Source organism: Galendromus occidentalis, unplaced genomic scaffold (assembly GCF_000255335.2).
Source record: "Galendromus occidentalis unplaced genomic scaffold, Mocc_1.1 scf7180000077488, whole genome shotgun sequence".
In the NCBI taxonomy this organism is placed as follows: domain Eukaryota; kingdom Metazoa; phylum Arthropoda; class Arachnida; order Mesostigmata; family Phytoseiidae; genus Galendromus; species Galendromus occidentalis.
This window is the reverse complement of record NW_003805476.1, coordinates 343548-414386: the sequence shown is the minus strand read 5'-3', so window position 1 is coordinate 414386 and position 70839 is coordinate 343548. Positions and strand designations below refer to the sequence as shown.

The 70839-nt window shown below is 53.3% G+C and overlaps 1 protein-coding gene across 1 annotated transcript; it reads left to right on the top strand.

The window, feature by feature from the left end:
- The first annotated feature begins 11876 nt into the window (after positions 1 to 11876).
- On the top strand, positions 11877 to 46754 carry LOC100899086 (Down syndrome cell adhesion molecule-like protein Dscam2). Its single transcript, XM_029112273.1, has 31 exons — positions 11877 to 11913; positions 13880 to 14233; positions 18625 to 18789; positions 20024 to 20288; positions 20880 to 21052; positions 22161 to 22436; positions 22589 to 23005; positions 26044 to 26199; positions 31160 to 31444; positions 31537 to 31659; positions 31866 to 32039; positions 32336 to 32629; positions 32965 to 33096; positions 33312 to 33562; positions 33814 to 34063; positions 34236 to 34382; positions 35737 to 35886; positions 37345 to 37478; positions 37871 to 38033; positions 38375 to 38489; positions 39156 to 39331; positions 39461 to 39556; positions 39708 to 39908; positions 40085 to 40390; positions 40618 to 40791; positions 41296 to 41436; positions 41606 to 41815; positions 42589 to 42714; positions 44295 to 44418; positions 46062 to 46180; positions 46684 to 46754. Exons 1-31 carry the CDS (start codon positions 11877 to 11879, stop codon positions 46752 to 46754), a joined length of 5805 nt encoding a protein of 1934 aa, XP_028968106.1.
- Positions 46755 to 70839: the final 24085 nt, after the last annotated feature.

Here is a 70839-nt window from a genome sequence, read left to right as displayed (position 1 = left end):
TACGGTGCGATTCCATTCCGTGTTACCCTGGCGGGGGAGCGTTCGGGGATCGGAGAGCATTCTGGAAGAGATGATGTATTGAGGATAAATTCCATCAATCTGGCTCAGAATAATCAGAGCGAGACCACACTATCTAGAATATCCGGGCGAAGCTGTATATTATCGGAGGCGTCTCGCCGGCAGACAAAAAAGTCGTCATGGATTGCGCGGGAGCCGTCGGGCAAGATCCTGCCTGAGTTTTTCGCTGCCTCCTCAAGGTGCCGTCGGCATGGCTTGTAGGTCGAACGGAGCGAAGCTCCAAATAGAAGTCGAGTTTGAAACAGGAGGGGAAAAAACGATGCCACCGTCGTCGGTCGCAGTATCAACGGTCGCGGTGGTGGTGGTGGCGGCAGCACCGAGAGACGTTTAACTGTTTTCCGTGGGACGAACGAAAAAGAGACGAATTGAAGGAATGAGCGAGCAGGCGGCTGAGCGTACGAGCGAGCACGTCTGTTTCGGTTGTAAGCATTTTAGGGTCGGCCAAACTTCTTGAACACTCTCACCGAAATTCGCGAACCCACCCCGTACGAGGGAGGGCGCAAAGGACGAGAGCTCAACGGAGGGGAGGCGAGGAAAATAAGAAGAAGTGGGAGGGAGGAATGACACTCGTAGTCATTCTGCACGAGACAGTCGGGACCGACCGACTGACTGACTGCTTGTGCTTGCTTGCTTGCTTGCTGCCGGGGACGCGTCCTGTTAAGCACGCACACGCCGTTTCTGAACGCGGTGTGCGGTCTGGGATCTTGGCTCTGGAGGAGTCTCCCCTCTCGGGTGAGTTGCTCACGGTGATCCCCGGCGTATTCCTCGGACTTTTTCGCTGGATGCCAGTTCTGGGCTTCCATCCGTGCGAGTCGCTCGTTGTTCATCGTCATGCAAGTGATACTTCCGCTCCCAGTGGTCGTGTTAGTAAAAACGCGAAGCCGTCGAGGAGCTTACCGTGTTGGGTCTTCAGCTCAGCCGCTTTGCTGACTGAGCGGCTGGCCGGGTGGTTAGTTTCCTGCTCGTCCGCCCACTCGCGTCGGACGGTTGGCTCGTGAGGAGACGTTGCACATCTCTCCGGATTTAGCAAAAGCATTCGCCGAGGACCCTAGCCGGCAGGCTCGTTGGGGATAAAAATATGCGTCCTCCTCGACAGCTTTGCGAGTGCATCTCTACAAGCGTGCTCCTTTCTTTTGCCTCATTCGTCCGTCGGCTGGCTTCGCGACAGGGCACACTGGTTCAATGGCGTACCCGTCGAAGGCCCGACAGTATGTCTGCTCGCCAACCGGCTCGCAAGCTTACCAGAGGGTTTTTTCGTCTTTCCTCGTTGAGGGCTGGGCCACCGTTTGTTCGGGCGCCTCTTCGTGGCGTTACCGAATCTGCAGCCGTCAAGCTGCGTCGCAAGCCAGCAAGCGAATCCATTGCCATGAGAGAAGATAAACATAAGGATGGAACGCCAGATGGGACGTCGATCCAATACGCAGTAACTACAGATGTCGTCTGACCGAACCTTCTACCGACCGGAAAAGGAACGAGCGAGCGAGCGATGAAGGGACCGAGTAGACGCTCTAGCGACTGACTCGGTCTTTTCTTTATTTATATCCGCTCCGTCCTCCGTTTGAAATATCCCGGATCCTTGTCCTCTCCCCGGATCTACTCGGCTGCGATGTATCGTATCCACCGAACGTATCGAACCGGCTCTCCAAGCTACTTGGATTTTTGATAAATTCGGAGAATTCCAACTTGTTCGGGTCAGATTGTTGATAAATTCCATCTCTAATCTGCGCTCGCGTGAAACGATCGATTTTTCCCCGCACGGAACTGTTCCACCAGGCGGGTAGCCTCTGAGACGTGAAAGTCGGCGTCATTTCCCGCATTTGGCGAGTGCACGCTTCCGCGGTGGCAACGACAGCGGTGGTCGGAGCGTCTGCACTTGACAGCTCTCACAACCGCTATTCTCCGTCCGACCGACCGACCGAGCGCTTGGCTAGCCGGCCGGACCACCACCAGCGCGTCCAACGAACAAGGGCACGGGCAAAGCAGAGGGGTTGGCGAGTTGCACCGCGAGAAGCTTCTTCCGGCCAGAAGAGCACGGATTTGAGGAGCGACAGCCATTCATTTCGTCCAGGCGAATCCTCTGCCTGGAACGCAATGCACTCGTTCGTAGCGTGCGTGTAATTCGCTCGTTTACTCGACCATCGAGATTCCACGGTCCTGCAGAGAAACGGAACCAGTGGAGGGGAAAAACGTCGGACCGCAACCAAAACAGCTGCAGGCTGCCCTTATCAGGCGCCGTCGGGGGAAAGCGCTGGAGTCGGATTTGAAATTCATATGCTCGCGGAGCGCAGCTGAAACGTCGCCGTCCGAAAGCGAGTCCCTATGCAGAAATGACAATTCCCCGCATAGGTCTTCAAATTAGGTCTAACCCTCGGCGCTGCTTTTATTGGTCAACTCTCCCGGGAGCTGCTCGGCTCCTTCGTCGAGGGCTTCGACGGCAGTCTCCCGGCCGAAATTTTGATTAATTCCTTGATGAGAAATCGTGAAAGGTTACGGTGCTTCAGAATTTAATGGTTCCGACTATGACCCCTCTCAGTAAGACTTTCCCCATCGAAGAATCAATTTTTTCCTCCTCGGTCAACCATCTGCGCGACTTCTAATTAATCAGTTTTCCGATGGAGCATGCGACCCGCTGCTCGTCATTCGGAGAGCGTTGCCCAGCGGATGCCGCTAATATGCAGTGATGAGATTGACGGCGTCACAGCGCGGTATTTTATTAAAGCGTGCTGACCTCGTAGGTCGTTCTCAAACTTGTGAACGACGTCTTGTTGAAAATTCGACAAATCGGGGCGGCTCGAGTCGAGGTCGAGAATCAAAACTACGATACAACCCCTCGATCGGCGCGGCTGTTCGTCCACATGTCTCGAGAAAATTTCGCGTATCGTCCCAAGTGGAGCACGGGGACCGCTCGCGGACGGAAAAGTGACAGAAGTCATTCTCTCCGAAGGCTCATTCGGTCTCAGTTAGTCAAAATTGGGACTCTGTTCCAGATTGGGAGTGAACGTCCCTCTATATACATTCCTATCACCTCGAGCAGTTTCCAAGCGGGAACAGATGATAATCACCACCATGATCCGATCCCGGGATGCAGGCACGCTGTTGATATCAAACCGGATGAGGGTTCCTCCTTCAGCTGTCTCAGCGCTCGAGATCTCTGCGTTTCGGATCCTCGGCTGTTGCGACTACTCATCTGCATTTTTCCAAGCCTGGCTGTCTCTCTCCTGGCATGAGACGAACACAGGCGAAATACAACAGGCGAAGAGGAGAAATGGGAGGCTGAGATCGCGCAAAAACTCGACAGCGACTTTGATGCATTTTTAGACAGGCCATTTCAGACGTCGGCTACACCCTGTTACATGTTATCCGAGATTAAACACAACAGGAAGAACAGACACAACTCCCGACCGTCGAACAAGCTCAATTGAAGTACGGGAAAGCCAAAGAGAGCGTCGCCGCCACGACGGTGACGGTGGCATTGAGTAGACAAGTGTACAAGCTAGGTAGGGAACGAGGTGTCGAACAGAACAACAAGACAAAGGAGTCCTAAAAACCCAATCCACAAAAATCTCCTCTTCGCAAGCACGCCCGTGTCTCTTCCTCTCTCGCTTGCCCGTCTGCTTACTTATGAGTTTTGTGAGCGCATTGCCCGACTAGGGCTCCCGAAGAGACACGGGGCCCCGGCCCGGAGCTCGCAGGGACCCGGCATTTCACGGAATGGCGAGACTTCACCCGCGTCAGGACGAACAGACGTACAAAGGAGCGGACAGACATCAGCGCCGTCCACGCTCCGATGCGGCGAGACAGACGTACGTGGAACTCACAGGCAAGCAAGCGAATTACACGCGAATCGCGGAGAAACATCGCCGGCCGTGCGACTACTCGTGAGGTATCCCGCTGCTGCTACTGCATTCGGAGCGGTTGGTCGACATCGGGCAGAAGGATGTCCGGGATGGGTGTTCTTCTGCTCGAGCGGGGAAACCTGCTGCTCATTCAGCTCTTACTTAGCGGGGGAGCTCATTAAAGCTAGCACAATAAAACGCCCACGCTTTCTTATGGTAGTAGGATTAGTCTGGGAAACGACGTCGTCGTGAAAGCAGATGACAACACCGCGTGCGACAGTGGCAATGTGTGAGGAGACAGTGAGCGAGCGGATACATGCACCATAAAAAGATTGAATCGAACTGAATGCTTTTACTGCCCGTCCCGGATATCGCCGCTCGCATAAGCAGCCGGCAAGAGGTAGTTGTAAGTCTTTGTGACGCTTCCGGATACGAGCCACGAGGGGAGCCGATCTCTGTTCGTCGATCGTCGCGCTCACGGGACTTGATGCAGGCTCGGAATTTTTTTTTCGGACATTTACTCGCTCAGACACTCGTGCGTCAGACATCAGCCGTTAACGATCCCCTTCCCATGCGGTTTCTTGCCGTTCGCTGTGTGGATTCCGGGACCCTCGGAATGGGTCGCCAAGCCCATCCCCCCTGGCCCGCGCACCTCAATCAACCGCCGATAATAATTCAGACCGGTCGTCCATCAGAAATCGGATGGAGCGATTAGCTCTCTCAGTCAGACGTGAGCTCCATTTCCATTCCGTTGCAGTCGAACGATATTCAGGGCCATTGTCCGGGAGCTCACTGCAGAGATTGCCTTTTCATGTAAGCACATGTCGTTATTGTTGTCGACGTCATAAATCAATCTGCGGATAGATGGAAAGCATCAATAATTATTGATGAAGTGCGACAGCGACGGCCGCGGCAATTATCTGCGGACTGAGATGAGCAGACGGGAGACAGCGAGGAGATAGAGGAGGCAAAAAAGATCGGGGGCCGAGAGGACTGCCGCTTCGGATGAAGACAAATTGGATTCGACCCCTGCTCGAGCGATTCCTTCGTTCTGTTGCCCGATTTTTCCCTCCCGCCCCCGAGTTTTTCGCTCACAATGCCCGATCTGGACACGGATTTGAGAGTCGCCTACGGCTACAGGCTTTGTGGCTAGACTCTAAGCGGGGAGATACATAGATATGTAGGGAAGCTACCGACAGACTGAGCGAGCATTGAGAACGAAGCAGGAAGCTCGATGGAACGAGGGGAACGCAACTAGATGAACGAACGAAGCTCCGGTCGGGCGGGCAGACGGACTGACAGACGTGCTCCGGGTGGTTTGTCGGATCAGTGCCTCTGAGGTAGGCGAGGAATGCCGAAGCGGGAAACTCCCTTGGAAAATAAACCAATCGTTTTTTTTCTACCGAAGGCTCCCCATTCCGCCCCATTCAATGGGTCGAGGCCAGGGATCTACTTCATGAGGGCGAATTCTTCGACATAAAAGCTCTTCTGGAGGTCATTCCGTCTGAAGGAGACCGATGAGAGGAGGAGAAAATCAAAAGAGCTCAGGAACGAAGTGAGGAGGCGATTGCTCCGTTCTAGGGACATGGGTTCTCGAACTTGTTGTCGGAGGCGAGCACCGCGCCTCGATCTATTCCGAAGTCGCGGATCGGGATTCTATCGACGACCTAGACGAAAACACGGAGAACGGAAGACTGAGGACCAGAGAGAGTTCCAGCGCCCCTTCCGACGCGATATCAATGGATGCAAATGACTAGGAGCAACAAGCGCTGCTGCTCGAGAATGCTTCGCGCCAACGTTGGGGGAAAGAAGGAAAAACGGAGGGCGTAGAGAGGAAGTGGCCCTGGAGAGACGGGGAGTAAGGAAGTGTGTAAGGCAGGAGTGAGTGGACCAAGCGGTAGTGGAAGGAAACCTGCACGGAAGGAGAACCACCGAGCGAGCGAGCGACTCGGGGAGGTGAAGGAGTCTTCTGAGGTCTCCTGAGGTCTCCTCGAAACTCCATTATGGAAACTTTCCAATTTCCGATGCACCGTGCTTCTCTACCTCTTTCTCTCGCGCTTGACTGCTCACCTCGCTGGTGGATGTTTTCGCTGCTAGTCGAACAGACTGGCGGCCGGCCCGAGGAACTTTGAGCGTGCGAGGTGCTGGTCTACGGAGGTTCTCTCGTATTTATTCCTTGCGAACCCTCATTGCGTCCACCAGCCGTCTACTGCCTACGTATAGGCCGGCGTCGTCGACCGAAGACGTGCAAACACTTGAGGAAAGTAGACTTCAACACACTAAACGTTGCCGCTACCTGCCGACCCGGCGACCCACCGAGCGCTGCCGTGATCGGTCTCCGAAGCGTTCGGTTTTGAGTTCCAGAGCGGAACGTTCAGCGCGGCGCAGCCCAAGGAGTATCGACGCAGCGCAAGGAGAAGAGCAAAGGAATTTCTGTCGGACAGGTGTCTGGCGGTCACCGAGACAGATGTTCTGAGTCATCTCGCACCCTCGGCGGATTTTTTTTATTTTTATAGATAATCGGCTCCTTGAGGGAGTGCTCGAACCGAGTCCGAATATTCTGTGGGATCGAACCTCCTTCTGGAAGCGAGGAATGATCTTTCCGGAGATCCGCAGAGACGAATTGACAAAAATGCGGGCCGAGCAGCTGACCTGGTTCCCGGGGAAAAACTTCCATGGGGTCCCCCATCGATTCGGGGTCGTTGACGTGCCTCACGTTGTCGATTGCGGCGCAACGGCAGAAAAGCGTGCGAAAATTTGTCGAACAAGCCTGGTTGAGCGGGAGCTGAGACAATAGAAGCGCTGACTCGTTGCCGTCGTCTTCCTCTCTCGAACGTGGTGTCACGTTTTGATTCAGACTGAGGAAAGTCGTCCACATCCCTCGAGAGACCGTCTGTGACCGACTCCTTGACAAACCGGTTGCCCAGTCGACGTAGTCGGGAAAAGTATAAAGGGAGCAGGTAGAGAGCGGAACGAGAGGGATTCGGAAGAACACAGTGAGGGTTACGGAAGCGCGGCGCTGTCATCCGAACGCCATTCGTTTCGATTTGCGCCTCGGTGGCGGGCTCGACGAGTTCCTCTCTACAGCCGGTAGTGGTTCTCCGCTGGCTTGCCCGGGACCGTTACCGCTCGTTTGCCTGCTGGGCGTGCGAAATGAATCTTTGATGTGTTCTCCTTTTCGTCTTGTTCCTCCATCTGAGCTCTCTTGCGTTCTTAACCCGAAACGGTGTTCGGATCGAGAGGAAGCTCCTACGCGACCGGTCGGTACTACGTAGACCTGCGATCGAGCGTGCGGGTCCCGCGTTCCAGGAAAATGATAATATCAGACATGGAACGAGCAGATGCGGGAGAGGAGGGAACAATAAGAGAATACGTTCCAGGAGAACACCGGCGGGACGTCTCGTCGACTCCAGCACTTGACGTTCCATCTGCGGTTCACTCACAAGAGGCAGTTTCCTGGTTTCTGCGCTCCCCGCTGGGAAGGAAACTCATCCGTGACATTTTAAGGTGGAATGGAGCGGAAAATATATCCATATATGAGCCGTATTCCCTCCACGTCAGTGCGTCCGACCTTGCGTATCAGGCCTGACAGAGTCAGTCAGTCAATCCGTCCATTCATCCGTCCGTCCATCCATCTATTCGTCTGCCGTCCGACCATCCGCGTGTCCCTCGATCCGTTCAACCAACCGTCCGTCCGATCCAGCGACCGATCGCCTCACTGACCGACCGACCGTCATCAAGTCATCCGCATCGGCATCAAGAAGAGTGCAGCAACCAAAGTAGGCCATCTAGACCCAGACGGCGACGACGACGACGACGTTGTTGCCATGCCGCTTATGGAGCAATCATCAGAGCGAGTGAGCGAGCGAGTGAGAGCAGCGAGTTACGAACAAGAAACCGACTGAGGCAAAGAGCACGAAAGCAGAGCTGCTGTTTCCGTCATCGACGTCCCAGTCATCGCAGACGACGTTTCTTGACCCGTGGGAGATCCCAATAATCAGCCGGGGAACGCTGATCATTAGAAAAGCCAAGGAAATAAGGCTTTGGACCTACCGACTGAGCGAGCAAACGGCCCAATGGACAAACGGACGGATAACCGAACGACGGATCCATTATTGGCCCTCTTCGAAACCCCTTTTCCGCGAGCAGGCCGTTGCTTGGTACGTCCGTCTCGCTCGCGAGCTCAGTGGGGCTTCTTTCTTTTTTCGGCCCAATCGACCTTAGTGGTAGTGTAATGTCACTTGAACGATCTCCCTCCGCCAGGCTCCGTCCTCGAAGAAGCTACAAAAGGAAAAACGAATTCTCGGGAGCTCTGTGGCACCCAACGTTCGAATCCGAAGAAACTCGAAGAGTCGAATCGCTCCGTCCGAGGACATCCGAGGAATTTGTGGGAACCACGAAGGGGAACGTGATTCTGCGAGTTTGGAATTTCCGGGATGCGTCCCTCTGACAAGTCTGTCCCGACAAACGGTCCCGCTCATGTCCAAAGGGACCCCTGCTCCGCAGAACCGAATTATCGAGGAAAGATAGCAAGTCAATTAGAAGGGTAGACTACCACCTCCGCCAAAATTGCCGGCGGCGGCAGCAGCAGCAGCAGCAGCAGCAGCGAGCTCCGTAATGAGGTTCAAGATAAAATTCCTCGCAATGAAGGTGATTGTGTGTTTGTATCGCGGACATCGCTAATATATCACCGCATCACATTAAAGCTATATATTCGCTTGGGCTGCGGCGACTCGGTCGTATTTTTTCTCTACCACTGTTCCCGCGAGTACTATTACCGAACATTGTGCAGAGGATAACTGCGCTCATCAAATTCGGTTGCGCAAGTCTTCGACCGTCCCGTCAGATGCGGAGCGGCTGCTGCTGCTGCGGCGGTCGGGTGGCAGAAGCCCGGAATTAGGCATTCGTTCTGTTTGCAGACCGCTCGCAGTTGGTGCTCCGAGCAAGCGATCGGTCGGTCGGTCAGTGAGCCGGTCACTCAGTCGGTGAGGGAGTGTCCGTCTGTCCGTTCGAAGGTCTACTGTCTATCCGCTCCGTGCAATATGACATCGGCTGGCGTCGTTATCATCATGGGTCTTATCGCGACGACGTGGTCTTCCTGATTGAAGATACGATAGCTCATATAAACGCCCTCTGTATGCCTTCCCCCCAACGGCCGTCGCACGATCCGCTCCGGATGGACGTCGCGGCCGCCTACGCATTATGTCCGCGAAACTTCATCGCAAGGTGTGATCGATAGAGCAGAGACGTTCGCATGCTATGGCGCTCGGGGATCGATCCCAATCAATCCACTCGCAAGGAATCCCTGATTCCAGTCAGAAACACTTTCTCTGCACCGAATTGTGGCATCGAGCCGTGTTCTCAGCTGCGGGTTCTACCCTGATCGGAGGGAACATGTTCTCGGCTCGAGATGAGGATTTGGGAATCGGGAACAGAGAGGAGCAAACATGGCGCCTTGTGAGCCGGTCTGGGGAGCTGGCGGGAGAAAAAAATGATGGGCTTAGACACACGAAAAGAACGGAGTCACTTCCCTGGGAGAAAGAATCTGCTAACCAAAAAGAACAGGAACGCAGTCGGGACGGGATGAAGGAGTCCTCGAGTGGTGATGCTCTCGCACCGCCCCACTCTAGGAATAGAAGATTTTCTCTTGCTGCGTAACTCAGACATGAGCAGACATATTTTCTCCACATGAACAAAGTCACAGAGGGGAAAAAAATCCGTCTCGGTGTGTCCGCTTCTTCGCCAGCCAGCCAGCTAGTTGGTGAGGCTCTTCTCGTCGCCGGACAGAGCGGCTGAGTGAGCGTCGAATACGTCACTTGAACAGGCCAAGGCAGAGCCTGGAGAGGAAAAAGGAGAGGCGAGAAAAATAAGCGGAAACTGTGACCATCGCCGCTCAAGGAGTAGGAGAACGAACCGAGAAAGAGGAACGAAGGCGAACACTGATGATGATAGTGAAGAGGAGGAAGAGAGTATGACGACGACGACGGCGACGATGATGGTAGTGCTGATGGTGGCGGCAGCGGTGGTCGTGGTGATCTTCAATCGGACGACGCGCCTCACTGAATTTTCTATTGAAAAAAGAAGAGCCGCCGCTCTGATCCGAAGCGCACAACTGAATGTTGAGCGAACAATTGACTCTTGACGCAAACTCGTTGGCTCGTACTCGCGCTCCCCTCTATCCTCGAAGCTTCCCCTTGGTCTCCTTTCTAGAGAATCGAGCATACGCCGAACGAGGCTTTCGATGCAACGAAAACGAAAGGAGGCGAGCTCGACAACCTTGAACGGCTCACCTAGCGTGGCAAGACCCATAGACGCCTCCTTAGCAACACCACGGAAGCAAGGGACGCTTTCTCCCGGAAGGAGAATCGTATCAGAAAGTCTTCGGGCGGACAAATGCGGTCGATATCATGGTAGCTACCCATTCCGATGAGTAGATAAATTAAGGTTTCTGATCATGGTGTCGTAGCGTCGGGAAATTCGAGGAAGAGGAATTATTCTCAAAGCAATCCTCCGATCTGAACTGTCGTCTGATCTTCGAGAGAGGAGGTTCTGGGAGCTCAGAGCTAATCTCGGCTTCGAGGATCATCAAAGCCGAGTACACTCAAGACTCGGGAAGAAAGTTCTCCCTTTGTATGAGGAGAAGTGAGAACAATTTCAACAACACTCGACCGGCTAAACGTTGGACAGCTGTTTTCTCCGCCAGACCAGCTGGTGAGGGTTATCAAGAGGAAGAGTCTGCGATGAAGGAAAGAGAGAGAATCTACTGTTGCTCTGCAATTAACTGGACTCTATTAATGCTGGGTTTGTCACGTACCTACCCCGAAGGTCCTGCCCACCAGTTGACGATCCCGGACATGATCTGCCAGCCTCTGAATACTCCGCGTTCCAACTGTCGACAGTCGACTAGCCCTGAACGACTTTTTGTCTTTATGGCTTGACGCTCCGGCTTACACACTTGCATTTCCGCGCAGGAGGTGGTCTCCTGGTACCGATTTCCAGGAAAGAATGGATGGTCTCAGGAAGGAAACCGTTGAAAATGAAAGCCACACCGAGCGACGTGCAGAAGCAAAAGTTGCCGGAAGCGAACATTCGACAGCGAGCGAATTAAGTGCGCCCTCGTCGGCCGCTGTACAAAGAGACAGATTGTGAGAGAACGAGTTTACCGCGAGAAAACGAGAGAGAGGGAGAGAGAGTGAGCCGAGCAGCAGAAGAGCCCGCTGAATGAGTTACCGCCTCGGAGAAATGATGAGGATGTGTATGAGAGGAAGGAAACGAGACAAAAGTTGGGAATTGTTGTAACAAGGAGATTTTCGAATTCAAGGCGCGTTTCATTCGGCTCGTGTCCCCTGCTCGTTGCGGTGGATTCTAGGGGCCTCGGATGAGAGAGGGAGCTCGACGCTAAACCAGGAAAGGACTCCGAGGAGGCTCAAGTCCGACCGATGGGTGGGCGAGTGAACGGACGGGAAGACGGACCGACTAAGAGAGTTCGGATTCGAGGGAGCCGCGCGCGCGGGTCTCAAACCGACAGGAGAAAAGGAATCAACTCGTTCGTGTTTTCAAACGACACAACAAACTCCTTCCTTCCATTCAAGCGTCCGAAGGACTCCCGCGAGCTCTCGAGTGGTTCCGCCTTCGACTTCGATTCCTCGCTGCTCGAGCCTGTCCCGAATCCTGTCGTTGGAGAGTTCAACTACCAAGGGACCAATTTTCGCATTGATCACAATGATTCATATCCGATGCGTCTGCGTACCCCACGTTCCATAGATGCCCCGTCCCATCGGACTGCGATATTCTAAGACCCTGATCTCATTGAATCGAAATCCCTACGCCACCGCGCCGACATTATCCCATGAGCATCATCGTCCGATCCGAATAATCCATTCAGTACCGCGAAATTCTCCAAAATAATTCCCGAGGAAATTCAACGGTCCAGGAGGGAAACTCGGAGGATTGGAGTCCGAAATGTCGGCGGGCCAGGAGAACGGTGCGGATTCGGACAGTATGTCGGTATTTCCCGAAGAATTCGCTGACAAAGAGCCAAATTCCGCACCGAATAACGACGCGATCCTCTTGAACAATGGCTCCGTCGGGAACTCCAGCGACCGACCGTGAAATGACCTGTGACAACAGGGGCGCGGCGGCGGAGCCAGCGCCGGCACAGCGGAAAGCAAGAGAACTCGAGCCGAAATCATCCGTTCCACCGTCCAAGCAGTCCATGGAGGGAAGTCGCTGTCAGCGCGAACCGGAGTGCGAGAGAAAAAGCTTCCATCGATAGTCACGCCGTGATGCATTTGTTCCTAGGAGCAGTTGTTGGCAGGCTGGCTGGCTGGCTGCCCTGGAGTGCCGATAGCTGGGCGCTGCTGGCATCTGGAAAAGGGAGAACAGTGGATAGTGAGGAACAGAGAGCAAAGTTTCGGTCTGACAGAAGTAGTCCGCCGGCCTGAACTTCCGTTTGACGTAGACGTGTCATATTAATGATCCGATTGTTGTCCTCTGATGAGTTTCGCACCGAAGAACCATCGAGTGAAAGTTCGATTACCCAGGTTATTTCTAAAAGAGGGGAACGGCGATGGTGCCTGGTTTTGACGGGAATATTTCTATCCGACCCCGCCTTCTCTCTTCCCCCTTCCCCTCCACTGGCGTAAGTCGAGAACCGGTGCAGTTCCGATCGAAATGACTGCAATAGGAGGCGGCGTTGGTTCTTTGCTCGCGGATCCAGACCCTGACGATCCTCCTATCAGGATACGATGTAATACATAACGTCAGCTGACTCTCCGAAAGTAATTTGTTAGGCCAACTCCGACCGGTCAATCAGCAGCGTTGGATGTTGTGTTTGTCAACTTAGGGAGAGCCGGGTTCGGTCGGCGGGCAAACAGGCGAACGAGTTCTCTAGCGTTGCTGCTGCTGCTGCTCGTTAAGAGACTTCAGCAAAATCCTCTCGCCGGACCCGTCTACCCAATCTGCTCTTCCCTTATCTTCATGTCTTTCCCCTACATTCAAGCGAACATCCCTCCGAGCCATCCAACACCCTCCCACCCATATGTACAGCCACCCACCACCACCCCAGCGCTCGGCCAACGAGCCCACCATTCAACAACCAAGCCACCCACCCGCCAGAGCGGCCTGCGTGGTGTGAACGTTGCAGCCCGTAACGAGGAGGCGAACTAACCAGTCAGTCATTCGCCGCACAAACAGGAGTCATTCGGACAAACATTTGTTTTTCGACGGTTCGGATGACTCGCGGTGAGTGTCTGTTCCCTCGTTCACTTAGTCGGAGCTCGAACGCCGCCACGGGGTGTTCGTTTTGGAGCCGGCGAGGAGGGAATCTGTTCGGGAGCGCCGGCGATAACCGGAACGTTCGCCGCGGCGGTATCAAATCTACTCCCTGGAGCGCACCCAACCCGTTCGAATGTTCAACGGTCGGGTTTTCTTCGGCGGTCTCCCAGCCTCTCTCTGCTGGACGGGAGCCGTAGAGCCGCAATATCTTATGCGCGTTCAGCTATCAAACCTAGGAAAAAGCTCGACCCCGTCCACCACTGCCTCCGTGCTTGCCTACCGTTGGACCGATCGGCCGCCGGCCAACGAACCGTCAGACCTACTACCGACCAGGCCATTGCGGCGGCGGCGGCAGAGCAGCTGGCGGCGAGAGACCATTAAATGAGGTTGGTAGCGAAATTCCGCTCTCCTTCCGTTCGCTCCCTTCAAAGCAATTCAGAGGAAACGACAGTCGAGGAGAACGCGAGGAATTTCGCTTTTCGAGTTATCTGATCGCGGCGAACTCAATTCAACCTGATTCCGAGGATCGGACAAAGGTGAAGTGGAGCGCGGGCCTTGAACCCAAAGTCGGGAGTGAAGAGGGTCGGTGACGTCAAAGGAATAGAGGATCCGGGACACGTCTCGGTTCGCTTTCTGGTTCTCAATGTTGGTGTTCTAGCGATAATTCACCTTTGGTTTGTTTCTTGCAGGTGTTGCGGTGTCCGGCAGCATATCAGACAACGACGTATTAGGACCCCATCTAGTGAGCGAGTTTTCATCGGCGTCGGTGAAATTCTCAAATTCAACGGGACACGTTCTCGACTGCCAAGTGCGTGGGCAGCCTCCACCCTCCGTCCGTTGGTTCTATCTGACATCCAGTGGATTTGAACAGGAAGTCTCTCCAGTGGATCGGCTTCGGACAATTGTCACTTCGAACGGATCACTTGTCTTCCCTCCGTTCCAAGCGGTGCAATTCAGACCCGATGTCCATAACGTGGCTTATCGCTGTCGAGCTTCAAACATCTTCGGCTCGATCGCCAGCACTGTGATCCACGTCACTGCAAGTGAGTATCGCGTCGAGTCCGAAGGAACGCTCCCATCTCCTTCCGTCTCGTTTCGAACTCGCATGGAATTTCCGCCGTCTATCCCGATCATCAAGGAGCTGCGTTGCGGATCCAAAGCGGATCCGCCAGGCGGGAGGGAATCAGGATTGCATCCGGACTCGCCGGGCGGTTCTGAGAGTCGCCCGGTTGGCTTGTTGTAGCCATGGGCAAGGCGATTTCCCGCGGCGGATTCCTATTTCAAACTGAGGCTGGCTCGGGGAGCCTCGCGGAAGGAGGAAAACATGTGAAAAAAGAACGGGAAAGCCTGCTTTACATTAACGGAATCAGCGAACTGTTAAACCCCGCCAGCGGAATAGGAGCATGCAGACGGAAAAAGGGTTCTCAGGCAGAAGAAACTTGTGTTGTGGTGGTGGTTGTGGAGCTGACGACGGTAGTGGTTGTTTAGGGTAAAGGACAGGGGGAACGACACGCTCGCTGGACGGACGGACGTTCGCTTGGCGCAGAGAAGGAGAATGATTACGAGAGGAGCTCCAACGACAACGGCAACGAGTACCTTCCAGTGTGGAAAAAAAAAGGAGAAGAGAAAAAGTAACATCGACGGGCTGGCTGGCTGGCGGGTGGGCAGGAACAGAGGCGGTGAGGTTTGGGCGGAATAGGAGGGCGTGGGGGAGAAGACGAAAGAAGCAGCGAGTGCCGAACTAAAAACTCTGTGTCATGTTCTTGAGAAATTGTGGCAACGAGCCAGCCAGTCAGCTCCTGGGACGCTTGGCTACAAATAATGCAGCGGCGATGGCGGCACCAAGCGGTGGGGGTGATGATTGATGAAAATCGAATATGATGCAATTTTTATGACCCTGCTCTTGTCCTCAGTCCCTCTCGACGAGTCCTTCCCGATGAAAGCACCATTTCATTTTGATGGCTGGCTGACTGACTGGCCAGCCAGCTCGGCTATCTTTTGCTCCTCGCCTCCCCCCCTCCTCCGACTGCGACCCGTCCATCGATTCCTGATTCCGTTTGCTTTCTTTCTGTGGCTCATCTTACTTTCTCGCTCCTCCCCAAGTTGCTCTTTGTTATTGGCTCCCGACGAAACCCCGCGCCTGCTCTCGGCGGGAAAAAGTCTGCGGAATTCTTTAGAAAACCTCATTATAAGTTTAAAAACGCATTTTTCCCTCTCTTTGTTGAAATGTTGACAGCTTCCTGTGGGATCTCAGTAGGCAACCGAGAGAAGTCGGCTCGTCAGTAAACCAGTTCGAGCATTCGGGGCACCGATAAAAGTGCGCGGATTCAAGTAAAGTGCTTTCGATTTTGGCGGATCGCGATCGTTCGTGGGATGGTCTTCTATGGAGCGCGAGCGCATGTCGTTGTCGCTCGTTTGAAATCTCTTCACTTCCTTCCTAGAGCCCTCCCGCCCGCTCACAATTTCCCGCTCTTGCTCCTTTTTCCCAAAACGGGCCGCCTGTCCGCTTGGCGTGCGAGCGACCGACCGACCAACAGATCACGCTGTCGTCCTCTCTCTCAGTATTCGTTTCTCACCAGTAGTCGAAGTTGTCCCGGCGACCAGGAGGCGACTTGAAAAATGAGATCTGCTTGTGTTTGGGGCAGGGAGGATGTATGGCTGAATTTGCGGTTGAGTTGGTGCAAGCTCGCTCAGTCCGATGTACGACTTTACCGGGACCGTCATTCTCTCGCCCTCCCGAACGGGCGTTTCTCTCGGCCGCGAGCCGCATCTTTAACTGACGTTTACAAGCTTTTGATGTCCCTTCCCGGCGAGCCGCACAACTCACTCACTCGCTCCACTCGTTTGTTTGTTTGCTCGTTCTTCCCTTTGATTCAGGTAGTCCGGGTCCAAGTCGAACTTTCTTCTCCCTTCGATCTCCGCCCCCCTTCCTCTCCCCCACCGTCTGGACCGCATTCATCGGAACACCACAAACGAGAGCGAAGTCAATCGTACGCGGGCCCGGGAGTCGACGAGGACCTTTTCCCTCAAATTCTCGTTTGCGTACCCTTTTGCCCACTCAGTCGCGCGTAAGCCCGCCAGCCAGTCCGCCCACCGAACTGTTCGATCCGGTCGTTCTCTCTCGCCGAAGTGAAATGATGTACGGGAGAAATGTCGTGCTTTGCGGCAGTCGTTGGTCCTGAATGATTCGACGCACCTCTACTCCGAAAGCCTCGTAGCGGACGAATCGGCGTTGACGTGGCGTGATCGTCTCTCCCGGCCGTGTTCGTTTCTTCGGTTTCTGGTCGAAACCTCGATCGACTGTAACGACGGTCATCCGAGCGGCTTTGGTCAATCGCTCGCTCCCTCTCTCGTGCGAGGACGACAGGAGCGCTGTTTGCACGTTGTCCCCGTTGTCATTCCCTCTGTCTGTTTGACAGATCGCCAACAGATTGTGTCAACTATCCCCGACCGATGTGTTTCGTAAGCTCCGCTCTGGTGGGCAAAGCTCGCTGAGCCCCTGGTGGTCTATCTGCTCCGAGAAGTGAACTCCGTGGAGTGTTTGACAAAGAACGATATTTTTCACTGCGAGATCTGCGAAAGCGAAATCCCGCACAGCGACGCCGTCAGGCATCGTTCTGGAGCATCCATTGTCTGTTGGTATTTGCGCGAAAGGATTGCGGTAGCAGCTGAGAACGCTACTCCCGGCCCGATGTGTCCGCCGTCCGGCAGTGAGGGGTCGAGATGTTCGTCATCAATAAATCGATATTGCCCTGCCCCGAAGCCGCTATCCATCTATCTATGTTCCTATCCATCCATCTGCCCATCGGAACAGCCGCTTGGCTATCCGGAGACGCAAACACACAAGTCGCTCGGTAGCCTTGCGAACGGCTGACGCGCAGGCTGCCATTACCGAATCACTCTACTGTAGATTGCCTCCAGTTCGCGCATAGCAACTCCTATCTCACGCGGGTAGGGGGGGAGGGGGCGGTGGGGAAATCGTGCCCAGATTCCGTCGCAAGTTTTCTTAGCCCTGAGCCGCTCCACCGCTTGCATTGGCATCTGCTCCCGGGAGGCTGGAGACGGAGCTAGCAATCATCTGAAAATTGAATAATCGAGACCTCCGTCCCGTAAGGTCCTGGAGAAGCGGCGTCTCGACTTACTTCTTCGAGTCTCACGAGTATCGCTCAACTCCACTCTTTCCCCGCTGAGTCGAGGTCACTGTACGCTGGAAGTTCCGCATGGCGCTTTTCGACACGAATCCGCTCGATTTCCAATAATGACCATGAGTTATCGGGGCCCGGGGCCCTCCGGGAAAATTTCGAAAATTGAGTCTCTTTCGCGGAGAGAGTTGCTCTGGCTATCTCGCGGCAAAAACGCTGCGCTGGAGCCCGTCGAGGGTGACGCTCCGTCGCGCCATTGATGAACAACTCGTCGAAAGCCGAGACAGCTGAGTGACCTGTTGACCGAGTGACTGATTGACTGGCGACACCCGAAAAAGAAACAGACAAAAAAAGAAGACGCAAGTAGGGGGAACGAGAAACGATGAGCCGACAGGAAACACCATGGGAGTCATTGAGACTAGCGGCTCCGGACCGACCGATCCTCTCGGCCACACTCGGCTGGGAAACTCCCGTAGACGAGTGAGACGCAAGCAGAAGAACATCCGACGTCTGCCGAATGGGAATTGATTGCTGCGGGTAGGGTGAGCGCGGACGAAGCAAGCAAACTTCGTCGTCTTGTTGACTTTAGGCTTTTCTGTCGCCGAGGTTTCGCCGTTGAAACCTCGGCTCAGGCGGCTCAGCTTGCTCGCCAGGGGTGGCGGAGGTGTGGAGGATTCTATTCAGGTCGGGTGCCGTTCGAAGCGCGGTATTTGTGGGCTTGCCAGTGATGGATGGCAGGTGTCAACTTGTAGGCGTTCAGGCTTCCCTCTTCTTTTTCTTCCCCTTTCACTTTCGACCTCTTGACGAAAGTATCTTCAGCGGCTGTGCGCCAGCGGAGCTCACCTCAAGGTGGAAGGTCGAACGTCGAACTCACGGATACGCTTTCAGAGCAGCACACCCCGGACGATCCCGGATTTCGAGCGTTACCTCGATGACGTGCTGATGGGTCTCAGATGGGAACTCCTTGCTTTGCGACCAATTCATCCATCTATGGCATACTGCCAACCTATTGCGTTCTCCTTTCTTCATCCTCATCTCGGTTCCGCGGTCTAGCCTGAATCCGTGGATAACCGGGACATTACACAACGCGTTGAATCTAGGTGTCCGCATTCCTTCATATGGCGCAAGGATTACCCTTGAATTCACGTCGGTCGCAATGGCATATCGACATCGTCGAATGGCACTCCATCGGCGTATTCAGGGTGCTGAACACAGCAGGGGAGGGGGAGGGGAACGGTGAGGAAAAATTACTTTCCTCGGGTCATTAACTCACCAACGGCGTTTCGTTCCAGTTGTCGAGCAATACTTCGAAGTGCAAGTGTACGACGAATTCACGATAGCTGGGAACACGGCTGTGCTACGATGTCATGTGCCCTCATTTGTTCGGGACTATATCGTCGTAACCGGATGGCAAGCGAAGCCTCCAACTTCTCCAAAAGTGCAACCCATCGATAATGGTGAGTGATCAAAACAGTTCTCAGTCCACTGAGTTTTTGCTCGGGACGGGACATATCACGTTGAATTAAGCACACGTACAAAGCGCTCTCCTCGAGACGCGTCGAATGGAATCGTCCGGCCGCCTGGTCCGCCCACGGAGACCCTCCGGGAGTAGTCGGTAACCCTGAGCCCTGATATTATTCTGAGTAGATTATCGTGGACCGGTTCCTGGGAGACTGAATAGGCAGAGGCTCTCGCGAAGGTTGCGGGGAAACTTTCGGAGGATCGTAGCCGATTGTCTGACTGAGTTATCAATGGCGATACGGGTGAGAGTGAGCAGCCGATGCTAAAGAGTCGACTACAATCCTCTGAAACCCGAACGATAACTCAATCTCCCTCTATGGCCGTCGGACTCAACCGATACGATATGTCTAAGGTTGTAGTCAAAGCATTGATAAAAAGAAAAGCTCTGGGAAAACTTTTTACGTCACTGAAATGATCGATCATGCTGACATTGATTACTGATTTGGTCAGACGGTGGAGAGTGAAGCCGACTCTGGCAGCAGGAGACACTCTGCGAGACGGATCCATGTGGTCACCAGTGGGGTGGGGAGAGAGAGCCGAGAGAACATATCATCTTCCAGATTTGTGGACCCGGGAAGGAATGGATTCCCAAGCATGTCATCACAAACTATCTGAGTCTCGCTGTGAAACTCTTCGGAGGGGAATGAGACAACGCGACTCCGTCTCTGCACTCGATCCCGCGTGCTCAATGGGATCATTTAGCTGCGCACGCTAACCGAGCAGATAGATGCATTCCCATATACGTACTGAAGAATTTTGGGGTTCTTCGATCGAGACGATAGCTTCGCTACAACCGGAATTCCCTCTGATTCGCATCCCGTAACCTCAATAGAATTGAACGAATCTCTGCTCAGTTAGGTATGTGAGTCCAGAGGTCCTGCTCGAAACCTCCCTTCCTCGGTGATGCTCAGCGGGATCGGGGCTCTCACCAGATACGGAATGCTCCTCGTTCGATGGAGTTCAGCTCCAAGTCTGGCTGAGGGGAAGATAACGACGAAAGGCAAGCCGTTCAGGAAAGCCCGGGACACAAAATTAAAATCCAGGGAAAGAAGAAAGATAGCCACGTAGAGCCTCTGGTCCGCCACAGAGGACGAGCTCCGCTGCTGCCTTTGGAGATTACAGATGTACATGATATAATATCGCAATAATAGGCAACGCACCTTCTTGCAGATGGCCGCTACAGTATTTTCTCGACGGGCGAGCTCCACGTGCGCAACGTCCAGACATCGGATGGGCTGACAAACTTTCGATGCGTAACCAAGCACCTACTGACAGGTGAAACAAAACTGAGCTCTTATGGACGATTGATCGTCACGGATCTCAAGATCAACGTGCCTCCGAAAATGACAGATATCAAAGGAGCTGTGATAGCGAGCGCAGGCGAAGATCTCGAGCTCCCTTGTGCGGCCCAAGCTTTCCCGGCGCCCAAGTACGCGTGAGTATCGCTCAGTCCCTGTTTTCGGAAAAATGAAGCGGCCAAGAAATTCTTTACCAGAAGTTCCGACGGATAAGCCTCCGGAAGGATGTTCGACCCGGAGTTCCGGGTAAAACCCCGCTTGATGATTTTTCTCGCGTTTCTTTCCCGTCCGCAAAATCTTCTCCTTCTCTGCCGAGTGGAAGTCGTCATCAGTCACTGCAGCAGATGCAGCAACAGGCAGGGCCGCATGGAAATAGAAAGACTGCACACCTACATGTGGCTGTTGTCGGAGAAATTTATTCATAAGAAAAGTTCACACCTGTTTGTTTTTGACTCAACAAGCAGTCTCAGGGCTGTGACTCGGTCTCCGCGTATGAATGCATATGAAGGCACAAAGGAGAAAGGGATACCTTCGGGGAGAGAAGGCAACATGTTCTCCGAGGGTTAACGAGAGAAGCGTTCGCGAAGACTGCGCAACAAGCAGAACCAGTGAAGCTCTATTTTTCGCAAGAAATACGCAAAGCGCCAGTCACCCGATCACTTCAGAAAAAACGCCGGGAAGGACTCACTTCTGGAAGAATTAACTCCTCACTTCCTTGTCGAATACAGGTGGTACAAGGCAATGGGCGAGAGTCTCACCACCCTTCCGAGTCATCGATATCTTCTCAAGGGAGGCTCGCTCTTGCTACAGAAGGTTCGTTCGAGCGACGCCGGCAAGTACGTCTGCATTGTCAGCAATCCGGTGGGCGAGGAGCGTGCTTTCACCAGTCTCCAGGTTACCGGTAAGAATCGAGAATTCCGCCAGATCTGTGCCTGATCATATCCTCGTCATTGACGTCTTCTTTTTATCATTCTGTGGAATTCATCTCAAGCGTGACAAAATCCGGACGTCGATGATTTACTCTTGTGGAAAACAGCCTTGAATTCTTATCCTTATTCTTGAGAGACTCCTCCAGCGAGAAATCTCCGAGCAGCACGTGTGATGGAGAAAGCGAATGCGCCCCTCACCGCCGTGTTGCTATCCAAATGCTCGCCTGCGCACGTATGCGTTCCGTGGGACGATTCTCCTATTCCCCTCGAGTCCGCACGAAGATGCCCCACTCCAATTATCCGGGAATCGTTCGGGATATCGCAATTATGTTGCCGATCCCCGCGATTCTAATGCCATTCTAAGTCGAACCATTCTCGCGCGTAATGCGTTGCGCTCTCTTCCCGGGAGCGGCAGCCGCGTAAAGAGAAACGGGGAGAGGAATATGGCTCCGAGCGGCAATCAGTTTTAACCGATTCCGTGTCAGCCGAGTTGCAGCAACTGCTCCGGGCCGAGTCGGGACCTCCGAGAATTGTGCTGTGCGAGAAAATTCAGATTCCGGATAATAGTTGTTTAACAACGAACAGCGCACTGTCTTGCCGACGGAGCTGGTAATGCGAGATTGCGATTGCAGACGCCACTGGCGGATCGCGACGGCGCGGCGGGCGGCGCTAACTCGCTTAGTCCCCCGCGTCGCCCCTCACGGTCACCGCCGCGGCCATTTGTTCCCCCCTGTGTCCGCTCTCTTCTGAAGCGTCTGTGTGTTCATATGTGCGTGCGTGCGTGTGTTCCTCCTTCCAGAAACCTCTTGGTCCTCCCCAGCAATGCGCGGTGTCATCGTCGTTCGCTTCCCGTAGAGGACGCATATGCGAGCGTGAATAATACATTGTATGCTGTCGGCAAATGGGAGATTCCTCTCGGAGACATTAGTCTCCCGAGCTGGACTGAACAATCTTTTCAGGGCTCCCTTCTAACAATGCAGAGTTATCCATCTGGCTGGAGCTCGGAACCTCCTCTGTACTAACTGAACGCGGGTCCCCGTTTTTTTTCCGTCCTCAATGGTTCTTCATTGTCGGTTTCAGCTCCTCTCCGAGTGGCTCTTGTGCCTCATGTTCTGACGGTTCACATCGGGAAGAGCGCGGTGCTCAATTGCTCAGTGAGCGAAAACCACGTCGAGGTCATCCAGTGGCTCAAGGACGGACAGCCCATCCCATCGAGCGAGCGTTTTGAATTTCTATCGAATAATCGAATTCTCCACATCAACTCGATACAGCGCCACGACGGCGGCATGTATCAGTGTCTAGTGACGGACAATCAGGGCGCGACCGCCCAAGGAACTGCGCAGCTCACCCTCGGAGGTTCGTCAGAGGCCTTCAGGCCAGCCGTAATGAAGTTATTCAGGGGTATCATCGGTCTGATTGAGGTTTCGAACCAGTTCGTATGAGCACGCGCTCGTTTTCGAGCTATCGCTGCGGAGAACGACTCTGACTCGAAATTCTCTTCATCCTAGATTCGGCCCCGGTCATCGTCGAGAGCTTCAAAAGCGTCACCTTGAAAGTAGCTGAAGCCGTCACGCTCAAATGCAGTGCAACAGGCTCCCCTGCTCCGTCACTGAATTGGTTTCTCGACGGAGATCAAATATTCCCAAATCGAGGGAGATTCCCTATCAACTCGTTCGGAGTTCCGGGCGACAGTCGCTCGGTCGTCAGTTACGTGAACATCAGTCGGGCGCAGGTCGAGGATAGCGGAATGTGGACTTGCGAGGCTACTAACAGCGCCGGCTCAGTGCTTTTTTCGGATCGCGTTAACGTGCACGGAAATCTCGCGATTCGACCGATGGCGAACACGTCAGCTGTCGCCGGGAAAGACGTCGTTCTCCATTGCCGGGTTACTGGATACCCAATCGAATCCATCGTCTGGAGCAAAGGTCCGTATGTCTTCTCTTGTCCTTTTCGGGCAACGTAAATATCTGCACACTCGGTGATAATAATTGCTGCATCATGCCTCGAATTTTGCATGATTTCGTCGTATCAATCGAAAATTGTAGTTATTGCCGTCACCTCCCGAATAATTATGAGACTACCCGCCTCTCGAAAAGAGACCGACGGGCTCGCTCATGAGAAAGTGCTCGCCCTCCGTGAGTTTCTTTCCGTGACTTCTGACGGTGAAAGGAAACTGCTCGAGCGGGAGACAACCGTTTTCCCGAGAGGGTTTGCGTCAGGCGTTCTCGACAGTATGTTTCAATACGCGCTGCTGGCAAATATTTCGTGCTGAGGATTCGATCCTCCCAGCAATGTGGGTTCGCTCCCCACGCGCCGAATCTTGGCCACGAGGTCAAGTCTCGAACGAATCGTACGCGGAGTATCCGGTTCCGATGTCGGCCCTAAATGCTTCCAAGGGCTGGACGTGGAGCCTAAACTCAAATGTTCCGAACACCGATCTCTCCCGCCGGGAGCTCGCCATCGAGTGCAACGTCTGCTCCGTGTCATCAACCTGTTTGTTAATCAATGACAGCCGTTGTCAATTCCATCATCATTATGATAAATGAACTCGTCGGAGAAGCTCCTGTCGCTCGCCGTGCCTGGTTTCCTTACCTACTCCGTCTGATATCATCTGATCTCCTTCGAGGAAGCCTCTGGCTGTCCGTCCCGAGTCCCGAGTGAATGTCGGCAGGTGGCTCCAGCCGATTGAGACAGAACACCTTTCGACGGCTCTGTCGGGATTAATCCTAGAGAGGACTCGCAGCGAAGGCGACGACAATCGCGTCTGACCCTTCCGCGTATCAGGGGAGCGCATTGGAGACTTCGGTACAGACTGCTCTTCTGTCGGATCGCCCGATAGGGAGGTAGCAGTCATTGGTTGGAAAGAGAAAATAATGAATTCCCAAAATGCGCGCGGGAGTCGGACGACACTGTTAGGCATCTCACTCTTTCGTCTCGGTCTTCCTGCTCTTTCGAACTCTCGTTTTATGTCGCTTTGATTACTTAGGAGACCGAGTCCTTTTGTGTACTTTGCCGTCTGTTCCACTCCCTAAGCCCACAATGGCGAGCTGCTCGTCCTATTGTTTGAGATATCGATGCTCCGCGCACTTTCCGGACTCTTTCCAAAAGGAGTTCAGAACTGGGGACCCGAACGGGAGCCGAGGAAGTTTTGTCCACCTCCAAGTATCGTCATCGGCGGACGAGCTCGATCGGGGAAAAAGAGTGTTCCGTCGATCCGTGTTGGGTGGGAAGGGAAGAATAGAGGAGAGGAAGAATACTCGCAGAGGAAAGCGTTGATTCACCCCATCAGGAATCCTCAAAAGCAATGAAAGAAGGAGGAAAGCGAATGTTCGAGCCTAGGGATCGACCGGAGAGCATCACAAGATGCGAGTACGACCACTGGAAACGGCGACTCGGGAAACGAGAGGGAGATGATCAAGAAGAGGAAGAAGAAGACGCCAATGAATGCAATATATCAATTGCTTAGCCCATTCAGAGCTCTCGGGTTTTTGCTCCTCTTTCGTCGTTCGGCTCCCAACGACGAGACCCCGATGGCTATTCGGGAAGAGCGGAGTAGGATCTACTGCACCAGAGGCAGACCGTGGCTCTCCGCGGCTAATAAATGAGCGCCATTTTTCTCGCATTGTACAACTACCGCAAGTCCGGTCGTGGTTTTCCGCCCTTATTTTCCTTTTCCCGCTCGCTCCAGGGCTTTCCATTCGGTTTCTCATTTCGCTTCCCCGATTTCTGTGTTCTCGTATTCATGAGCTTGCTTTAGTCCGCAGGAAACCTGCGTCCAACGCACACGCCCAAATGTAGTATTTTCAAAACTCCCGGGTCTAATGTCTCGATACATTCTTTGTATTCCATAAATAACTTGAATACTTCCGCGGCAGGCGACGCTCTCTGGTATCACGTAAATTGCGTGAGACCAGTGTCCGATGAAAAATGATCCCCGACGTTGACAATTCGCTCAGGCTCTGGCATGCAGACATTCCGCGAAGCATTTCTATCCGGCTCCTTGCACGTCCTTGTAATTCCGGCAACGTCAACGATCCGACGCATCTGGCTTGAAATGAGGTCTGGCTGCGTCGAGTTATGGCCTGGATCGTTGCTGCTGATGTTTTCCCGACCACTGTTGCTCAGGACGCGTCATTCGACGTAGCCTGAATCATGTCCCGTCTTGTGTACCGAGTTATGACTTTCAATGCAGTAAGCCTCGCCGATTGAGGGCTAGATTTACTGGCGGAGCTTTCCGATGAATCTGCTCTCGGGCGGAGGAGCTGCTCCGGGAAGAAGCGGTGCACCGACTCTCATCGGAGCTCCAAACAGATACTTCGTATTAAGCGTTCTTCTGTGGCCCTTTCCTCGATCCTTCGACGGGCTGCCAGACGCAGGGGCGGGTCCACTGACCGAGAGAAACTATGCCGAAGTAAGCGACTGACCGAGAGACCTCTCGGCCGTTCCGCGGCCCGCGAATCAGCGGGCCATAAAGCCAGCCGCTCACTTCAGTCTCCCAAAACAAATCGTACGAGCTCCGCCGGAGAGCGATAAAAATCATTCGGTTTCACCGCAGATATTCCTTGCATCGATACGAGCTAGGTGTGCACCGATCCCTCAACCCGCGGCTAGAAGTTCTCGTTGGAAACGTGGGGTACGAACACGCAGCGGACTCGACCGCCATGTCCACGCTGGTGTGTCAGATTCTGGACGAATCAGGAGGCGGTTTCACGACCCCCTCCCAATTCGTGAAAGCTTCGAATGCTGAAATCCCACATCTGGATAGATATTATCACCGGCATTTGATCCACCCAGCCATGTGGGTTCGCTCCCCACACACCGGAAAAAAACCCTCTGTTTAAGTTCCGCTGGTAGAGGCTTTCGATTTGTCTCCCAACAGTTCCCGCAATAGACATCAAGTGACCGGAAATGCTGGATGGCGATTCCAGCGAGAGCAAGGGCTGACTCGAATATCCTTCCTCAGGTGCTCGACCCTTGCCTTTGCATCATCGACAGAAGGTCTTCCCCAACGGCACTCTGATCATCTTCTCGGTGACGACGGAAGATGCCGGACAGTATTCGTGCTTCGCCAGAGGAAACGACAACAATGCCACAGCAAGTCTCTTCATGATTGTCAAAGGTAAGTCATGTAGGCGGGAAATTCGAGGCTGCTCCCGAAGTCGTTCGTCCGTCGGCTGATACTCTTCTCGCCACCCTCCTCGCCTGTCCCTCATCTAGATTCCACAGTGAACGTGCGTCGTCGATTGGCGTCATTCCGCACTTTTATCTCTCGAGCAGACGTCGGATACGGATAAACTCTTATCAGCGAACCAATTCGGTGTCTTCCTCTTCTGAAGACGTTCGCTCGTCCGCCCATACTTCCGTCCTCCGTTTCGTCTACGAGCCACGGCCTTGAGAGGGGCTCACCCACAGAGGTCGCTCAATAAGAGTTGACGTAGCAGGCGGTTCTCGCGAGGTCGCCATTCTGCCCCCGATTCGAGGTCCGCGATCGCGCGGTCCATTGTCTTTGTCCTGACGTCAGAGAAAGGGAGAGAGGAAAATGCACTGAATAACCGAAAGCCTGTTCGAGGAAAAGAAGCACATGCTCAAACAATGGCCACCTGCGGAACGGCTTGTACCACTGCCGGCACCGATGTAATTTTCATTGCCGTCTGTTACAACAAAGCCGCCGCTGCTTTCATGAGCCGCTATGGCCGCGCGGTGTATGAGCGAAGCTGACAGGACAAACGCACGCGCACTATGGCCCTCCCGGCAAAACGGGAGAAATGAGCGGACGGGACTGACAGCGATCCGAGGGAGGGCGGGCGGTACCAAAAACAGCCGCGCAAAGAGAGTTAGAAACGAATCGCGCTCCGTTATGATGGTAGGGTGAAGAGCTCGCTCCATTGTTCGGAACGACTGGTCATTCTCCGTGTGCTGCCCGTTCCACGTCTAGTCGCAGTCTCTCTGACCAGTTCACTCAATCGCAGTTTTGGTCCAGCTCACGGCTCCAGCTCGGATGGGACGTCGAGATATATACGCAATTCAATTTCGTCCCTTTCGATAGCCCGTAGCGCTGATTTCCGGAGGTGACGTTCATCTTGTTTCTCTCGCGCTCGATGGGACGCTGGATGATTATTAAGTCGAATGATAAGTCGAATCGAGTTAGAATTAGCTCTGTATCCATGGCCTGTATGAGAAGGGGAGCGAAAATAGTTCATTCCCCTAGATATTCTCGTTGGACCTCGATTTACTTCTCGCAGAAATTTTTCCCCTCATCACCGCTGATTTTCCCTTTCCCCGAAATTCCCCATTGCCCAGTTCACAACATTTGAACATGTTCCTCGATTAAGTGAGAGGACCCTTTTCCTTTACGGAACTCCGACGGGAAGGCGCTTCCCAGAAGGGGGAGGGCGGATGCGGGCAAACACGGACTGACAAGAAATAATTGAGGACTTTCTCCGGGAAGGGGATGAGAGGGTCTTCGTGCACTACTCGACGCTGGGCGACGCGTTGGAGAAGAGGGCGTTCTTTGGCGATTTCTCTCGAGCTCTACGGCTGGCTTCGGCAGACAGGTCTTCTCTTCTGGCGTGGTGATTACCTATATGTTTCCAGCCGTTTTTTTCGCTTGCATTGCCGTCGCTTGGCCGTACTCGACACTCTAGGGTTCGACGACTTTTCAGCGTCACAATCTCGCCGGTTTCCTCTCAACAACGCCTGGGTAGTCCTTTGTGGAACGAGGGCTAGCCGAAAGAGAAGCCGCGGACCACGGTCAAAAATCCCGAAGAGATGTTGTTCGAAAAGTCGGAATTCTCTCGCCATCCAGCCGGCGATCGAGACATGTCAGACGGAGGGTCCGCGGATGTCGGACGGACAGTCTTGGGGGCAGAAATCAATGACAGCGAGTTTCTTTCCGCTGCTGGTCTGGGGCCGCCGTCGCGCACATCGAACGCACTTGCTCACACGCACAGTTCGACATCGGAGCTGTTTTTACCCTGATTGTGTCAAACGTGATTTAAGATTTCGATTCGAACAATTCGACGTTTTTATTTCGGGAGAGGATCAGACGCGACCGTCGAGGAGAGCACGAGAGAGAAGATGGAAAAAACGTCTGAGCTCCGCTCCGAATCTATTCGTGACTTCGCTCTGAGGAACTCTCGCTCTCCTTGACTCGTTCCATTCCCGAGCAAAAAAATGGAAATACCCAGACCGAAGAACACGCAGTCATACGCTTTTACGTAGCCACAAGCAGTCGTGAGCAGAAGCAAACATCTGCGCCAAACCACGGGACCGGTGACGCAAAACAAGCGAAAACCTCGAACAGTGAGGAAAGATTGAGAACGTTGCGAGATCAATGCCTGCGGTTGAAGAATTGTGAAACTCCGTGGACATGAGGGGATTAGTTGAAGCAGAAACAAGAAAAAAAGTACCAGGAACAAAGTGCCTATTTTCGCGACTCATTGGTTGTTTTTGAATGCTCCGGGAGCCCGACCCGCCGCTCGCTCCGACGGACGGGACTCGCGGGAGCGTCATCTTATCTGGCCGGCCGTGTTCACAGAGAGCGAGAAAAATCCGTGGAAAAAACGCGAAAAAATAACACCCTGCCGGTCGGCGGCTCGAATGCTCCGTCAAATCTGTTGGGGCGACGCGCTCGGCCAGATAAAGAGGAGGGAAGAAGTCTCTTCTTCATTTCATACATCGGCTGTTAGGCAGAAAAAGATGAGAGAAAAACATGAAAACGAGAGAGGACGACCAGCTGCGATGATAACACCTCTTCCCTCGGACCCGCCGGCCGCCGACCCACCAAAGCGGCGGCCGCCGCCGCCAGCCCGCACTGCACTTTAGCCGGGCCGTTTGTCGCTGGTATGACTTGTTCCCTGACTTCTAATCTCGGCGGCCGAGCCTGATGAGGTCGTCGGCCATCCTGTTTTGGCCGACTACTCCCTCTCCTCGTTCTTCTCTCCTTGTTTCCCCTACTCCATCGTCATCATTTCCTCCTCCTCTCCTAGTTCTCTGTCCTGCGTGGTTTCACTCCACGAGCTCGAGAAGAAAAGGTCCCCAGGATAATCCGACGACTCAGGACAGAGACGACACGACGTCGCCTAAATCGTCTCGTCTATCGAACAGGAGCTCGACACGAAATTCCATGGATTTCGCCCTCCGGTGTTCGTGCCCCCTGCGGATGGGCTTGCTGCACGTTGACGAGAAATGATTCGGGGTTTGGAGCATTTCACGAGAAGCTGCGCGTGTCGCTATCGGATGCCTAAATATTATATTTCTGCTATTTCGGTACGAGTGCCTTCATCTCCTCTTCGGTCTCATCTTCCCGCCCCGAGTCTGACAAGCGAGAACAATGGCCGGCGTGGGGCCCTACAAAACGTTAATTGGCATAGTTCCAAGAACGAGAGGATAACTCTCGATTAGCCCCACAGCCGAAAGGTAGACGGCACAGCATCGGCCGGAAAAACGAGGAAAAAGTCTCTCGTTTCTGTCGAAGGAGACCTCTCAGCCGATGGAAATCTATGAGCAGGGGACCGAGGTTATGCCGAGGCTCCTGCATGGACCCTGAGAGCAGGCGGTGTCGGTTGGACAAGCGAGCGAGCGGGCGAATGGGCGGGCGGGTTGAAGGCACGAGGGGGGAATCCACTGAAGAAAAGACGGTAAATATTCATGAGACATGATGTTCACGTGTTCTTCTCCCGGTTCGTCCCGTCCGTCCCTGTTTTACCACACTTCTTGATGTTTGAAGAAAGTGAATTGCGATTAGAAGGCGAATCTTGGTAACGAATCGCTTAGGAGGCTCGCTCGACGAGCAGCGAGAATACGCTCGAGGGAACAGGGGAGTGGGCTAACGGAGAAGATCGCATCTCGGCGTTGTCGGGCTCGCAGTATCGCCGGCGCCGCTGCCGCCCGTCTGCTCCGATGCCGGTGTCGCCCGCCCGGTGTGGGGGCCGCGTTCATGCAACGTTCCGTCCAGAACGCTCTGCGGGGTCCCGTGTTGGTGGCTGCATGTGTCAAGAGTTTTGACGACGGAATTCTCCCCGGCAGCCCTTAGCGATACAAGCGTCGAATAGGGTGGTAATGAAACTGAGACGCTTCGAGTAATGGTTCGTTTGGAAGCGCTGCCACCACCCCTCACACCGGAGACGAAACGCGACAAGGTCAATGCAAACACAGCGACAACATGCCATGCTCAAGTTTCGCTGGAGCTGCCTCGCATACCTTCCCTTAACCGCTCGGAGCGACGACAGCAACAACAAGAACGGCGGCGACGACGACAACAACAACAACAACACCGGCAACAACAAGAGCAACCGCAACAACAACAGCGACGGGGCTTTGCGGCACAATTTTAGCCATTACGTTCCGTAAATCGCCTGCCAGCTTGCCCGGTAACGTGGCATCCTGTTTCAACACCTATTTTCTCCTCCTTCCAATTCTCCTTAACGGGAGCTGAACAGCTGTTTATCGAGCTGTTCCTGGGTTCTCCTGGAAGGATTAAACGTGACGCACGGTGTTGGCTCCTGTGGCGGCGGTGGCGGCGCAGGCAGCGGTCGGGAGAAAAATGGTTGGCTGTGTCCAAGAGGGGAACCATTGTGTTCCTGACTAGCGTTCAATGTGCTGGAAAGATATTGCAATACACCTCGTGGCCTTCGTTCCTTAGCTCTTTCCTCGCGATTCGGGCCGGCGGGCGAGACGACGGCAGCCGCGGCGGAGGCAAGGCTTTATCCTCGAAGCCTGATTCTCGTCTGTTTCCTGTAGCGCGGGTTTCTCGCGGTCCCGCTTGTTCCCGACCGACGGCGTTACGACGTCATTGCCACGCAAATGGGCCTTGTTGTAGTAGGGAATACATAATTGCTAATAACGATATTGCCATCCGAGCCGTCAGAGAGGCAGCCAGACAACCGGGAAGAAGACAGCCAGGTTCGGTCGCTCGGCTAGGCCGTCTGCTCCGGAGCAGACACCCGTCGAACGGACGACGGGGAGTCCCATTGAGCGCGCCAGTGGCTGCAGCAAGTAGTGCGCCAGCAGACCTCCCTGTTAACTGTATCTCACAGTACTATATCGCATGTTCATTGCTGTCCTCTGGCTTGTTTCAGTGCCGCCCCTAATCGAGCGCTTCGCTTTTGACGAGAACCTCTACGAAGGAATGAGAACCAGAGTCTACTGCAACATCGCCCGCGGGGATCAGCCCATCTCGATCAAATGGCTAAAAAACGGACAGCCGCTCAATTCGGGAGCACAACTGCAAGTGCGGACACTGGATACGTTCTCTTTGGCCCTCGTGATCGACTCCTTGAATCCGGCGCACAACGGCAACTATACGTGCATGGCGTCGAACGACGCCGCGGTGGTGAATTCTACGGCTCAGCTTCTCGTACACGGTAAGCAGCTCATGATTACGAGAGAATTATTCTTGGAGTCGTGTCGTCGCTCCTGGACGATGTCGTGCAATTAATGTTTGGTCCCGTTCCAGTCCCACCGCACTGGGTGCGAGAACCGAAAGATTCGTCCGCGGTCGAAGGCCACAGCATTCACATTGACTGCATGGCAACCGGACATCCGATGCCCAGGATCATATGGCAACGAGGAGGCGTTGGTAAGTGACCACTGCACTAATGGCAGGAGATGATACTGCTGCCCGGTTGGTTGGCCGGTCGCTCGGTTGGTCGTTCGTTCGGCCGCTTGGTCTTCGCCCGCTGAATTCGCTCCAGTTTCGCTGCTGCGGTGGAAACGAGCAATGCTCCCATCGAGGAGCTCCACCGATGCGCGAGGCTTTTGTACTACTTGTCCGCTCCTTCACAGATCGCCAATCTTCAGAGTACAAACAAATACTCAGCGGTCCGGACTACCAGATCTTCGAAAACGGAACGTTACGAATTTCGATTGTGCGTTATCAGGACCGGGGACCCTACCTCTGCCAAGCTGCCAACGGGGTCGGATCCGGTTTGAGCACAGTGGTTCAACTCAACGTTCAAGGTTGGTTGGTTGGTGGGAGGAACAAACAAGCAAACTTTCCTGGACGATTTATGAGCCGTGCAGAAAGCGGCGGAGTGGCAGCAACTAAATCGTCTACGCCTGCCGACATGAAAAACTCGAATTCCCTCTCGCGGAGCGGCGTTAGCTTATCTAAGTGACGCCATTCCACTCAGCTGCGGTAGTCAGAGGTTGACGCGTAGGGATCGTATGAGAAACAATTCAATGAAGGATTATTTTCTTTTTTTTTCGTTTCCGTTCGAAACCACCATATCTGAATCGGGATCTCATCTTTGCAGTTCCTGCTCGTATCGAACACGCTGTCCACAACAATACGGTGAAGCTCAACGATAAAATGGCCTTGAACTGTCCCGTGAGAGGCGACCTTCCCATACGAGTGAAATGGTCGAAAAACGGTCAACTGCTCACGAAGGAATCCAACCTTTACGGCGTTCACGAGAAAACTTCGGCTCACGGTCTCATCTCATCACTGATCGTCCACAAAGTCGTTCGAAGCGATTCTGGAACGTTCACTTGCAGCGTATCGAACAACTTCGGAAACGATGAGATGCAGGTCCGCTTGTATGTTCAAGGTAAGCGCTTGTTTCTTCACGGCCCACCCGCTCGACCGACCGTCTGCTTGTCGGCCGAACAAGATCAAACGAGAATCATTTGTTCCCACGTAACGACAACACAAAAGCCTTTCTCCCGGCGAACATGTAGTCATCTCGCCCTGCCCCACGAACTACAATTTGTCAGAGGGGAGCTATTCGCGCCAACGGCTCGAGAGGAAGTTATTTCCTTCGCTCTGGGTGCGGTTTCGTCGATCACCACGCGCGAGAGATAAGCTCTCCCCGAGACGATCTTTGCTGATGGAGAAGATCGAGTTACCATTAGTAATTCGAGAGCATTGTTCTCCTTCTCGCAGAACCTCCCGAGCCGGTCGAGGGATTCAACATCACGAGCGTGAGCAGCCGGAGCGTCAACGTCGTATGGAGAGAACCCTACAACGGCAACAGTCCGCTCATCTACTACGTCATACAGCACAAGAACAGTACAGGTGCGCTTTCTGGACGTCTGAGCCCTATCGAATATTGGAAATGCTTACATCATATATTTAAGAATTTTCTTTGTGGGTTATTTATGCTTCTATTTATGTTTTTTCCCTTGCTCCTGATTTCCTCACCTCGATCTCAAAATCGAATGATGATCATGACGGATCAGGGCAGGTTAGGATGAAGCTTGGTATGACTGACGTTCCGACAAACTTTCCAGACGTTCCTTGGGAGTCGGGACGCGTCGTGAACGTAACTGTTCCGGCATCGGAACAAACTAGCTGGACGGTGCGGAGTTTAAGTCCTGATACGATCTACTACTTCCGCATCAGTGCCGTAAACGAAATCGGTGTGGGAGCTCCTTCGACGAACCTCGTTAAGATGCGTACCGAGGAAGAGGTTCCCGCTGGGCCGCCAACGAACGTTTACGTGCAAGCCGTGGGTCCCAACTCGCTTCGCGTCTCGTGGAATGTAAGCCGCTTATACACAGTTTCCGCCGAATCATTATTGAGCAAATGACGCGGCGACTGCTGCTGCTGCTCGGAGAGCGGCCCGATAAAAGCGAGTAGCCCCCTCGACGTCGAGCATAGGCTATGTGGAAATCCTGAGGGGAAAACTTGAGGAATTTCGTCGATTTCGCCATCTCGTCAAGGAGGCGGATTTTTTTTCACTTCCTCTCTTCCATCGAACCATTTCTACGTAATTTGTATATTTTCCCCCAGCCGCCGGTCGACGAATTGCGAAATGGAAAGATCAGAGGATACTACGTTGGGTACAAATTGCACAACTCGAGTGAGCTACATCTTTACAAAACAATCGATGCCAACAGCATGAAGAACGGAGGCATGCTCGGCGAGTGTTTCCTCAACAACCTTCGCAAATTCACAAAATACAGCATCCTGCTCCAAGCTTACAACTCTATCGGAGCGGGTCCACGCTCCGATGAAATCGTCGTGTCCACTGCCGAAGACGGTGAGCAGACTCTCTCATTTCCCAGATCCCAACGAACGATGCGGGTGGTCTCCGAGGAATAACACCTCACGTCGGAGCTCCGTCAAAATCTGTTCCCACGATCAGAGCATGGTGTGGGGTCTAGGGCGGAAAAGCGAGTGATTGAATTCCGAAACCGAGATTATTTACGCAGTTCCGCAATTGGCCCCGACCGGAGTCTTTTGTCATCCGCTGTCTACAAACTCGATAAAGGTCTCCTGGAATGCGTTGGATGCCTCGAAGCTGAACGGAATTCTGCGCGGCTACCAGGTCATCTATCAACTTGTCGACTCGCTCAAAAGTAAGTTCCACGAGATGGTCTTTTTGTTTACGTGGTCGAGCGCAGCGCTGGAATTCCGCGGAGAACGCGTTCAAGCTCGTCTACGACCGGCTTCTCTCAAAATCCGTCGCAGAAGATTCACGAACGACTCTTGAAACCCGTCGCGACGGCTCCGTGGAGTTTTGAAGAGGCATTTTTTCGAGAGCCGTATCGTGCACATGGATGACATTCCACCGATCACCTGCTGCTCTTTTCGCTCGTTTCTCCACTCTGTGCGCAGGTGGTTGCGTTGCACGGATGTTGCGCAGTCGCGGTGACAGAAGTGCGGCGTCAACAGCAACAGCAGGGTTGTATTCAAGTTGTCATTTCCTGTTCTTCTTCGGGGAACGCTGTGCCTCGCTCTGCTGCTCCCCTCCTTCTCCATCCATGAGCTATTAGTAGCAATTTGTTGCTGTGAGAGCAAGCATGCCGTTTTCATTCACCCGGAGCTCTTTTGTGGGTGCCATCTATCCGTTGGTTGGCTCTTCCGTTCTTTCGTTCGTTCGGCCGGCCGGCCGACCGTCCATCCATCCAGGCATTTGGATCCTCTTTTTCGTTCTCTTTTTCTCTCCTCTGAGCCTCGTTACTGGAAAGCGAGCGAGCGAGCAGGCAAGGAATCTGGATGAGAAGCGGTCTGTGCGGTGACGCATAACTGATTCACTACAGTGAAGACTCTGGGATTCCTTGACTGACTGACTGGCAGAAGAGCGAGCGGGCAGGCAGGCAGGCGGGCGGGCAGACGTTCGGTGCACGATCCCTCTATAGAGCAGGTTCTCTCGCTGTTGCTACTGTACGGCGTGTGCGGCTGTCTCTGTTGCTGTGTGGAATCGTTTTATCTTGAAGCACATCCGCGTTTTAAAGGTTACCCATCCGGTTGCCAGCCACCCAGCCAGCTGGGTCGCCCGGCAGGCTGACTACCGCTTCATCAGGAAGCTGTTCCGTCGCAGTCGTATTGCAGCGGAGAGGCTTTGAGCTTTTCTCGAGGGCAGAGTTTGCCGTAAGAGGGAAATCGGAGGACTCCGGGGTCGGATAGAGACGGAACCGAGTCCGTCCAACTACCACCATGTTCTGGGGGGCTCCGGGAAACGGGGGAGAAGCTCACTGAAAGTGCTTTGAGCGGGGAAACAGGAGGCGGATCGCTCTCGCCCTCCATTACGACTGATGCAGGGCTTCTTTTCAGAGGAATAATTAGACAATCTCAATGCTTTTGAAAACTCGACTGCTCTCTAGGAACGAATCCACTGACCTGGATACACTGGGCGGCGCAACGTGTGTGTGGGAGTGAGCAGTTCTGGAACCGATGGGAGAATTCGGTAAACAATCTTGTTTGTTTCAGTCGGACAGCGGGATTCGGACGAAGTGGCTACATCGTTACTCGTCGACGGCCTCGAAGTGTTTACGAACTACTCGATACGGGTGGCCGGGATTTCGGGTGGAGGCGTCGGACAACAGAGTGAGCCTGTTTTCTGCAAGACGCACGAATCAAGTAAGTCCTCGATAAGAGCGTCCGCTGGACTCATGCGCTTCGTCTCCGAGTTTCCGCCACTTGGAGTTTCCCAGGAGTTTTCTGAGAACGGGGCTATCTTGCGGAGTGGGAGAGGCGTTGCTGCACACATCGGACGTCTTCGCCGATTGTTCGTGTACAATATGAGCACTTAATTCCTCGCGACCGTACCGAGGATGGATTCTTCTGAGTCCTCGGCGGGGATCTCATTCGAGCATCTGGAGTCTAAAGAATACGGATGTTCGTACTAATTCTCAAAACTACCAAGGCGATTGTTGCTCTGTGTATCAGGAGGGAGAAATTCCATTTTGCTTCCATTCCGGTACGGATTCCTCGCCTTCCTCGTAGTCAGTCAGATGCTATCGGCGGAAGGAGACGATTTGCAGAATTTCTCTTTTTAGAAAAGGCTTTTTTTGCGGCAAGGATCCGTTTTTCGTTCCGCTAAACCCGACCATAATTAATGATAGATCCTCGCCCTGCAGGCTGAACAATGGGGCTTGCCTGCTTTCTCTCTTTCCGCTCGGTCTCCTCGCTCCCTCCTTCGGCCCCCCTTCCCGACCGCCGTATCCCAGACCAGCCGGTCGGCTCTCCCGCCGCGCTCCTTCCGCCGTGTAAACTTTACCTCCATCTATCTCTCAAGTGGTTTTGTTCATTATGCCATCTACGGTTGAGGGCGAGCGGCGGCGGAGGCGAGGGGGAAGCCCATCAGATAGCGATACCAGTCGACGTAAACTGCCAGTGAGATATACATGGCCACATTTAAAATGCATACTCGAAACAAGCGAACAAAAGCAACAAAAGAACGGGGAGAGGAAGAAATAGCTGCTGTCAAAAGCCGAGACCGAGGGGGCGCAATCGTGGCAAGCCGCAAGCGAGCGCGGCGTTTAAATGGAAAACGCGGAAACGACACAAAGACAATGCATACAGATCGCTTGTTATGACTCGTTTAAATTGTTGTGCCTGAGTGACGCCACTTTTTTCCGTATTTCGTCGAGCTGCCTTATTTCCCCGCGATCCGTCGGGTCGCCACCTCTTCCCTTATTGCGTTGGGTCGATGGGATAAGCGGACCGAAACCGACCGAGAGAATGAAGTGGAATTCACGCAGAGAAACGCAGATTCGCTAGCACGAATATTCTGAGCCTACTCGAACCCGAAGAAGTTGCGTCGTCGACTTGGAGTCTCGTCCCGAAATGTGAAGGTCCAGTCGCCGGCTCTCCCGTCGATTGTCGGGACAGCGCTATTCTGGAGCTCCCCGTTCCTGACCACGACAGTTTCCGCTTCCCGTCCCTCATTAAACTTGCCGATGTGTCGCTCGCGTCTCTTCCTCTTTCTAGTCATTGGAATTGGCGAGTTCCGCTGTTTTGTCCCCTCGTTCTCCAGAAAACGAAAATTCTCACGCCGCATCGGGGCCTTTTTCTCAAAGACTCAGTGCATTTCAGTTCCTGAAGAGCCTGAGGACATCAAGGCCTTGGTGCTAGCGCCTGACGCGATCATTTTGAGCTGGCGACCGCCGCGGAGACCGAACGGCATTATTCAATCGTACACCGTTTACGGACGTCTCAAAGATAACAACGTGAGTTATTCTTCCGCGTCGAAGGCTTGCTTGTCTCAATATTTTCTTTCAGCTCACCGGTTCCCTCGGAAACGAGAATTCGCTCGACGATTCCCCGGCGATGTATGATCGCAAACACTAAAACTCAAATGTTCTCCGTCATGGCACTCGAACGACCCGCTCCAAAAAAAATGTGTTTCATTGTTGTGGGATTCCAAAGAACGATTATTGCGTGAACAAGTTTCTTCGAATCGCATCAGAATGGCGAGAGACCCATGGTCCCACTACGGACCTCTCAAGCCACGTATCCCCATGAAATTTCCCATCGGGAGAATCCTCCCGCCCCGGATCAACCGACGTTAGGAACGGGCAGGAGAGAAAAATAATGCATCTCCTGCTTTCCTCTCCTACAGAGTAAGGATAGTTCCCGGAGGGTGTCAGTTCCAGCGGGGCAACTGTTCCACGAAATGCGGAATCTACGTTCCGGCCAGAGGTTCGAGTTCTGGGTGAGCGCTTCGACCGCGGTTGGTGAAGGACCCCCAAGCAAAAAAGCTCTTCAAACTCCCGACGTCAAAGGTAACGCCAAACGAACGGAACGGAGGCCAACTAGACAAGAACAACTCTTGCTTTTGCCCGTCCTGCTTGCTTGCTTGCCTGCCAACCCCTTGCGCCCGCCCGTGCACCTCGGGATGCATGACCGAGTTATGGATGGGCGCCAGCTTATTTTAAAGGAGACCGATGGATTGATGCTGCGGCTGCTGCAGTTTCGAGCACGAGCAGCTGCAGCAGCATCAGCAACAACACTCGAAAGAATTCCCGAGTGTTCCCGTTTGCGAATATTTTCTTGTTCTGCCCGTGGGAATGGCTATCAATTACAACCCCGGACCGATTATTCGAAAACGTACCTCCACTTCCAGCTCCGGCTCGAGTCGCCTCGTTCAGTCGGGCGGTGTCCGTCGTTCAGAAACAGGACGTGGAGCTTGACTGTCGCATCGCGGGATTACCCCTGCCTCAGAGGACGTGGAAAGTCAAGTGAGTATCAAGCGACGACTATCCTAAGGAGCCGTCCGAGAGCCGCCGCGCCGTTCGAATGGTCGGTGGTCCGACAGGGACGCTCGTCTGGGCTTGTCTGCCAAACGGGTCGGCGAGTTTGCGCCCATACTGACGGACTGGCTGAGAAGGCGAGCAGCCAATCTCGGAGGCTTCACTTTGCGGCTGGAGCTCGTCTCACCATTGCAGCGCAAGCCGCTCTCTTCGACGACGAGGGCGGCTGCCGGTGCTCGTCGGACGGATTCTTCGAGCTTGATATGAAATTCATATGAGCCAACCTTGCCCTCGCTCATCATTCAATCCTACTTAGCTCTTTCTATTAACTTGAACTCCGGCTCGACATCGCCTAAAAGTTCACGGCTCGAACTTTGCCGAGGCGACTTTTCCTTGATTTTTGTGCTTTCCGTTCCGTCGATGGCGCTGGGGCGACTCGAATCAAAGGCGTTCGCCCGCCCGCCAACGGCACACAGGAACATATGCGGAGTTATTCGATATCCAGCGGTGTCGCTGAATATTTTTTTCTCCCTATCCGAGCGACACCGAGCGCGCCTTACGAGGATCTCCCGTTCGACTCTGACGCGGTAGGCGAGTTCGTGTTCTTCTGACGTACGACGACGTGATTTGTGACAATCGCTGTTGTCATTACAGCGAGAGAATTATCTCAAGCGGCAGCCCTCGCATCAAGTTCCTCGGCACGGGCGCCATTCGCATCGAAAACGTCAAGGACAGCGACGCGGCTAACTATTCCTGCCACGTCTCCAACTCTTATGGCAAGGACCACGTGGAATACCACCTCTCCATCGCGTCGGATCCGAGCACTGTCTGTGAGTACCGGCTGGCGGAGGCTGGGAATAAAACTGTTGAAAACATCTGGCGTTTTCGGGTTCATGTCCCACTACTGGCGGGAATCTATTTTTTTGGCTTGGGAGTGTTCATCGAGTTCGTTTTTGCAGTGCCCCCGAAGCCGCACGACGTGGAAGTAGTCCGAACATCGTACAACAGCGTGATACTGTCCTGGCTTCGAAAAAACACCTCGTCCCCGATTTCGCGTGAGTAAAGTTCAAGAATGGATCGAGTGTATGTCGTTCCCGTCAAATATTCGTTCCTGAATTTCAAGTCGTGGGACTGGCGTACGAAAATATTGAAATGAGGAAAATTTAATTTTCTCGCCGAAAAAAAAACGATTTTTCTCCCCCGCAGACTTCGAGCTGCACTACAGCCGAGAGGCGGGATCTTGGGACAAGGTGAAGGTGCCGGCGGGTGAAGGTGCATCTAAAAGAATGTCGCACGAGCTCATGGGCCTGTATTGTGGTACTCAATACCATCTGTACCTCGTCGCTCACAACCCCAGCGGGCACAGCGAAGCCAGTGAAACGGTTTCGGCGAAGACTCTAGGGGACAGTAAGTTCGTCGGCAGCAGCCTTTGTTCCTCTGGGTCCCGTCACTCGTCCGTCCTACTTTTTGAAGTAGGTCTGTCGCTCGCTCGCTCGCCCCGTCGGTGGGTCGTTCGGCCAGCAAGCGAGCGAGCGGCCCCGCCACTTTCCTTATTAACATACATCTCATTTGGAAAATTCCAGAGCCGCGCTCGCCCAAGAAAGAATACTTCATTGTGTCAAACTCCACCTCTCTCACTTTGCGTCCATCCTCATGGGATGATGGAGGTTGTCCCATATCCCATCTCACCATCGAATATTGCCCTCGTTCTTCAAGCAGCAACCACAACCAGTGGATCGTGGTGTCTAGGAACCTCAGTCCGGACGAGGGTCCCATGACGTTGCATGATCTCAAGCCCGAGACGTGGTACAGTGTTCGGGTTACGGCAACCAACGACGCAGGCAGCACCGTTGCCGAATTCCCCGTCAGGACGTTCTCGAACTCGCACGGTGAGCTTTCTATTCATCGAGTCGGCTGTCTTGCACGTCGAATGCGAATCGCGAGACGAGATGGAATTATTCACCGACTCCGTCTGGGAGCGGAAACGAATCAGGCGTTGCTTTCCCTCGTCAGAAGCTGTTAGCAGCGAAGACGATGATTCCCATGAATGTTCTGATGGATGGGAGTCACGTGATAGGGATTAACTTCTAATGTGAGCTCTCGATCGTTCCGATAGTAACACCTGAGCTGATGGTGCACGATCAGAGTTATGAAGAACTTGCCTTGGTCGTGCCCTTGGTCGTCATTGTGCTGGTTATTGTTGCGGGGGTTCTCACTTCGGCGGCGTTGCTGTTTTGTTGCAAGAACAAGGCAACGGCACTGGCCTTCTTCAAACCTCAAGGAATGTCAGGTGAGTTCTCGAGTTTCGCTTCAACACCGGCACCAACAACGACGGCGGCTTGGCGCGAACCTCCCACTGAGATATTGCTGAACCACTTCCCAAACTTCGATCCTGTAACCCTTCATCCTGTTTAGTCTACTCTAGTCTGACGTTCTATCGGGACGCTCCGTGAGACTTTGAAGAGCCTAGTTCATCAAGAACGGTCTCAGAGGCTTTCAGCTCGGAGCCGTTCCGCGGCAGAAGACTGCTCCCCTCCTCCAGATATAACCGCGCACGGGAATGTCTCGGATTTTATGTTTGATACTGTCGTCATAGTTCTGTTCTCGAAAAAAGAAACGGACAGAAAAACTTCGAAGGGAGTTTCAAGCAAAAAAAACAATCGATGAGGAAAGAGAGGTAACGACTTGACCGGAGAACTCAGCCACGACTCGCGACATCTGACCCGCTGAAAATTCAAGAATCGTTGTAATCCCATCCCTTGAGAGTAATTTTTGCCACCAATCCTCCTTCCAGTGATGCAACGGGAGAGCCTGTCGATAAGTCCTGCCGACACGGCCCTGATGGAAGCCAAAGCAAATCAAGAAGTTACTCGACAGCTCTGCCTCGGTTTGGGATCGCCTAATCGTAGAATCGCTCCCTCGGCTATGCAGCATGGTGAGTTGAGGATCCCGGAGGAACTGAAGGGAGCCGTGCCATTCCACGGCCGTTCCATTTTCCTATTGTACCGGGTTGGCTCCCCGATTTTCGCCAGTCGCGTTCTCGTTCGTATCGAGACGGGCATGTCGATGCTCCGCTACAACAGGTGAACGATCCGTTATTGCAGCTGGTTCGATGGACGACCTGTCCTCGTTCGGTGTGTACGACGACCTTCAGAAACCAGGGGTCGTTCAGAACAACCAAGTTAGCCAGCAAACTCTTAGTATGCTCACAAGTCCCCATCTGGCTGGCGCAGGAAAGCCTCTCATGATGACGGCTACGCTCAACCGCCACAAAAGGCGTCCGCCGCCATTTTCCAAAGCCGTTAGCAACGATGGTAAGTCCTCGGGCGAAATCTATCTGTCTTTCTTTTGTTCGTTTGTCTTTCTGTTGGTTGGTTGCTTGCTCGCTCGCCTGCTCTGCCGATCGGTTCTTCGGTCGGTCGGTCGGTCGATCGCTCTGTCAGTCAGTCAGTCAGTCAGTCAGTCAGTCAGTCAGTCAGTCAGTCAGTCAGTCAGTCAGTCAGTCAGTCAGTCAGTCAGTCAGTCAGTCAGTCAGTCAGTCAGTCAGTCAGTCAGTCAGTCAGTCAGTCAGTCAGTCAGTCAGTCAGTCAGTCAGTCAGTCAGTCAGTCAGTCAGTCAGTCAGTCAGTCAGTCAGTCAGTCAGTCAGTCAGTCAGTCAGTCAGTCAGTCGGTCGGTCTTTCGGACCGTCGAACGCCCTCATGGAGGGCCCGTCGAGAAAAACTAGGGGTAGGTAACGTGGGGCTTTCAGCTGGCTCAGAGGGTATAGAGGAGAAGGAGGAAGAATTCCAATCAGAGTGCTTAAGTTCTGGTTCCGTTCGGTGATCTTTTCCTCTATCCTCAGTCCGATGCTGGTTCTTCTCACTTGGCTAGCACAAGTGCGAAGTAGTGATACCCTGGGCCCTAGACGCAAACGGGAGGAAAAAAGTAAAAGACGAGGACAGAGGAATAGGGTCTGATTGGAGGGTGAACGCGGATGCAGTGGGGCTCACGAGGGCAGGGCCACTTAGCTGCCGCTGCAACCGTTTCTTTGTTTTTTTTTCCTTCCTCACTCACTCTCTCATCCTTTCCACTCCTCTCTTCCATCAGATATCCTCTGTGAGAAATCCAATACTGCGCAAAGCAATCACTACGACAACCCGAGGAGCAAGAATTGGGAGAACGGCACAGCCTCAAACAGCCGTCCGTTTCTTCTGAGCGGAGGCCACGAGTGCAGTAAGTTGTTCGCTTATTTATTTCGAGCAGAAGAAGGGAAAATTATCATTCCGCATTATCAAACCGCCGCGTCAACCGACTCCGATGTCACTGTACAAAATCCCACTGTTTATTATTCCACGGAAAGCCCGATGTCACCTCGACCGTCGACTGAAATTCTCAATGCACTGAGACTCCATTGCCCTTCTGTTCGTGGTACACGTCACCGCGGTAACGCTCGGCAATCACGTATCAGATCTTTTGAACACGAGAGAAGATTCGATTGAGCCTTCCGAATCTTGTGAGAACCGGAGAAGAATCTGAAGGTCGTCGTACCTTCGAACAGAAAGATCCGGGAAGGGGTGACTGACGGTTTCTCGATCCGAATATCGTGAATTTCCTCCCTTTTCTGTTTTGTGTGTTCACGGGAGAGAGTGTGTTCGTTTGTATGTTTTCGATCCGGATAGCGGTATCCGATTGAATGGATGACTCCGTCTCATATGTTCGCCGGCAATGCTCACGTATTCGTTCAACGTAGACTCGAAATTTGCTTGCGTTCCGCTCCGGCAATGTCCGACTGCGGGTGTTATGTTCCTGAATGTATGTAACGTATGTGAGAGTCCGCTTGAGCGAGTGACAAATGAGAAAGCGGAGAAAATGTGAAATGCGGATATTGGCATCGATTCCGATCAGAATGGAAGTGATTGGAGAATGATTCTGAGGGCAGTGTATGTTGCGTTTCAGTGGGGACGCTGCCCCGTGGCCCTCGCGATCTACGTGGCCGCCAGTCGGGCACGTTTGGGCCTCGTCCACTGCATGGTGGTCCCCCGCACACTCCGCCTCATACAGAACGCACCTTAAACGTATTCGAATCCTCGCTTGAGTTCTCGGCGGCCAACGGTCCTTTTCGCGAGAGCGAAACTCAATTTTGATCTGCACACAAAATCCATACACGATTCAAACAGAAGGACTTTGAGAGAGTTCTGTGAAGGGTGCTAACTCCAGTCACTGCTTTCCGCAGCAGCTTCGAACGGCCATGATCGCGCCAGTCCAATTTACGGTACGTGTTCTGAGCCTTCCCGTAGCGGAGCCAATCTGGCGAAAGTCGATCCGAATCGACTCGATAATGCTGTGCACCTGATTGAGTATTTCTTGGCCTACGACTGTAATGAAGTTCCGCGTGTCTCGCACCAGCTGATGACGGCATTTTGGAGCCCAGTATTTTGAGATCTTAGTGAGCCAAAATCGGTGATGCTGCCTGTGCTCGATCCTTACGATTTAAGTTTTCTCTCCCGTGATGACTTACTCGGTCGAAGATTGATGACTATAGGAGGCCGGCCCAAGCCTTACGAAATCCCTCACCGACGCCGATGTCGGGAACAGATAAATTTTGACGCCGGTCGCTCCATGTCCACAACGTCCAGATATTTTCATAAATTGTCACACACATCGCAGATAGTGGTAGTGCGGAGTCTCATCGATCCAGTCCTGACCTTAGAGACTTGTCTGCTGTAGTATTCTAGTGCAAAAATCTTAGCGAACAATGGTTGGATGTCTTTCGAGAGATTGGGCTTGACTGATTTGTGATCTCGTTCTCGCAGAGCCTATCGCCATGGAAATTTTCGACTACGAGGCGCCCAACATGCCCAAGAAGGATTTGAGAACGCACACAATGGCGTCGACTTCATGGCGAGACGCGGATCGCTTCGAACCACGAGCCCGAATGTAAGTCCAAAGTACGGAAACGGAGCGCATGTCTAGAAAAGGAAGCCTTCTTCCCCTATGGCCACCTCCCGGAAAACCCGAACAGGCACCAACAGCGGGACGACACCGTAGGCGAGAGAGATGACGGCGATAGAACGAGAAAGGCCGCACAACAGCTCAACAGAACATGCGAAGAAACAACTGCAGAGATATCTCAACGTTGATATTGGAATTCCTTCGAATGGATGCATTCGCTCCGACCTAATACCGGGGGAACGGGAACCGGCTAGGAGGACAGACGGGCTGTCCCCGTTTTTCTTTCTCCTTCTTGCCAGAAGGGTCGAGCGAGTCGGCCGCCGCCGCCGCCGCCGCCACCACCACCCCCGCCGTGTTGGCAGACCAGTGTTTCTTTTCAAGCTGTTGCCAAGAAGGAGAGAAAACATACGCACTCACACGCAGGATGAGGGAAAAGAACGGGCCTATTTCTCGATCCGTCCTCCCCATCTCCTCGGCAGACCCCCCGATCCGTCCTCCCCATCCCCTCGCCGAGGGGCCTCGGTAGACCCCTGACCCGCCCGGGGTTGTTCTCTGCTCTCCATACAGCCCCAGGCCGTCCGTACATTGCAGTTCTGTGTTCATATATGTATACCCGTGGCGCTTCCCCCGCGAACTCTCTCGCATAAAAGTGCCCGTGGGAAGCCGTCATCTCTCCTTCTCGCATGGAATCCTTTCCAGCTCCGCATTTCGCGCGCCTGCTGGCCGTCCTGAGCGAAAAACCCGGCAATGTTTTTAGTCGGAGGTCTTGGTACCCTGTAGGCGAGCGGACGGACGGACGCTCGCTTGGTCGATCGGTCGGTCAGGATGGCGACCGCGGGAGCAAACAGTGAAATGAGCAGTGAGGCAAGCAGCCAGGAAGGCCAGCCCGCCAATGGAACGCTTTCCCTCACCCTTCTTGTTTCCTCACTTTTGATATATGGCATTAATAGCACCGCCTAAAAACTATTTCTCTCTCGGAATCGAGCGAGCGAGCAGGCGGGCCACCGCAGGCGAACTTCACTCGCGATGCCTCTATCGCCCGCCTCGCCGTCGCAGCAGTAGTTGCTCCCTCCCTTGTCCAGATCGTCGTGAGCCTGGTTATCGTCTTTCTGTGGGAGTTGTCGGTCTAGTTCGGACCGTGACCACCGTTTTCGTCTTAGTCGACGTCATGGTCGACGTCGCACACGCTCCGCACACCGACTGATCGGATCGGTGCGCGGCTCCCTACCGTGGATTTTTTTTCGCCAGGCAACACTCTTCCACGTACCCTTTTTTCCGTGATCTTTATTATTTCTCGCTGATCCTGTTTTTGTTACTGATTATTATCATCGTTCTTCACTTCGTGCTCTGTCGGCCCAGGAGAAGCATCGAGGCTCCCTGATCCTCGAACAGTGGCGAGGAAGGAGCCTCATCGTTGAGATTCACCGACGGAGTTGAGCCAGATCCGAACGAGCGTCCAGAGTATCACAGAATGAGAATCTCCGAGGTTGAGATCCAGAGGGGATTCTAGCTCCGAGATCGACGAATCGCTGCGGAATACGCTCCACAGAGGGGCTTAATAAGGAATTCCGGAGGAATTCGTCGAGCCCTCTGCGCATCTCTGATGGGAACATTTGCTTGATCTTCAGGGACGACCACTTCTACTTCGATAATGAAGACTGCACGACGAAATTCGATGGAGAGTCTTCATGCGATGGCGCGGAGCAGAGCCACGACAGCGGCGCCAGCGACGATGCGACCAGCAGAGGTGAGCTCAGCGTTCTTCGAACGGAAGGGTTTCCGTGACCACGACCGAGTGCTCCGTTGGGAGGGGAAACGGAGGGAGAACCCCGCCGTCCGCCAGGCTCTAAAGGCCAGGCAAGCGAACTTGGGAACGGTGCATGAGGCGAACGAGGGTTCGTACCACGCCACCGCAAGGAGCAGTTCTTTGCGCAGCAATCCTGTAATGAGGCTCGTCATCGTGGACTTTCCATCGACATCGGGACCGTCTCGTGACGAGCAGCCGCTAACGTATATTATATACGGAACTCAGGAATTACAGAGAAGAGAGGAAATATGGGCTCGAGGGTTGGGGCACGAGGGCATCGAGGGTCAGCGGCACGCTTCTGAAGAGATCAGTCTTCTCGAGAGTGGAGTCGATGCCAGCGAGAAATTTCGTCCTGATCGCAGACCTGAATTGTAAATGTGAATCAGGGCACGTGCCGCCAGATTGAAGAGCGTCATTCTAATTCGAACTTTCAAATTCTGCAGGCGACGCGAACAGTGCCTACTTTTCGTCGTACCGAGTTGTTCTTCCACCTCAAGAGCGCAAGTTTTTATGAAAGCTGCATTTTTAGCGTCCAATTATCTAGAAACCAATTTCCGCTGTTGGAATATTTAAGGACGAGGAAGCGAGAGACAAAAACAAGCGGGGTTGTTTCTATTGTCTGTGCAATAAAAAGATTTTGGAGCAACAAACACACGCGAGTGAACGAAGAGGAAACGGGCGTTCGTGGAACGAGCTCCTGCGATGAGAGGATGCGAGCTGCCGACTGAGAGTTGATGAGCTGATTGCGCGAGGAACATCATGATTCAAATGTTATTATTCTCATAATTATGCAAGTCTTCTGCGGAGAAGCTGTAAATCAAACCTGTACATAGCAAACCATGTATTACACTTTCTGAGGACGCTCCCATGGCAACTTGAGTGAAAACTACCCGAACAACGAAGAACAACGATGCTGATGAGATGACGACCCTTGCCCTTCAACCATGACGGAGCTCTGGAAACTGCCGCTAGGAGGAAAATCTCGGAGAAAACGTTTCCGCATCATTTAGGGAATCAGGCGGACTCTATTACCCACGAATGTTTGTCGACTCGGGCGTCTTGAACCCAAAACCGTCCTGGTCCGACTGATTCATGCAAACACTGTGGCGATTGTCTGTCTGCGGGAACGACTTATTAGTTCAATCATCAGGCGAGACGACAAAGCGATAAGGAAGCCGGTCTGTAGATGGGTAATTTGCCGCTGCGGATATTAATATGTACTCTCAGTCGAGACTGTTGTTTCAACGGATGATTGCTTTCGATCGAGCTTAGAACCTGAAGTCTTGCTCCTATTGTATATAGGCTTGTATAGTTGGGAAAACTGAAATTTTTTGGGTTGGTCGCTCTTTTCCGTGATTCCAGTTGCCCTCCGGCTCTGCCCCAAGAGACTCATCCTCCAATGAGGATTTCTCCTGATGGGAGGCAATTCAAGATTGGGCGGATTTTTTCGTGTCATCGTCGCATGACTTTGGAATGTATCGACGTGCTCTGAAAACCGAATTCGGCATGTTTGTGTCATCTGTAAGCGGAACGGATGAGCCGTGTGTTTGGAAGCCATTTCCCTGGCGAAAGTGTGTGCTTGGCAGACACGAGTGGATATCTGCGTTATCGTGTGGAAACTATGAGAAAACTCGACAAGTCAAGAAAGGGCATTATATCGCCGCCATATGCAATAATAATGACTCTCTACGCTCGACGAGTCGTTCATGATGTCAGAACGTACTTTGTTTCAATTTCATTGAAACATGATAATAATATTATATATTTTGTGGTTAGGGAACTTCCGTAAGAGAATGCTATCTGACAACAGAAGGTAGAGGAGCTATTCCGAAATAATTGAATTATCGTCTCCGCCACGAAGGGCCATGAAGTCGAGAATGGCGAAATGAAAGAGCGCGAGTCGTGACGTCTTGTCTGCTGATGACAAGGAAAATCCCATCGATGCTGAAAGTTTCTAAGGATTCCCAAGCGAAATCGGAAAGGGAGAGCGGGGAATAGCCTTGAAATACACAGGATGTAACCGCAGACCTCAAGTGAGCTCGATTTCGAATCCGATCCGAATCGATGGCTAATCGAATACCTAATGGAGGCATACTACGTTGTAAATCAGTGTACGAATTGAATGGAATGCTAAACAATATGAGAGTGGGGAAATCCACAAGGAAGAATCGTGTGGGAAGAACTCGAGAAATAAAATTTGTTTATATTTTTACTTCTAAATACTCTCGTCTTCGGAAAGAAATCACTCTAGTTGTTTGTGGATTTCTTCTCATTATCTGGAGACCGAAAGGTCTTCGAAGCGCGCGCTCGCCCCGTGTCGATCGCTCTTCGAGTAGTCCGACTCGACCGAGCACCGAGGCGCCAGCAGAAGCACCTTCGATAGTCGGTCGGTTGATGAGCAGACGAATCATGAGAAGGTGCATGGGGTTTTTCTCTCTCGTATGAGAGCTCGCGTAGAGCTCGCTTGTTTCTCCCATTCAATAATGGACAGGCTGCCGGTGGTTTTGACGCCGTAGCCTCCTGCTACGATCCCTCATCGTCGATCACTACTACCCGCCATTCTTGCCACTGCGTGCGTCGTGCCCGACCGACTCACTGGCTGCCCGCTCGCCTGCGTCGCTCACTAGCTGGTTCGCTACCGCGTTCACTCACTTACTAAGGCGCGCTGACGTTACTACAAATTGCAGTTTGTTCCTGACCCTAAGAAATGGATCTCTCCTGAAATATCCTCATACATACATACTACGGAAGGCGGAAGAGGGGAACGCCAACTTGTTAGCGCAAAGCAGGCTTCGCCGCACTCCGCAGGAGACCTTTCTTTCTCCCGCTTATTCCACAGCACAAGTCTTCGATATTTTTCCTTTGAGGAACGCATACCGAGACGCGAACTGAGATTCCTAGGGGAGCCCAGCGAGCCCGGTTGAGAATTCGGAAAGTTCTCACCGTTTTCTCCTGCAGATCCTAAGAGATACAAGTCGGCAAATGATCGGAAATCCAAGTCCCCCCGATGTCCGCACCTGGCAGTTCCTCCTCCCGACGTTGACAGTTACTTGTGGGGACCAGTATCGTATCCATTGAGAAAGGGGAAGGGACTGCAGATCCGTATTGGGGCCCCACAGGATTCTCGACTATCTGCAAGGATTCTTTCGAGTCTGTTGGGTCCGGCCAAGCTCCGTTTGTTTTTCCCTTCCTCCATTTTTCCCAGATTCTGCGGCCGCTACTGGTCTCTGTGCTGGCGTCGCAGTAGACTCGCTCACAGAGTCGCTCAAATAGCCTCGTATGACAAATGCGGCTATATGAGCACAACGTTGCCCAACTCGCTTGCCCCGTGCCTCTCTCCGTCAGCGCTTCGCACTCACCCTGTCTCTATCTTTTTGGGTCTCTTGCTTTCTCGGTTGGTCGTCGGCCGCTCGGTCCGTCCGCTGGTCCGCCCGTCGCTTGATTGTGGGAATAAATCGAGACATCGTGTCTCGCTCAGGGAAAGGCCGGCAGACGAAGGAAAGCAACGAATGTGGGGCTCACGCTGTCCTTGAGTTGGCGCGGACCAGGGCGTCGTGGTAACTGGGCTCGTATCTTCATGCAAAGGATCGCGCGTCAACTGAGCTACGCGAAGCGTGGGCGACATTGTGCGTATTTTCCCGGAGTCAAGGGTCTGATCTGATTTTCCCCACTCCGCCCGCATGTAGATCGAACTGAGGGTGAGTCTAAGGCGGATTCGTAGCGCGAACATCCACGCAGCCAGCTATTCGATCCTGTCTGTTCCTAACCTCTTCGAGAGTTTCAATCGAGATGTCTTTCTCGGCCGAGTCCGGTGGAGGATGAGCGCAGAAGTGCCAGAAACCGCTCGACCATCCGGCACCGGGCGGCTCCGCATATTCGGAGAAAATCCACCCCGACTTCTCTACCAGGGAGCTTCTGTCTTGCTAGCGGAAGTTTGACGACTGGTGGCGAAAGGACTCAACCATCTCGAAGGAAACCGCTACTTCGGCTGCTTCGCTGGACTGAATGGATGGACGACCGAACTAGTGAGTCCCGGACAAGTGGGTGGGTGGTGGGGAGGATGGATAGATTGATGCGTGAATGGGCGGATGGGTGGGGAGTTTGGTCTTCAGCAAGCTGGGCACCCGCCGTTTTGCCTGGCTCCCCAATCATTGGCAGTTTCAATGGCCACTCGCTGATTCTCGCAGAACTGCGTGTACGCTCGCGTCCTTTGTTCTTTTGTGTGTGTCATCTCCGGTGCGAATAAATAGCAGAACCTTCTCTTTCCCCTCGGTTCTCTCTGTGTATCTATCCAGAAAAGAAAAGGAGGATGTTAAAGCGGCGAGTGAGCGAGCGGACAAGTAAACAACCCAGCCGCCCGCTCGTTACCCGCTGCTGCTAGGAAGGTACCGAAGACGCGTAGCGCAGAATTAATCTCGCGTAAACTGCGCTCTCAACGCCGAAAGGGGAGCAGACTTCCGGTGTTCAACATTCGGTGGAAAGCGGAAGTTACAGCAGCTTCATCTTCATTGAGTCTCGTTCCTGTGCCCACACAGTGGTCCTGAATGTTGTCGGAGGGTCTTGTTTTCCGTATTCCAGCCGACGTTTCTGAAGGAGACCTCGCGGGGGAAGGAACTTCGATTTCGGGATATTCGCATCGCGAGTCCTCGAGTTTCCATTCGTCTGTTTTTCAATCAGGGAAGAGGACGGCCTCGTCTCCCCCCGCCAACAAGTTTTCACTACGTCGTGATTCCCTAATGTTTCGCAGAGAGCACCTCTGCCGTGATTTGCGTTCATTTTTCAAGAAGCATTTCCTGCGAGTGCGGAGTTCCTCCCGCTTGTCAAGTCCTTCCGCAGCCGCGCAGAGAATCGACCTGACCTCTTACCTCTCACGCCGTCAGTGGAGGTGACGCGTTCCGCTGGAGACTCTTAGGAGCGCGACAAGGACGACTTTCAAAAAGCTTCCGCCGTCAATGGGCTCTGCGTGTTAATTATTCAACACACTCGGGATAGGCGACAACGACGACAACGACACGCCGGCTCCGTCAATGACCTGAGTTGCCAGCCTGTTCGTAGAACGTCACCTACACAAGGATTAACGGCGGGCCAGCTTTGTAACAAAGTAGCCGAGCGCTCGGGGTCGTGCCGAGAAGGCGGGACCGCGAGACCGACGGATTACGACCTAGCTGAAACGTAACACGCATCAGTCGCTCGCTAACGCTTCCCGTAGACTACTCCTCCGTCCTTGAGATGAGTAATTCTCGAGTAGTTGCGAAACCGACCGCTCAGAGTTGAGATTAGTTTGTCGCCGTAACCGCGTCGAGAGTGAAGTCTTCCTCAAGGAATCTCCGACCCACGTGGAGTGGCTACAGGCCATCGTGTGAGTACATACGTGGAGAAGTTGCAGCTCCGAGTTGAACTTTCTGAGGTTTTCTCCGGGAGTCAGTTCGGAAGCGACCTAATGGCGAGCGCTGAATCAAGACTCTGCGAAGCCCCACGCGTGTCGCCGCTTGGAAGACTGTGCCCCATCTATTTTTCCGGGCTGCAGTAAACGGAAGTTGTCCAGTAGTGCGGGAACGACGGGTGAAGTAATTCGACGGAAGAACAATAGACGAGTTGAATTCGGCCGTGCATCGTCGTGTAACATTCAGTAGCTACCGGCAGCTGGCAATGTGTCGGCCTGGGGACCGTTGCTCTGACGTCGAGCCTGAAACGAGAGAGATGCTCCTTTACGACCCCATTCATCGCCGGCCTAAATCCCGGATCAGAACTTGAGGGGAAAGACGTAGGGGATCGAGCGAGTAGAAGGGTAGGAGTGGGCGCCAAAACGACGGGATGCGACGCATGACTAAGGCAGCGCGTACGACATCGGTGGGACCTTCTCGCCTTGACTATACCTTCTGTTCTTGGTCTTGCGGCGGTACCCCCTTCGGACCCTCCTCACGACCTTTCTCGATTATCCTCTTGACCTCTCTTCCCATCATTCCACCGACTCGCACCTACGAACGGGACGCTCAAACCAGCACCGTGATCATCAGTGGCACTGGCAGCAAAACCCACGTCATAAACATCATGAGCGGATTTGGGCGCGAAATCTCCATGAGACCCGAGGACGCATCCATACCCAGCCAGACTTGTCTTGAGCGATTATTATCGCTCAGTGAAGGGTCAACAGAGAAGACCATACGACAGAAAAGGCTCATGAGTCCCCCGAAGGCGGAGGATCTATCAAAATCTGAAGTTCCGAGCGGAATTCTCTGGGGAGCTCGCAGCTGAACCTTCCGCGGTCTGTTCACATCATTGAATCTCAAGAGCCTCGTCTTTCAATGAGTTCTCAGAAAACTTCGTTCCGGGGCCTCTCGCAGCGGGATGCTTGAGTAAAATGGAACCCAAGGATAAAATTCAACTCCAGGGATACTCTGTATTGGGAGTGGGGCAAAGCATAAAGGAAGGAATGTGGACAGACACGCACGACATCTCTAGTGTGTAGCGTGCGCGTTTCGAGAACTCTCGTAAAACTGTAAACGATACTTGAGAAGAGATACGCGCGCTCCCTCAGAAAAAAAAACATGAAATGAGCGAAGATGACCGCTTTTCAGGGCAGCAGAATCATTCCAAGCTCTAGTGAAGAGCCTGGGAAAAGATGAGAAAAGCACGAGATACAAGGGTATCAGCGCATTTCGTGTTTGACCAAGGAAATAAGGAATATATGGAGTCTGGAATCGTCTCGCGACTCGATCAAGTATTTTTGAACGGAAGATTTCTGAGACTCCCCATCCTTGCCGTGTTCGTTCCGCTTGGAGAGTTCGTGGGACCTCATGGCATTTGAGATGGATGCCTTCGCTCGAAATGGTCGAGCATCTCCCCTTTCGCGGGCAAAGTCAAGCAAAATATTTGATTAGCTCTAAGTTGATTCCGCGGGGTATGGAGATGAGAAAGAGAGAGTTGCATCCTTCGCGCGGGGAGCTTCCGAGAGGGTCCCTGACATCAAGGACATAAACTATTTCCACCTCATGAGATCGCACTCTCAGGGCACGAGAGCGTTCCGAATCCTCGAAACGGAACCAATTGAGAGGAGATAACTCGTTCGCTCGACATTTCTCGTTCGACCAATTTTCGAGGCTCTGAAGGAGAGCGTTCCCTGTTCTGTGTTTCGAATTATTCTCCCTTTCTCGCTCTCCCTGAAATTATTATTCCCTTCTCACCCGCCGAGAGACTTCGTCGGATACGGTCCCCTATGTCGTCGGAGGCCAAAGTCGTTCCGTCAATCATGTTTTTATTGTCAATAAAAGTGTCCACGAAACGATGCCGCCAATTTCGGTATACAATGCGCACTCACCCTGTTGCGACTTGTTCGGAGCGAACACACGTGTTTGTGCGCGCCTTCTCTTTCGGGACGTTCCGGTCAAGCTCGTGCACATTAAACTCACCGACTCGGAAGCGAATACATTATGAAAATTCCTGGAAGTTTTACGATCCGTTCCCGCGACCGGAGCTCCTTCGCGGTTCTTTCTGTCACGCGCGAACACTCCTCGACCCTAAAAGAGAGAATACAGAGGCAAATGACGAAGTAAACAGTTTACAGGTCTCCAGTTACTCCGTAGAAACTTCTGTGGGCCGAGCAACGTTTTGTCGTTGTTATTTTACTCGACTGAGCAGCGAGCTTCTCGTTCCTGTGGGATGTCCTTCGCTGACGAGAGCCGGCACCCCAAGTTTGTCTCAAGATGGATTGCGAGCGGCAGGCCTACGCACATGGCTGAGCGAGTCCCGCTCGTAACCTCTGCACGAAGGCGCATCAATGACGTCCGATGAGTGTAGTTGCTGGCCTCACCTACGCGTCCGATGAGAGGGATGACGATATCCCGCGACTTTTCTCAAGCCCCGAGTGGTGGAGTCCAGGTTTCTCTCTCGATCCGAGTTTCCCGGCTTCCGGAGACTCGTGGAACTAAATGATGAATGATGGAATGGTAAAACCCACCTTTCAACGTGACGCACAATAATTGTGTCGCAATAGGCAATGAAACCGCGTAAGGAGATCCTCCTCCATATTATGCTCCGTATAGGAGGGCGACCCTCCCCCTACAGCCTTCGGGTGAAAGCCCTCCAATCTGATGAGCTCCTAAGAGGCGGAACTCTGGAGGACTTTCGGAAATCGTCGAAGATGAACACTGGGAGCTTTCATCGGCAAGCATCGTTTGACGGTCCACGTATGCACGCAAGTGTATTCAGGATGCGTGACGCTATTCTTTAGAGGGACGGAATTTCGAAAACGAGATTAATCGTTATGGCGAACGACCGCTGCATCCAGTGGCTCCGCCTTCCTCCACGCGTCCGTCAGCTACTTGGGCCATCACAAGACGTGAAATCGATCAAATAATTTCAGGTACGATGAGTTCACTACTCAGGCCCCGCTGGAGCCTGCTGAAGCCCGTATAACGCACAGCGACTTCGTCTGCGAATTCGGCTGGGGACTCCCAGTGTTCTTTGGACGGACGTACGTGTACATCGCGCGGATCGGTGTTCGCCGCGACCAGAACAGAATAATAGTCCTTGTGTTCGGTTGCTCGGTAGTTGATGGAATCCAGAGTCGACACACAGTCCAAAAATACAAGGCCACAGCGAAGAGCGAGTGATTTATGTTAGTTTTATGCTCTGGAAAGAATGGAAAGAAGAGAATGAGTCCGCCTGTGCGGGAATGAGGCGGATGCATGAGGGGAGGGGGCAGACAGGGGCGTCGGTGCGAGGGTCGGGGCTCCGAAGATAGGATCCGGGGGAGGAATCGTGTTCTAACAGAGACGCACCGAAAGACGGACCGGCTTCCCCCGAGCTGAACGGCGACGACGACGACGACAACAACAACAACACAGCTCTGCAATTTGTAACAATTAAGCCTTCCTCACAGGACGACGACTGCAGCTGCAGCAACCGAAACCGCGACCGGTGGCGGGAGTAGCAGCAGCTCCACCACCACAACAACAGAAGCCGGCACTGCATCAGCAGTTTTTCCCGCGTTGCAAAAATCCCGAGGCTAGAAGCGTTCAGTTTGCGCGCTCTTTCCCGGTGCCTCGTCCAGCCCCCTAATTGCCCCTGAGCCTTGCAAGCCCCTCTTAGTTCTTTCCGCTCTATCCCGTCCGAATCTATCCTCCGCTCCCCCACAAACCAGACTCCAAATAACGTGATGCCACCGAACTCCCCGACCGTGATGTCCCAGATTGCCCCAGCCTTTGTTCTTCCCCGACCGTGGGACGACAAGCCGAGCTGTTCCCGAACCGGGATTCCTGCCGTTGTCCTACAGCTGTTGTTCGAATTTATGGAAGAAGATGCCGCCGCCAGAGCGGCGCGAGGAATTCCTCCGCTGGAATCTTTGGTGCTTTCAATCGCTCCCGAGAGCGCCTGCCTGCATCAAACTTTGTTGCTTACGTTCACCGGATTTTGGATTTCAGCCCAACTGGCCGCTGGCGCTCCGAGACATAGCAAGGTAGAGGGGAAGCGCAGGGAGCCGTAGCGAGAGCTGATAGTCAGTGCGTCTTTGCATGTGCTGACCTCGGACCAGATTCCCGGAGACGAGAGCTGCCTCCTTCGTTCCTCGGGCGAGAAAGATCGATCTTGGGAAAGGATGAGAAAATAACTCCCCTCCTCTCACTTTCTCCGAGCATTGAGACAAGCAAAATTTATTCCAACCGGAGACCTCGCCATGCTCCCCAAGCCGCATTGACTGGGTCCATTGATTCATCGACTTGAGCACCGAAATCGCGGAACTTCTCGGCGCCGAGACGCTCAAGTGAGTGGGGAAGTTGGAGGAGGCGACAGGACCGATGTTCTTTCCTTGGAGAAAGGAATAAGTTGCCAGTAAGATGACCCTCTAGAGACATTGCTCGAGCTTGTTGTCAGTTGGCTTTTTATTCGTCGCTCTCCAAGCCGACAGGGAAGTGAGCGGGGGAGCCAACAAAAAGTCGTCAGAGCAAGCAAGCAGAGGCAGGCAAGGAGCAAGGCAGCAAGCCGGCTTTTCCGTTCCGTGAGCTCGACGGGCGAGTAACAGGAAGCTAGTTGTAATAATTTTGAATTATCGTCTTCGCAGTCGAGGACGTAAAGTCGTCCTTGAGGGCGATTTATCATCAAGTGAGCAAGCCTGCAAGTCTGCCCGACGAGGGAAGACGGAGCGATAGTTCGTCGGCGTCGTTTCAGGGCTGAATGGAGCGGAAAATATATATGATCTATCGTGAACGACGAGGACGACGATGAGGCCGAGAGGGGACAGCCGAATACGGCGGCCATGACGACGGCGACGACCGCGGAGCCTACGCCAAGGTTTTCTGAAGCCTGCCCTGAGGAGCCGGAGAGGAGCTGGACAGCAGCGAATGGATAGGAACCGAGGCACGGAAGCACGACGACAAAAAAAAGTCTGGAGCGAGGTGAACCCCGCGCACTCGCTCGGTGTGCAGCGTGGTATGTTACGGCTTGCGACGCGACGGAAGATCAGCGGGGAACAAGACGTTCCACCGCAGAATGAATTGTTTCTCTCTCACTCTGTGGGCAGGACAAACCGCTTTTGCCTTTGCTAGTCGTTGCTGCCAAAAAGTCGGGGCGAAATCCCCTCGAGCCGAGGACGAAACCAGTCGAGGAGCGACCACTTGATGATGTCATTAAATCAAGAATGATGGACGAGGATGAAGATTTTTTTGTGTCTCCGTGATCGACTCTGATGTAGTCGAAAATCCATGACGGACGACGGCTCCTACCGTCCCTGCTCCAATAGCCGCTCGGGAGTGAGGGAGACGGCGGAGTACTCGAGACTTTTCGTGCGACGAAACATGTCCATGGGGGTCACTCGATTCCGCGATATTCCGACGATGCATCACGAACTCTTGTGTTCGACGCCGACACTTCGAATCGGCGAAGAACTGGAATCAGGCAGGGAGGCGTGTATCCATCTGCATCATATCCGTCGGGCGGAGTCCGGGTTGCTATCCAGATCTTCGAAAAGCAAGAAACCTGAGGTAACTGGAAATTGTGGTCAGACTTTGGAGAAGGGCTGAGCAGCCTCCGTGGAAAGGAAACCGTCGAGGTCCGGGGAACTTTATGAAATAGCGGCAGCCAATGATGGAAATAGGGCTAACAATAGAACGATCGAGCGAGTGAGTAGGTTTCTAACGAAGAAAGTTGATCTGATGGATCGAATTCTCGGTGAACATTTCTTCTGCTGAGCACGGAAGTCAACCGAGCGGGCATCGTTCGACTTTGTATCAGAAAGTTCCGTTTCTTTTTCTTCTCCAATGTTTCTGTCCTCACAAGCGAGCGGACCGACCGACCAACGAGCACGACGACTCCCGAAATCGACGTTCGGGAGGTAACTAGGTTACGGCAGAAACAATCAGTCTTCCGGATCTCGAAAATTTCCCTCCTATTTCTCGGGGAAAAGAAACCGACGACGTTTGTCGAAAATTCCTTTAAGCTGTTCTAAATTGAACGCCAGCGGCGTCTCTCGACGGAGGTTGTTCCGCCGTCTGACTGGTTGCTACATATATATGGTAGACGATTGTTTGTCGTCTTCTACAGATTTCCTCGGCAATCGATAAGATTCAGACAGAACAAACGCTCGTTAGGAGCAGACTCGGTTTCTCCGAGCCAGAAGCTCAGTGAGCTGACGGCACAGCGAGTTCACGTTCCACGGATGCAGAATCTTATGTAGTGGCCTTCCTTTTCATCGAAATACCGGAATCGTAGTACCGCCATAGACGAGGTCGGAGGGGTGCTTTGCGCTTTGGGTTGCGGTCCCCACACATAGCGTCGAATTGCCGAGAGATTTGATAACATCGCCCCTGCAGAGATTCCGACGGTAGTGACGTTGACACACGCGGGAGGTCATGAAAAACGACGGGAATTTCGTTCGACTATCGGGCTCCAAGATCTAAACTCTCCGGACTTATTTATACCGATTTTCGTTCGGATGAAATCGCGACGGTATCCGACCGATGCCTCTCGCGTTAGGATACTTTTGCGGCACGAACATAACGAACAATCCAGACAAGGTGAGGATCGCGTCTCCTGTCAGTGGAATTCATTTCTGTCGTGAATATGTTATGATCAAAATGAAACAAATATGCGGTTCCCCCGAGCGAGATTAAACAAATTTGTTAGGGCTCCTCTCTCATCGTAGCCCGTGCGAGTTGTTGTTGTTTAGCTGCTCTGTTCCATCGTTGGCAGCTTCGGCGATGCTCGGTCGGTTGGTTGCTCGGTTAGTTTGCCGTGGAACGAGAGCGGTCGTCGAGTATCCGTCGAGTCTCGAAGGAGTGCTCCATCCAGAAGCGGAGGGAGACGCGCGATGCATCAAATTATCTTCCTCGGCCAATACACTCGACTGCTCAGTCACTCTCCTACTCAGTCAGTATCATAATTGATATTTCGCTCGAATACTGCCCCTCCTATTCGCGTCATCCTTTTTGGGCAGAGCCCCTCTCCGCAAAGTCACCCCATCTTCGCAGGGAGCCTCCTCGGCTTCCCATCTCACTCACCCGTATAGATCGTAAGCAGCCGAACGGAGTATCGCGGACGAAGCTCGCGAGATAGCCAGACCGGCTGCCAGCCCGAACGTGAAAGGTATCAGCGCGAAGACCGAAGTTCGAGACGGGCGGCATCCATCGGCACTCGAGAGAGATCGTCGGAAAGAACTGTGACCACGAGGGGGAGCATCATCCGAAAAAAGAGGGGAGGGTGCGGGGGGAAGAGAGCGGCACCGCAAACGTAGCTACATATTGTAGGTTGAGAGAGACCTTAAGAGAAATCACACGGTCAACGGTAGCCCCAAGCTTCGAGGGACAAAGCGGTCACGAGGTCGATCTCAACTCCCGTCGACGACTAGCGAGAACTAATACACGTAATGGATATCAGTAATGCTGACCAACGAAGGGCTATTGGTATGCTTATCGGGCCTTGCGTCCTAATGGATTCTAATGTGTTTTTTTTTGAGGGCAGCGAAAAAGTGTCGTCATCGAGACTCACGCTGACTGAACGGATCACGAGAACCTGCGGATGGCTCCGGGATATAAAAAGCGCCTCGCCACCGTGAGTCGTCCGTCTAAGTGACAGTCGATTACAGGCGCCTCCCCCATCCCCTAGCGAAAGGAAATGAGCTCTAGGCTTCAGTGACGGAATACCGCTAGAGAGGCCAGCTTCAATTTCTGGCACCGGCAGTTCTCAGTGACAGAGGTAGAGGGCGCTCCGGTCAATGGAAAAACTGTTAAGAGTGTCCATGGAGCTACATATAGAAATAGATCCAATCCGGAAAACTCTCTCCGAAGAGTCGCCTGACAGACAAGGAGAAATCTGCCTGCTCTACGGAAGAAATCCGTCTGACTGATACGTCAAGCATCGTAAATGTTACGAGAGCTCTATTGCATGTGAGATCCCGGTCGAGCGCACGTGCGTCTGTCGACACCGAAATCCTCACTCGATGCAGATAGGGAGAACGCAGTCAGATTCTAAAGAAGCCGGGCACCGAGGACGGAATTGTGAAGAGTATAGTCAGAGCGAGAACGATGAAAGCTCGAGAGAGGTGGAATGGAACTTCTCGCAGACATGCTCTGTCAATGGAAGTTGGTTCCAAACCGCTTCGCGAGACCGGAGTGACTGGGGTGGGCTGCAGTCAGCGCTTCTTCTTTTTCCAAAGCGAGCGAGTGAATGCCCGCCTGCCTTCCCACTCGCTCGCAAGCTCGCGCGCGTGTGTGACCCTGTGAATAATTCGCCAGCACGACAATACCTTCGATTGTGCCTTCGGAGGATCTGACGAGATTGCTGTCAGCCTCGACCTCGTCGAAAAGGAAGGAGAACGAAACGAAAATGCACAACGACTTCGGTTGAGGTCGGCCTTAAGTCTGGTGCTCGAAGAATTTCGCAATTGAGCCGGTGAGCGTCGAGCTCGATGCCTTCGGAATGTATAGCAGGCAAGGTCAGAGTTCTTCTCGACAACAAAGGCCTCTCTCGGGGAAAATCATTCGCGTGAGGTGGAGCAAGTTCTGTTTTGTGCTTGGGAGTTTCGGAGGCTTCGAAGCCACCAGATTCTGAACGATTCTACATCGCACTTCCGTATTGTCGGCGATACTCTCCTGCTCCTCCTCTTTCTCCTCCTCATTCAAGTCTGGAGGGGTAGCATCAGTCTTCGTCGGCAGAAGCGCCTCATTGACTGAAGATTTCAGTCAAATTGTTTTCAGAAGCGCATCGCTAGCGTAAGCCTATCTATCGAGGCCGTATCTTTCGTGGAATGAGGTGGCACTCGTCGACAATCACCAGAACTTCCCCGAGAGCACGGGATGGTGCGGCGGATTATGCTTAATTAGATAATAATGATATTTAAATGCGAATATATAAATTATCATCATAATCATCAATCAGAGAGCCTTCGAACGCCCAAGGGATGCATCGAGAGTATCTGGCCTCGGCGTTTGAATGATTCTTCCACTGTCGCATTGTCTTTGCATTCGCCTCCTCCCTGAGCTCCCACCGCAGTTCGATCGTGTAGCTCTCCGGTATTGTCCCCTCGAAACATTCGATTCATCGAGCTCCGTCGACCCTCTCGAACTTCGAAAATCGCGTATGGTCGAATGAGCTTTTCCCTGGAAATGAATGCACCTACGGTTCAGCTAGCTTCCACACGCTCGTCCCGGGCAGTGCAGATGTACTTTCCGTCGTGGACCTGTGGCGATGCGACCAGTGGACTCGTCTCGATGCGAAATCGGGAGCATGTCAAGACCGCCCCCAACTTCGGTCTTGAACTCGTCCCTGTGGGGGACGGCAGACCTTCAGGCAGCCTATCAACGTGCATCGTGTGGAGCTATGGACGACTTGAATGATAGCAAATTCCATCAACTTCGTCTCGGTCTTGCTGTAATAAGTACCGCATCGCCGGTCCGATGATACAAGCACAGAGCTTAATCTACCGGAACTCCAGGCTCGCGGAGATAGCGGACCATATGAAATATGCAGATCCTCTCCCCAGGGCACCGGGGGCAGCGGAGGGCGGCTGCGAGCAGGAAGGCTAGAGGGAGCTCTAAAGTGCTCGGCGAAGGACGCCGGCTGGCCGGCCGACGGGCTTCATCCGTTTCAGAGGCGGTTGAAGTGAAGATATTGATTTGGCTCTTATTGCTTTTCTGCCATTGATTTCCCCATCGCTCCCCTCATTAGCTGAAGGGCATCTCACCACGATATGAGTCACTCCGTGGATCAGTTGTGCAGAGTAATATGATCGCGTTCGTATAGTTCCCCGCCGCCGCATACTCTACGCTATACACCGGGAAGATTGGATATCTCCCGTCAGATTCATCCGAGCTCGGGTCTGCGTCATCTCCGGCTGGAGATCATTCCCCGGTATTTTTCAGACAGAAACGACCGCCCACCAGGTTTTCATCCTCCGCTTAAGACTTCCCGATGATTCGATCCGAGAAATACGAGAGGTTTCCTTTCCCTCGATCTGTCTTACTCGAGTCGATCGTGGAAACAGCGAAAACGGTGAGGAGATCTGTCCGCACATCATTCAGTGTCCGAAAAGCGACCCGGCTCCGGCGCCGGTGTCTCCTGCGAGAAACAAACTTTCTAATGAATGCCTGCACTCCCTGATTATTGTAGACCGAAATATTGGCTGGCCACTCTCGAGATGTCATTCGCTCCGATTCTTGCTCGCTGCTGCTGTCCGGTGGTCTCTTCGTGGTTGGGCTCTGAGAGGTTGGATCGCTCAACGGATCGGAGCAAGGAGGTGAGGAGGGAAGGAGGGAGGGTTCTCTATGAGAAGCTTGACTGTTTCTCGGGGAGCTAATTCCAACCATCTACGAAATTGGAATTGTCAAGGAGAGCAAGAGAGTCCGTCTGTCTTGGCTCGGAGAAGAAAAAATTCCCCTCGGTAAGAGAGTATCCTCGTTCCTCGGCGGACCAGACGCGAATGGGAGCCGTGGAGCAAATGGTAAACGACGACATGTGGCCGAAATGGGAGAACGCTCCGTTTAGCACAATGCTACTTGATCCTTACTTACGATCCCTTAGAAACGTTTGAGAACACCCCCTGCAAACAGCCAAGCAAAGCGTGGCGAAATGAGATTCTCGCGCCCATCCCCGCTACGGAACTCGGGCCGAGTAATCGATAATTACGTCGAAACAATTTACCCTTACAATTAGAAAGCCTGAGGAAGGAGACGTTCTCGCACTTCTCCCGACGAATTCACATTAGATTCTTACCCTGTGGGGAATTGGAATTCCACAGACGCTTCTCCAAGCTTATGGATACCGCACCTGCGAGAGCCTGAAAATGAATTTTTGAAACAAGCCTCCAACTGTTGCCACCGTAACGAACTCTGATCCCGCGGCGAAACCTGTTGGCGACGTTTTTAGGTGCCGCGGTTAGTGAGAAGGGAAACATTAGAACCCGGGAACTCTCTCGCCATGGTCTTCAAGGAAAAAAAATCACACAAAAACATTCAGCCGCGACATGAGCTCGGGCATTAATTTCTAGGAGAGGAATCTGAATTTCATTCGTCCTAATCTCAATTTATTCAGGCTCGTCCCGATCGTGACACCGAGACCAACAGTGCGGAAGTAGGTAATAGCAGCAATAGCTTATCGATTTTGGGTCGAAACAGATGAGGGACTGCGGCGCCGAGGAAACTTTCGATTTAGATGTTAAGTTGAACATTTAGTGATAGAATTCCTCTCTTCGAACAGCTGTTCCTGTGTTGAGACGTCATGTCAGGCTATTTTGGTGGGGAAAAAAAGTCAAGAAGAGCGGAAGCAAGCGTCGAAGAAGCCCCTTATAGAGAAGGGTGGAGTTTGTGATTTATTTGATTTTAAGAGCCTGCTGGGATTTGCCGCAAGAGAGCCTGCCAGGTAGCTATGAGCTCGCCTGACTGCCAGGCCAGCAGGCGAGGCGCGCGTTCCTCGCCCACCGTTTCCCGCGCCAACGTCCGTTCGTTCGACATCGGTTTGCCGGGATCTTGGAAGTGTCGTCGCTCAATTTGAAGCGAACGAAAGCTTCCCTCCAAACTCTTCAAGGTGGAAAAGCTTTTTTCTGACATCCGTATACCAGTGCCCAAGCCCCATTGGTATGCACGGATGTGAACACAGAGAAGACCGAACTTCGTGATTCTTTTTTCTGTATTTCCAATTTCGTTTTCTTCTCTGCAGTGGTTATGATTTTCAAGACTCTCCGTCGGCGAGCGGCAGGTGCAAGATTTTTCCTTGCAGGCATCTTGATCGCTTTCACTTTTTGGCGGGTCTTCTGCGAGCGGAATCCAGCCTTTGTCTGCTTGATCGATCTCGATGTGAATCCCCTCGCGAACTTGTCCAGATAATGCACTGGAAAATCTGAGTGCTTCAGATAACAATGGATGCCACCTCTATGGCATCGCCGGACGGGTATTCCTCCACGGAGGCTCCTGTCCGAACATGAGCTCCTATGCATTATCCTGGAAGTCACGAGGAGCAGAGGTTCAGCTCTCTCACCGTCTGTCTGCATGCCTGCGTGTCTAGCCCAGCCGGAAGGTTCATCTCTGCGGAAAAATAGGAGTCGACGTACCATATATTGCATTCGCAGCCGGAACATTTGAACCGAGTGAATCAAGTCCCGCTGCATCGCAAACGTGACGCGAGACACTTCAGTATAAACTTTGACGTAAAGTCTCACTGTAAAGTTGGCCGTTGCCGCCTTCGCCGCCGTGGGCTTTATATTCACTTTTGCGAGAATGGAGCGGGGAGGGAGGAACGAGCGAGCGACGAGCTCCGTTCGAAGGGAAGGATTTTCTCAAGAAACAAAATATTCAAGAAGAAAAGAACGAACGAAGGCGTCCGAAGTGGAAGGGTCACGCCATTTCTCCATCGTCAGTTGGAGAACTGGATTGGATCCACTGCTCACCCCGTGTTCTCTCCGACTGCCCACGAGCTCTGAAACACGGGACTTACTCTTAGTCGAACCGAAATTACGCGGCGCGCTCCCGAGCGAAGCTCTCCGTCAGAATCGATCGCTTCGAAGTTCCGAGATTCCGGGTTTGGGAATTTCGCCGATGTGCAGGGAGGTGAGGCGCAGGGCCGAGAACTGAGCTCGGAGAATCTTGGCTGGCTCCTTCCCCGGCGGGAACGGTTTTCTATGGGTTGGTCAGAAGTCGGAATGTGGTTCGACCCCCTTCGAGGAATCACGAGAGGCGAGTCGTGAGCCTACGCTCGGAGAAGTCTCCACAGGGAATGTGGTGCAGAACTCGAATGGATTCGCCCTCCGGAGCGGTGCGAACTCGACGCCATCGGTCAGATTTCTTCATGATTGGGTCTTAGCAAGGTGCGCCCACTGAATGATTAACTAGAGCAATCGCGAACATTGTCGTCGTCTCCCAATCGGCACGCGCAAACTTGTCGACCGTCTTTTCCGTTCCAGCTCACTACCATCCCGGGTACCTGGGTCCGCCGTAGCGTTCCCCGAATCGGATTGTCTGGGAAATTAATCGCATGCGAATAGTTGTTTCGCTAGTTCCCGCGGAGGTTGCCGCCGCTACTTTCAAACAAGGGAAAATATGTGGGATGAGAGAGATGCACGGTCGAGCTAGAAAACGGCGACGCAGACATTGTCCTCCCCCCTAATCCGTACCGACGGTCCACTAACGAGAGTATGCCGAGCAACCTCCGCGAGCGACGGCGGGAGCACCGACGGCAGGTCTCACCGGTTTCTGTCGCTGCGGTCGCCGCTCTTGATTTACAGCACAGCAGCGCTGCGCCAGCCCGTATGTCGTCGCCCTAATTTGGGCGTTCATTATTTTTCAGTTACTCTGCGTCAACTCGGTCGTCTTCTCATTCCTCTAGCCGACATCCTCCCATGTCTAGATCGCTTTCTGCGGCGAATCCTTGCGCGTATAGATAGTCATCCTAGAAATATACGTTTGTATAAATCCCTCTAGTGCCGCTGGCGTGCCAGATAATTCGCGTATCCGGACCGAAGACGTGGGCGTTGAATCACTTTTGTGATCACGGCTTCGTAGAATCGTGCACTCAGACACCAGTCACGCAGGCGAACATATACAAATATGAGAAGAACTTATCCCGATAGTGCGCGACGGAGGTTCTCCCATGCGAGTCTTGTCGAGTGAATGAGCCTACGAGGCGGAAAAACGGCCATCTGCCAATTCATTCGATCATCTGTCAGTCAAGGCTCAGCTGCCAGTCAGTCAGTCGGCCGGCCGGTCGGTCACTCAGCAAATCCTCGCAACTCATGTAACTGGTGATGACGTTTCCAGGGACCGTCCTAATGGAACTACAAGAGAGACCGATTACAAGAACATGTTGCAAGCCTGAATGCAATGTCCGACATTCGACGTCCAAGTCAATTCCGAGTCCGGAGGCTTGTCCTCCCGATCTGAAAAGACGACTCGTTCCCGACAACGAGAACAACCGGGGGAATTCGCCGAAATACAGGAGAACTCGTACAGGAGATGTGGGTATTATTTAGGAGCTTCCTCCCGTACAGGAAATCCCTATCTGGGGGGCGAGTGCGGCATTCGCCGATTCTTCCGTCGTTCCTCTGACGAAGTCGAGGATCAGAGAGGAAACTTCATCGTAGAGGCGAACGATAACCAGGAGTAGGTGTTTCGTGTCGCCCAGAGAAAAATGAAGAAGCTCCCTCGAATCCATATTTCTATGCCAATATGTGACCTCGAGGCATTCGGTAATAGCCGACTGGCTCACGGACTGACTGACTGACTGATCGATTGACTGACTGACTAGAAATCGGGCCAACAGGGTTCTCGGCTGGATTACAGACATCCTGTCTGCTCGCTCGCTCGCTCAAGGATTGAGGCAGCAAGCGGCATGAAACGAATCGGCGTGTGCGTGGGAGAGAGTCGGGTTCGGATGGAAGATCAGAATCGAGGTGGCTTGTGCGCGTATGGCCTCAGGGCGCATCCCTCTGAAGGCCCAAGAAACGCAATTTGCTTTCCTGACACTCACTCCCGGTCTTTCGAACACTCTCTGCCGAGCTCGTCTGGCCGAAGGTCTTGCTTCGCCGCCGCCGCCGCTCGTTCGTTCTGTGTTTAGCCAAATCCATCTCATTACCGACAACGCTACTGTTTCGAGAAGTTTTGCAACTCTCGCTTCGCAAGCTCAACCCGAATGGAACCGATATCAGCGAGGAACGGTTCCGTGTTCGAGTACGCTGGCATGGCTTGGAAGGTCGAGGGGTTTCCGTAGAACTCATGATCATATTTTAGATTTCTTTTTTTCTCATTCTATACGTTCGGTTTCTTCAGAAAGCTCGGAGGGAGGGGGGAACCCGCCTCGGGCGCTAGAGCTTCTTGAATAGTTTACTGGAATGGAAGAAGTAACATCGCTTACCGGCAGCTTCAATATCGAGGGCGGCTTTTGCATTGAGCTGGGTAGATTTGATCAAACGCGCGTGATTCGATCGAGAAGCCAGAGGTGTTTTTTTCGCGATTTCCCAGGCCTCGCATATTTCAAAACATCGAATGCCCTCCGATCGAACGACTCGGTGGCGAACTTGGGAAAGAACCCTGCGAACGATGAGCGAAGGTTTGAGACACACCACGTCTGGATGCCGGTTCGAGTTTCCTTCGTAAAGTTTGTGAAGCCGGGCTAGCAAAAGCGTGTCAGCAGCGAGAGCCATCTCAAACTAGATTATTGCTAATTGGGATTTTCAAAGAGCCTGCCAGCGGCATCGGGGCCGCGGGCGCTCCGGAGTCGCCTACATATAGTGTTCCTGCTGCCGGTGCTCGAACTCGCGCGGCGGCTGCTGCTGCTCCAGCAGCTAACACGGCTTCAACGACGGCGACATCGACAACAAGCGCCGGGCTTTATAACAAGCGAGTTATTGCGGACCCTAACTAGCTGCTGTCCAGCTTTGTTCTGGTCTCTCAAATTGATCTCATGAACTCATTCGCCCGGGTCTGACCCGGATTCCCGATCCCCGACGATCGTGGGCTGGATCGGAACCACCCCTATCCGTGCCCGATTTTTTCACTTCCTCCCTTTCGGTCGAAGTGAGTGTAGTCGCTGTGATTCAGAGTAGTCATTGACTTTTCATTCCGAGGGCTCTTCCTCATTTGATTTTGCTACCGGAGTTCCCCGATTCGATACGATGTTTTGATTCGGAACGGCACCCATGAGTCGGGAGAGAGGAGGGAGCTGACAGCAACTCGCCGTCGGGAATCGAGGACCCAAACTTTGTGAAATTCGGGGATTTGTTCCTGGAGTCTTTTGCGCGCCGTCCTGCCCAGCTTGCTGAGCCTGATGCACGCATCGTCCATTGGGCTCCTTCGGGTGTTCCTCTAAGTTGTTACAAAGTGTTCCTGTTCCTCTGTAGGCGACATCGATGCCGCTGCTTTCCACATCCTTGAACTTTGCTTCTCTGCGGCCGCTCAGCCAACGGGCCATTGGCTCGGTGCGGCCCAAGCGGCTTCGTTTGCCGTAGCTCGGCTTGACTTCTCCATTGCATTCGGTCGACAGCCTCTCCCCGCCTCTTTCATGTTGAAAAAAGTTTAAAGTCAATGCGCGGCGGCCTGCCGACGGCAATGACACCGCTACGGGCCGAGTCGCTCGAACGCGAGACGCAGAGACGTAGAACAGATCGACATGCTTGGAACAGAAAGAAAGCGGGCGAGTGCGCGGTGTCGACCTCGATCCCGTGACGACATCTTTGCCTCTGACAAACACCAGCTGTTGCTCCGCAGCCGCCGCCGTAGGCTTGTAAGAGTCGCGCACCCAGTTGCGCAAAACATTCACCGATAACAACTTCGCCACGGAATCCTACGCTGCGAATTATTCTCAGAGCGGATTCCGGGAAATCTGAGCGAGCGGTTCGCTTTGATAAGCGATTGAGAATCTCAGTCAGTAAGAAAATCGCGGAATCGTTGCGACGACTCACCTCGGCCCTTCGGAGAGCCCATCATCCACGTCGGAGTGAAGCTCCTCGACAATAGCCCTGACGTCGCAACAAACGGAGATAGAATTACATGCTTGCCAAGCTACCTGTCACTGAGCAGAGGTCCGATGCGCGGGAGAGGCTACACGTTGGCAAGTTGCCGCTGGGTTCGCGTTCGATCAGCTGGTCCCCTCACCGACGACGTCCGGGCCAGAGTAGCCTTTCCTGCGAGCGGGTGAGTGAGTGAGTGTGTGAGCGAACGGACGACGTCGACTCGATCATTGTTTCTCATATCGTCCGCCGGCGTAATGATGACGGAATCATTTTGCCTTCGACGTCGAGAGAGCTGGGCAGATGGGCGGGCGGGCAGGCGGCTGAGCGAACGAGGTGATGGGCAAACGCAGAACTAGTGACCGACTGGGCCGGTGTGCTGCGACGAAAGGAGAGCGCGACTCCCCACCTGCCCCTCCTATCTACGTTTCCCCCGTTCCATTCACTCCATCAGCGGACCCGCGCCAAGTGTCTGGCCAACTGCTTTGCTTGAACCGCTCGCTGACAGGTGCGGCTGCTTCGAGAGCATTATATGCCTGCCTGCTCTGGTTGGCAGCCGGAAACCTTTTGCGACGACAATGCTCCACGTGACATATTGTTGTTAAGATGGTGCACTTGTTCGTCTCCATCAATTAGCTCGCTCACAGCAACACTCTTCAACGAACCCTTTCACTGTGTGCCGCTGTGCAGTTGACGTCCGGCTCTCCTTCCTGCGCACTCTATCCGTCCGAGGTGGGGATGGACATCCTTTTCGAATCGTTGTCTGTTCTCATTCCTCGCTATTCCTCCATTCGAAATATTTGCTTTTGGAGCGCACGGCTCGGAGCCACTGAAGCGAAGCAACAGGTACTTACTCCGCGACTCTTGACCTACGCCGATCTGAGCGAACACGGCGAGCGAAACTTCAGAAGAGGACTCAGAATTCTTCACCAGCAGCGGGACAAACTAGTGCGAAGAACACTCGCTGTCGCGAGCAACACGACGCTCGGGTCGCAGCGCATCTCGCTGCTCCCCGACCTGCTCGATGTTCAAACCCGCTTATTGATGCTCCGACTTTTTTCAATCTCTGAATTTCCCTCTGCGCGAGTCGGCGCCGAATGAGCGGGCTCTTCCCCTCATTGGGTTGCACATTTCGAAGTTCCTTCTGCAAACACTTCTCGATGGGCTCGAAAAAAGAATGCGGGCCTCCTTCCACGACGGAAGGGAAGGAGGGCTAAGCCAAAAAAGGAATACGAAAACGAGATCGTTGCTCTGTTTGACTCACTCGTTCACTGAATGAGGGGGGGAACGAGCGAGTGAGTGCCTGACTGACTGACTGACTGACTGACTGACTGACTGACGACGCCGAGGCGAAGGACGTTGCTAAATCGCTTTTGAATTCTCCTTCCCCTGAATAAGCACCAATTCCTCTCGACATGCCCCTCGTCATTTTTCCTTCTTCCCCGAAACCACGGGCGTTTTCGGCACGGAGAAAAAAGAAGAGCGGGAATTCGAGGCTCAACCTTAATCGTAGGAAAATTCTTCGAAGAGCTGCTCGACAAATCCCCGTTGAGGTTCACAGCATGCCGAAGGTCCGACAACAGCGATATTTCCCTCGGGTCCGACGACGTAAACAAATCCATCATGTACGTCCTGAAGCGAATGGATTTCTCCCTCTTCCTCGCTCGATGATCTTCATTAAGGAGCGGATGTCTCTCCAGGCTAATTCCTCTCTTCCTCCCACTTGGTCCGATTGCCAGTGAGCGACACGAGGATTAGTGAGGTCGAGGCACAAGTCAGTCGGTGGCTGTGCCGATTGGAGATGCTTGCCCCTCGTCCGCCAACCCGGTTCCTGTAGACGTTGCTCTTGCTGCTGCCGTCGCGTCGTTACCCGGCCGTCGCCGCCGCTGCAAGTGCTAAACGTTTCTTGGCATTTGCTTGAGATACGTGACCAAGCACCGGAAGACGTCATGACTAATTGACGCCCTCACTGCTGCAAGCGTGTGGTGCTGATATGTGCGCGCGTGACGACCGACCGTGCGGCCCGCGTGTCTTTCAGTCGCCTGACGACCCTGGGAAGGCCGTAGTCGACGCTGCTCGGTGCTGACCTCGACTTCGTTTCCGACGGCGAATGGATGCCTACTGAAATTGACGCTGTCGCGGACTCTGTTCCTGCATTTGTCAGGAAACGGAATCGAAACCTCTACGACGAGACAAACGGACCACTAATTGCGCTGTCCCCTCCTCGTGTCATCACACACCACGCAGGCACCCACCGGATTCACGGGCCGGTTCTACGAGGTCAGCAGAAATCCCCAATAACAAAAGGCCCATCCCGGCGAGCAGGAGCATGGGCTGGAACTCTGGAGTTTCAAACCCTGCATCGATTTTCGGGCCTTCTCCCGGGGAGACTTCGTGAGTCCCGAATGTTCGGGAAACATATTCGCGTCGATTACCTCGACTTGACCTCATCCATCGAGGTCGAACTCGATGCGGGGGCTGTTGAATAGTGCACTCGAGCTCGAAATCCTCGCGTCCGCATTGAATTCGGCGCAAGGCGGAGCGGCACGAATGCATGAGTCGAGACGCATCAACGTATTCCTCGACACGATGTGTGTGTCGCGAAAGTTAAGCCCGGGGATTTGGCCGGTGGCATCTCCGAATGTTCTACCTCGGAATATCCACGAAATGAGTGGAG

Bases quoted from the DNA above. Each gene is read 5' to 3' on its own strand.
- LOC100899086 (XM_029112273.1), top strand. From the start codon at position 11,877: ATGTCGGCGGGCCAGGAGAACGGTGCGGATTCGGACA. The intron at 34,064-34,235 runs GTGAGCAGACTC...TTATTTACGCAG, and splicing joins CGTGTCCACTGCCGAAGACG to TTCCGCAATTGGCCCCGACC. The intron at 38,490-39,155 runs GTGAGTATCAAG...TTGTCATTACAG, and splicing joins CAGAGGACGTGGAAAGTCAA to CGAGAGAATTATCTCAAGCG.